Source organism: Saccopteryx bilineata, chromosome 4 (genome assembly GCF_036850765.1).
Source record: "Saccopteryx bilineata isolate mSacBil1 chromosome 4, mSacBil1_pri_phased_curated, whole genome shotgun sequence".
NCBI classification, from domain to species: domain Eukaryota; kingdom Metazoa; phylum Chordata; class Mammalia; order Chiroptera; family Emballonuridae; genus Saccopteryx; species Saccopteryx bilineata.
Window position 1 is genome coordinate 8960313 of NC_089493.1, and position 70110 is coordinate 9030422.

At 54.9% G+C, this 70110-nt stretch overlaps 2 protein-coding genes across 4 annotated transcripts; both read right to left on the reverse strand.

The window, feature by feature from the left end:
- Positions 1–5412: 5412 nt before the first annotated feature.
- BDKRB1 (bradykinin receptor B1) lies at positions 5413–24059 on the reverse strand. 2 transcript variants are annotated; one of them, XM_066276527.1, is made up of 2 exons: positions 23956–24059; positions 5413–6485 (listed from the first exon to the last, which is right to left on the reverse strand). In XM_066276527.1, coding segments are annotated over exons 1-2 (1071 nt in total). In that variant the 5' UTR covers positions 23958–24059; the 3' UTR covers positions 5413–5416. The 2 variants fall into 2 exon arrangements, with proteins under 2 accessions (XP_066132624.1, XP_066132625.1); XM_066276528.1 differs by lacking the exon at positions 23956–24059 and adding an exon at positions 12620–12687.
- On the reverse strand, positions 23367–48887 carry BDKRB2 (bradykinin receptor B2). 2 transcript variants are annotated; one of them, XM_066276525.1, is made up of 3 exons: positions 48768–48887; positions 29145–29254; positions 23367–25985 (listed from the first exon to the last, which is right to left on the reverse strand). In XM_066276525.1, the coding sequence occupies exons 2-3, from the start codon at positions 29216–29218 to the stop codon at positions 24875–24877; spliced, it is 1185 nt and encodes a 394-aa protein (XP_066132622.1). In that variant the 5' UTR covers positions 29219–29254; positions 48768–48887; the 3' UTR covers positions 23367–24874. The 2 variants fall into 2 exon arrangements, with proteins under 2 accessions (XP_066132622.1, XP_066132623.1); XM_066276526.1 differs by having other exon boundaries at positions 29145–29257; positions 48768–48865.
- Between the last annotated feature and the right edge of the window lie 21223 nt (positions 48888–70110).

Genomic DNA, 70110 nt, shown 5'->3' on the forward strand with positions numbered 1-70110 from the left:
CCATTCCTCTCTCTTCATGCCAGATTCATTTTGAAAGGTATCCTCTTAGCCTTTATGTCCTGTTGGCTGAACTGGAGGTTTAGCCGACTATAACCCCAAACACTGACCTTAAGCAAGTTGCCTAACTTGGCTACATCTCAGTTTCTCAGTGATTTCCTGTTGGGTAGGTCGCTCCAAGGTGGAACACCAAGTCCATGATATGAGACACCCGTTTAAAATCTGGGCGGCTGTTGCCTTTGCTCTCTTGTAGAAGTCGTACCAACATACCCACCAACGAGGATGCCCTGTTACGCTTAGGGACAAACCTGTTGTCACCCAGTTAAAAGCTTGTTCTGAAAATTGGTGTAGAATCATTTCTGGGGAACATGCAATCCCTCTTTGGTGTCAGCAGGGGGCGCCCGCGCTCTTCCCGAGTGGAGCTTTGGTTTCGCATTGGCCTTCTACAAAGCCCAGCCAGCCACCTGAGCCCAGGCACCGTGGGAAGGCTTTGGAAAAAAAAAATCCTAACTATCCCAGCCCTTTCACAAGCCTTGACTGTGGCAGCTGTCCTCTTAGTCGAGGACACTGCTTAAATGTAAAATAGAACTGTCATTTCACTTCACGATTAATTTCTTCCTGTAAGTACGGGTCTGGGTGGTGACACACGCCAGGTGACAGTTGCCCCTGGTGGAGTTTTCACAAGAAGCTGATCAGGGAATATTTGGGACAGGAGATACTAGCACTGTGCTTCGTATCCAGATAGAGAGCTTTTGTTGTGTTGCCTCTGGGGGGCGGGGGGGTGGTGGTATCGAAAGGTGAGTCTGAAACACAAGCTTATCGAGGCTTCGAAAGGTTCGTTTCTTCACTGGAAGTGCGGCACCAGCCCCCTGCTCCTGCCAAGATTAGGGACAAGGGCGAGGAGAGCGAGACCCTGGCCATGTGCACAAAATGGAAGGAGGGGTGGGCATGGGCACATCCGTCATCAGGATAAACACTAACTTCATGCAACATTTTAAAAAAGTAACGTTAATGAAAAACCACCCGTGCTGAACAAAACATCAACATTTTAATAAGAATGGGAGTATGAAAAATGATATTTTTCAGATTTTATTTGGATTGCACCAGTTTGACACACACTCATGTTGACATTTCAAGCCTCTTCAGGCTCATCGGAGTCTTCCCACCTGCTCCTCATCAAGCCTGTGACTCATCTCCGGTGAAGGAGAAACTGCCCGTGTCCATTGCAGCACCCGGGAGTCTCCCGACTGGGACTTGGGGGCGGGGCTTAGTGCTACTCATGCCCGGATTGAGGGGTGGAGGCTGGGTGGAGGGGAGGGAAGGAGGCGGGCAGCTGTGAGCTTACATCAGGGGTCCCCAAACTACGGCCCGCGGGCCGCATGTGGCCCCCCGAGGCCATTTATCCGGTCCCCGCTGCACTTCTGGAAGGGGCACCTCTTTCATTGGTGGTCAGTGAGAGGAGCATAGTTCCCATTGAAATACTGGTCAGTTTGTTGATTTAAATTTACTTGTTCTTTATTTTAAATATTGTATTTATTCCCGTTTTGTTTTTTTACTTTAAAATAAGATATGTGCAGTGTACGTAGGGATTTGTTCATAGTTTTTTTTTATAGTCCGGCCCTCCAACGGTCTGAGGGCCAGTGAACTGGCCCCCTGTGTAAAAAGTTTGGGGGCCCCTGGCTTACATGGTGGGCTCCAGGCTCCCTCTCGAAGCTGGAAGCGGGTTGGAGAAGGAGCTTCACGTCTCAGAGAGAAAGTGGGAGCCCAGGAGGGTGCTGGAGCGGGGTGCTGGGAGACTGTCCACCTTTCCCTCCATTCCAGGTGTCAGCTCTGCATGGTGGGGCCTGGCCTGGACCCAGGTGGGAGATAACCCCAGGTGAGCACATCCATCATATCCGTGGGAACTCAAAATATTAATTTCTCCCACGGTACCGATCCTTTTAACCGAAGCAGCACCTTCTCCCTCTGCAGATGAATGATTGACCTTCCCAAGAGGAGGGCAACAGAATCCTTACTGTGTGTGTGTGTGTGGGGGGTGCCAGTTTCTCTGCGGGCTTCGGTAACTGCCACCCCATTCCAGGAATTAGACGTCTGGCTCATCAGAGACCCAGTCGACAATCTGTGGACCACAGGCCTCTGAGCAACGTTCTGAGTCTCAGCCAGGGCATTCTGCTAGAATGTGGGATTGTTTTTTTTGTTTTTATGCACCCCTAGAAAGGATTTTTATAAGCCACAAGTTTAATGCAAAGCCTGGGGAAGAAGAAAAGGGGGCCACATTCGTGTCAGTTCATGAGGAGCAGAGGAGAGACTGAGCATTCCTGCCCTTTTCCCCACTCTCTGTCCCTGCCTGATCTTCCTGCCTGTCCCTGCCACTGTGCTACAGGGTCACTGCTCACTGGGTTCGTTCCCTGGGGAGCTAACATTGGCGCTGGAGGCCAGCAAGCCGGGTGACTCCAGTCCGTGTTCCGGGGGAGGGGACTGTGGCCAACGAAGTGGGGGCCTGTCCTGTCGACAAGGGCACAGCCACTCAGGAACAAATAATTGACACCCTGGGATCGACTCTAAGAGGACCAGGCTGCTGTGTTCTCAGTGCCTACATTGGGGCGTGCTGCAAAGTAGATGCTCAATAAACATCAGCTGAACAGACGGATGGATGCAGAGTCCGTGTTGCTAGAGCTTCCAAATGTCCGAGGGAAGCCCGAAGTCGGGATTCCTATGTGGAACTTAAATATTGGTCATCGACTCAAACACATTTTTCCCAACACCACGAGGTCCAAATTAAACCTCGTGCGCAGGCTGGACCCTGCTTATTGACTTAAACCCAGGCCATCTGAACCACTCTCTGCTCTTCAGGAACCAGAGGGGCTGGAGCACTGACCGAAGGGTTGTCACTGACGTCCTGGGAGGGCCTGGCGGCTCAGTCCCTGTTGTCCTTTCAGACCCCATCAGCAGGCTCTGGGACACTGGCCTGCTTTTCCTCTCTTAACTGATTCTGGGTCTTTGCTGCTGTTCCATGAGGACCGGTCCGCCCCACTCAGCCATAGGGGCTGCCCACCCCTCTCCCTCGCCACTCCATGGAGACGGACCTTGTTACCCAGCCCTCAGCTCTCTCCTGCCCAGGTCCTCACAACACCCTGCCGGCCTGCGGGGCCCCGGTGGACACCCCATTTCCCCCCTTTCCATTCCCTAACCGTCTCGTCTCCAATGACCTTCCCTCTACCCAACCACTCAGTGCCATGGCCACACTTGGTCCTTGTCATCTCCTGGGATCGCTCCACCTTGGAGTGTTCCATGCAGATGTTCTCACTCTGTGGCCACACCTCCTGTTTTTCTTGCTTCATCACCTACGTGCTTCCACTACACCTGTTCTTTAACCATATCAATGTCCCTCTGCTTCTCTCACTTCCCAGTGTTCATTTCCTTCCCTAATTCAGCCATTCCTCATAGGCTCCCTGATACCCCCAATGTCCTTGAACTATGGTCATTCATCTGGCAAAACCTCTTCTGAATTGGCCAAGGGCTGGATACAATATGCCTCATGTGCCCTGTGCAATGCTAAGCTAAATGGTGTATCACCTCCGTCATTGTAGACACTATACTCCTATTGTAGTCCAAGAGCTATCAGTGTGATTGAGCAATTCACACACCAAATTCATGCCGTCTAGCTTCAGCTGGGCCCTTAAAGGCCTTTGGGACACCCCTGATTTCCTCTCTGCCCTTGGCCATTGTAGGTTCTCCCAACATCTCCAGTCCCCTCAAACCTTCAATCCCACTGTGAACCAACCTGTCTCTAATTGTGGTCTGTTTCTTCTGTCTGGAATGCTCCATTTTGGGATATATGTCTCTTCCACCTCTCTAACCTCTCTAACAGTCCCCTCCCAGGCACCCAGGCTGGACACCCCTTCTCTGCGTTCTCAGAGCACCATCGCTTACCCTGAGGGTGACGCTCCCCTATTTAGTGTCTCTTCCACTTCTCTAACCTCTCTAACAGTCCCCTCACAGGCACCCAGGCTGGACACCCCTTCTCTGCGTTCTCAGAGCACCTTCGCTTACCCTGAGGGTGACGTTCCCCTATTTAGTGTCCCTGTTGCCACGAGCTCCTTGCAGCAGACTTTCAACTTCACCACTGGCTCCCTGGTAGCAAGAAGAACACTGATGCACCAAATTCAATAAACATCCTTTGGCCCTGGCCAGTTGGCTCAGTGGTAGAGTCGGCCTGGCATGTGGAAGTCTCAGGTTTGATTCCTGGTCAGGGCACACAGAAGTGCCTGTCTGCTTCTCAACCCTTCCTTCTCTTCTTCCCTTTGCACTTCTCTTTTTCTCTCTCTCCCCTTCCTGCAGCCAAGGCTCGATTGGAGTAAGTTAACCCTGGGTACTGAAGATGACTCCATGGCCTTGCCTCAGGTGCTAAGAAGAGCTTGGTTGCTGAGCAACAGAGCAATGCCCCAAATGGACAGAGCATCGCCCCCTAGTGGACTTTGTCAGGTGGATCACAGTTGGGGCACATGTGGGAATCTGTCTCTGCCTCCCCTTCTCTCAATAAAAATTAATTAATTAATTAATTAAAAAACCATTCTTTTATGTGTAGCCCATGCTTTCCTACCTGTGCGTCTTATGCCTCCACCAGTCCGTCCTCCCTCTCTCCACGCAGCCAGAGCTGCCTCTCTGTGAAACGCAGCTCACAGCCCACTCCTTTCACAGTGCCCATCCTGACAGCCCTAGAGGAAATGTATCCCCTGTCCCTCTGAATGCTCAAGGTACAGATCTGGGACGTGCTCGTGTGACCACTCACTTTTTTTTTAAATACTGCGATTATTTACATCTAAGTAAGTTACTGCGGGTAAGCTGTCTAGCTAGCTCATCTCTGTATTTCTACCAGTTAGCCTAGAAAATTTTTGGATGGGCAAGCGGAAATGCAATAAGAGACAGCCTTTTTGGAAACTTGTATTAATTTCCTGTTGGTGCTGGAACAAATTATCACAAACTTGGGGAGTTAAAACAACATCAATTTATTATCTTACGTTTCTGGAGGCCAAGAGGCACCAGGAAAAAATGCCTTGCCTTGCCTTTTCCTGCCTCTAGGGGGCGCCCTCAGCCCTCAGCTCATGGCTTTTCTTGTGTTAGTTACCCCAACCTTGTCTACTGTGACTTTGCCTTCTCTGACCGACAAGTCTGCTTCCCTTTTCTAAGGACTCAAGTTGTGATTATGTTGGGCCACCCCAATAATCCAGGGCCCTCTCCCCATTTCAAGAGCCTTTGTTTAGCTGCGTGGGCAAAGTCCCCGTTTTCATGCAAACATTCACAGGTTGCAGGGACCGTAGGTCCTGACTATCTCGGGCTGTGGTCAGCCTACTACAATAGTATTCGTCACATCAGAAATAATTGATCAGGGAGTCAAGCTTCCGGGCTCACTGCTGCTTTAATTCCACCAGAAAAGTCGGGGGATTTCTTTCCTGTGGGACGAGGACATCGTCCTTAGACTTCTAGGGGTGCATTTCCGATAGAGTTCCCACACCCTGGTCCTGAAAAGCTGACCCACAAAGACGTAGATCACTGGATTCAGGCAGCTGTTGACGAAAGCGAAGAAGTTGGCCCACTGCAGGCCCAGGTCGGTGAAATCCTCCCAGAAGCAGCCGCGGAGGGCCTGCACCTCGATCAGGAATTCCAGGAAGGCGAAGAAGTGGTAGGGGGCCCAGCAGACCAGGAAGGCCGCCACCAGCGTGAGAAGCAGCGCCGTGGTCTTGCCCTCAGCGGGGCCCCCGCAGCGTGTCCGCCTGACCTCTGCCCGCCCCCGCAGGGAGGCCAGGATGTGGTAGTTGAAGAAGACGATGGCACCCAGTGGCAGGAGGAAGCCCAGCACGTTCAGCTCCACCATCCTCGCGAAGCGCCAGGCCTCGTGGGGGAACAGCAGCACGCAGGCGGAGACGTTCAGTTCCGGGACGGCTTTGACGGAGCGGAGCAGGAACGTGGGGATGCTCAGGAGGCCCCCCAAGACCCAGATGAGCACGCAGGTGACCTGGGCCAGCCGCCGCCGCCGCCGCCTCCGGCTCGCCATGGGGTGCACCAGCACGCAGTAGCGGTCCTGGCTGATAGCCACCACCAGAAAGATGCTGATGAATAAGTTGGCCTTGATCACCCCGTTGACGACGCGGCAGAGGACGGCCCCGAAAGGCCAGTTGAACTGGTTCCAGATGTTCTCGGCCCAGAAGGGCAGGCCCAAGACAAACACCAGGTCGGAAGCCGCCAGGTTGGCCAGGTAGATTTCGGCCGCGCTCAGACGCCGCCGGGGCAGAAGGAAGACGGCCAGCACGAACAGGTTTCCCAGCAGGCCACAGAAGCAGACGGCGACGATGAACGTGGGCAGCACTCTGTGCAGCACGGCCCAGGCTTCCCGAGCTTCGTCACAGGACGTGGCATTTGGAGGCACGAGCTGGCTCTGGTTGGAGGACGGAAACTCCAGGAGGGTCTGGGACGCCATCCACAGTGACCTGCAACAAACAGCATGCAGCTAACACGGGCGGGCCGCCCCCAACCACGGCTCGCGGGCTGTATCCAGTTGGCCACGGCTTTGGAAAAGAAGTTTCACTGACTCACGGCCACACCCATTCGTTTACAGATAGTCAGCGGCCGCTGCTGTGACGAGAGCAGAGCCGAGGGGTTGCGACAGAGACTGTGAGGCCTGCTAAGCTGGAAACATTGACCATGTGTTCCCTTCAGAGGAGAAGTTTGCCAACTCTTGAGATAAAGGGAAGGACCGGGGTTTTGAAACCTGAGTCCGAATCCTGGCACAACATCCTTGGTGGGGGCCACTTAGACCCACTGACTTTTATTTTTCTTTCTGAAAATCAGCGCTAAATACATCCTGCTTGGCACGGCTGCCTGGCATAGAGGAAGCACTCAGCGGGAGGTTGTGATTAGTCTTATTAACGACCATGTTGCTATTGTTAACAGTCTAACAAGCATTGCATGAGCACCTACTTTGTGCCAGCACTTTGCCCAGGGTGGGAGATACAGGGAACAGAAGAGCCCCCACCTAAAGGCGCTCACCGTCTAGAGCAGTGGTAGTCAACCTGGTCCCTACCGCCCCCTAGTGGTAGTCAACCTGGTCCCTGCCACCCACTAGTGGTAGTCAACCTGGTCCCTACTGCCCCCTAGTGGTAGTCAACCTGGTCCCTACCGCCCCCTAATGGTAGTCAACCTGGTCCCTGCCACCCACTAGTGGTAGTCAACCTGGTCCCTGCCACCCACTAGTGGTAGTCAACCTGGTCCCTACCGCCCCCTAGTGGTAGTCAACCTGGTCCCTGCCACCCACTAGTGGTAGTCAACCTGGTCCCTACTGCCCCCTAGTGGTAGTCAACCTGGTCCCTACCGCCCCCTAATGGTAGTCAACCTGGTCCCTGCCACCCACTAGTGGTAGTCAACCTGGTCCCTACTGCCCCCTAGTGGTAGTCAACCTGGTCCCTACCGCCCCCTAGTGGTAGTCAACCTGGTCCCTGCCACCCACTAGTGGTAGTCAACCTGGTCCCTACTGCCCCCTAGTGGTAGTCAACCTGGTCCCTACCGCCCACTAGTGGGCGTTCCAGCTTTCATGGTGGGCGGAAGCGGAGCAACCAAAGTATAAATAAAAAGATAGATTTAACTATAGTAAGTTGTTTTATACAGATTTATTCTGCCAAACTTAGCAAAAATCTGACATAAAGTACTTGGTAAGTAATTATTATTATATGCTTTTTTTTTTGAGATTTCTTTTTTTTAATTAATTAATTAATTAATTAATTAATTTTTATTTTTTTACAGAGGCAGAGATAGACAGGGACAGACAGACAGGAACGGAGAGAGATGAGAAGCATCAATCATCAGTTTCTCGTTGTGCGTTGCGACTTCTTAGTTGTTCATTGATTGCTTTCTCACATGTGCCTTGACCGTGGGCCTTCAGCAGACCGAGTAACCCCCTGCTGGAGCCAGCGACCTTGGGTCCAAGCTGGTGAGCTCTTTGCTCAAGCCAAATGAGCCCACACTCAAGCTGGCGACCTCGGGGTCTTGAACCTGGGTCCTTCTGCATCCCAGTCCGACGCTCTATCCACTGCGCCACCACCTGGTCAGTCTATTATATGCTTTAACTTGATGTAACTCTGCTTTATAAATTTTGTAAAGTAAAGTTACTTTCCTACTTTATAAATCACCATTACTGTGGAACCGGTGGGCGGTTAGAAATTTTTACTACTAACAGAGATACAAAAGTGGGCGGTAGGTATAAAAAGGTTGACTGCCCCTGCTCTAGAGGGATGCACACATGGAGAGTGTCTGTCACAATGTACCTACTGACCACACGTGTTAGCAGGCACCACCATCATTTTCAGTTGGATGCCGGTCATGAGAGAGGAGGAGGTTTCTGGCCTGAGCTCCTAGAAATATAAAGGTCGACTGAAAGGGAGCTGACAGAGTGAAGATGGAGAGGTTTTTGTTCTTGTCTTTGTTGTTGTGAGGGCTGTGGACCAGGAGTTCACTTTAGGACGTGTGAAGGTTGAGGTGTCTGTTGGATACCAGCTGGGATAGCTATGGGACGGCTGGTTGTCAGGACAGGTAGGGGTTCAGAGACCCGGTCTGAGGTAGCGGTAGACGGTTGGGAGCTGTAATCTCATAGGTGGTATTTAAAGCCACAGGACAGGATGAAACCCTCCAAGGGATGGTCTAACGACCGTGTATGTACTGAGCTTCCCTCTCTCAGAGCAGGTGATGGGGAACGCATCACTTGCACAGGAGTTTGTCGATGTTGCCGTCACTACGGGGCTGCGGTGATTTCACCGACAGCCAGAAAACCTAAACTCAAAGCTGCTGCTTCAGAGGTTAGTCGTTTTGAAAGAGCGTGCCCTAGGACACTGACTGTACCAGCAGGGGGTGCTGTGCTAAGTCACTGTGAGGTGTGACCGTTCTTTAAGTTCATTCTGCTCATTTTTGGTTCCAACTCATCTTGTGCACATATGGCAAAGGAAATGCTGACTGTGTGTCATCTCAGCAAGAATTGCGTAGACCATGACAAGTGCCAGTTTGATACCAGTATCCTCAGATTCTTCAAGTGAAAAAAATCAGTCAGGACTGACTGGTGGTGGCACAGGAGATAGAGCATAACCTGGGACGCCGAGGTCGCTGGCTTCAGGGCAGGCTCGCCAGCTTGAGCGTGGGATCATAGACATGACCCCAATGTCGCTGGCTTAAGCCCTAAGGTCTCTTGTTTGAAGCCCAAGGTCGCTGGCTTGAAGCCCAAGGTCGCTGGCTTGAGCAAAGAGTCACTCGCTCTGCTGTAGCCCCACCCCAGTCAAGGCACATATGAGAAGCAATCAGTGAGCAACTAAAGTGCTGCAACTACGAGTTGAAGCTTCTCATCTCTCTCCCTTCCTCTCTCTTTCTCTCTCTCTCTAGGAAAAAAAAGATTAGTCATTTTCAATCAGGGTCCAAGAAAAATTTCCAAAGTTCATTCTGAAGAAGTGAAACCACAAACTTTTGGAGAATACTATTCTAAAGTCAGTTAAAATTGTTCCCATTGGAAATGAAGTTGCTGTATTTCATGATGACAGTACACTTGCACGTTTGGTAGGCACAGCGTCACAGCAGCCACATTGTTCTTACTAAAAGCAGAGAGACCGGGGAAACAGAAAGGGGCTTCTTGTCATTCTTAGTTGCATCTAAATAAGTTTCGAGGCCCTGGCCGGTTGGCTCAGCGGTAGAGCATCGGCCTGGCATGCGGGGGACCTGGGTTCGATTCCCGGCCAGGGCACATAGGAGAGGCGCCCATTTGCTTCTCCACCCCCCCTCCTTCCTCTCTGTCTCTCTCTTCCCCTCCCACAGCCAAGGCTCCATTGGAGCAAAGATGGTCCGGGTGCTGGGGATGGCTCCTTGGCCTCTGCCCCAGGCGCTAGAGTGGCTCTGGTCGCGGCAGAACGACGCCCTGGAGGGGCAGAGCATCACCCCCTGGTGGGCAGAGCGTTGCCTCTGGTGGGCGTGCCAGGTGGATCCCGGTCGGGCGCATGCGGGAGTCTGTCTGACTGTCTCTCCCCATTTCCAGCTTCAGAAAAATACAAAAAAAAAAAACCCCAAAAACAAAACAAACAAAAAAACAACTAAATAAGTTTCGATAGACTCTACCAACTGAAATGGAGGTGGTCGCTGACAAGGTTTTTAAAACTTTAAACCTAGTTTCTGGGCTATGAACTTTCCGAGATGTAGTTGATGATGAATTTGAAAAAAACACACGTTAGCTGTGTTTTCTGTCTCAGCTGCCTATCCTCAATCGATTTTAGGAGACGGTTATGAAACTGTTCGTTAAAGCAGATCTCTGGTTGAATTTTGTTCCAAATCAACGGAAAATCTTTAATCTAATTAGTTAATAAATGCAGTAGCAGAACACCAGCTTTTAAAGCATTTAGCAGATTACAATGATTGAAAACAAATATTTTATGTAGAAAATAATTAAATTTTTTTACTGAAAGAGCAAGGGAGGAAATGATCAAATTAAGTGATAAGTGCTCAAATGGCACACAAGATTAATTTTAAAAATCTGTAATAAAATCATATATTGAGCTTTGACATATATCAATTTGTAGGGAGAATATTTTTTTCAATCGGATGAATTCATATTCTACAGAGAAAAGAGATAGAATACAAGAAATCTATGATTTGTAGCATCTGCATTAGACAAAGCATGCAAAAATTATAAATAGCTACAGCATATTTGACGAGTTCAATCCGGTAAATGTATTTTGTTGAGGAAAGAAACTCTGAAGTAAGGCCTAATGGCTGCACCTATGACAGTGTTGGGGCTGGAATATTTACATAATTCCGCACGTAAAGGACCGGACTTGAGAAGTTCTTAGAATTTTCTCAGAGTTTATCAGGGACCTTCACACTCGCAGGGGGATTGTTTTCTTAATTAAATACATTCTGGTGCAAGGAAAAGAGTCAACTGAAGGTGGCCCTTTAAATTTATTAACCATAAGATTTGCAGCAAAGGATTTCGGCAATGATATGGAACAATTAAAAATAATAAAATCACACTGAAAAAAAAATGCATTCTCCACGAAAATTAACAGTGACATACCAGAGTCAGGTACAAGCCGAAGAAACTAATGATAGCTCATGGATATGTTCCAAGAGCAATTATTTTGCTTACGTCGTTTTTCAATGTTCAGTTCATTAACAGAAAGGTTCATTTCACTTTAATATATGTAGAGATAATTTTTCTGAAAAAAAAAGGTTTGACTAAAATGACTTTATAGCTCTATTAATGCAATATAACCAATTTGTTGGTCTGTGTGTGTATGTGTGTGTGTGTGTGCGTGCGCGCGTGCCTGCATGCGTGTATAGTTTTAAATACATAATGTTTTTGAAAGTTTTTGACTTGAACTACTTTACAACCCCATCGATATGCTATTACCAACTTATTGATTTAAGACGCCCAGTCTGTGGTACTTGGTTACGGCAGCCACGGGAGAGAACTGGCCCCGGCACACCTGTCTCCGCAGGTGCCCGGTGGGCAGCCAGCAGCCGCACACAGGTGTGCAAGCTGTGTCCCGAGACTGCCTCTGGGCTTCACGCCACTCCTTCCTGTGCTCTCCTGCACGTGTGAGGAAGTTCTGTGTGCCAAGAAAAACCTGCACGACACCTTCGTCTCAGCCCCAACTGTCCCCCGTGCCCAGGCTGCAGGGGCAGGGGGCCCTGGCCCCCGATCTGACTCCTTGTCACACCTGTGAAGTGCTGGGGTCCGTCCCTACCAGCTGCTGCCTGTGTGTGTGGAGCCAGAGAGGAGAATTCCTCCTTCACCAGCTCTTCGTGTCACCTCCAGAACTTGCCTGGCACCTCACAGGTGTTCAGTACGCTACCGCCCCTGTTCGTGAGATGTATTTGATCCTCTTTGAAAGACTCAGAGGTGGCACTGGGCAAGTCTACTAGCGACGATGACGCTTCTGTAGTCTCTACGGGGTGTTTCCCTGAGTACTGTAGCACATTTTTAACCCTGGCAGGTGGCACTCAGAAGGCAGTGGGACTTTCTACAGCAAGTTCGCCTTCTTCAAGTGAATGCCGCTGTTGCCAGCGAGGTGATGATAAAGGCATTTGAGATGCAGACACAGGTATTAGAGATTGTCCACCCAGTTGCATAATAACGTGTTATGATATTTTCAAGCCACAAAATAACCCAACCAGTTCTTGGCCTTCTGAAAGCTTGTAAGGCCATTCCGGGGAGACCAATGTGACTTTAATCAGTCTGGATGTGGATGTGGTAACGGTCAGCGTCCGTGCGGGCTCTGACAGCTCAGGCTCTAGGCTTTGCATGTGACCTGGACAGAACGGGCTGCTGGGGCCTTCAGAAGCCGTTCCAAACGCTCTCCCTCCTCCTCTCCCTCCTCTTCTGGAAAAGCAGCTAACACCCAAAGTAGGCATGGAACACAAATCTCTTAAACTGATGTAGAATTATGTGTTTTTAAAAAACACACGTTTGCCAAAAGCTGAAAAATTCTGCCAATATTTAATTGTCAAAGAAAGATTTTGGTTTTTTTTTCTAAGAGCCATGGGTTTCCCCATGACATTCTACTCTCCTAAGAGAAAAGAAAGGTGGTCATTTACTTACTCGGGAAGAAAATAGGAAAGCTCAGAGCTTCGGCTGGGTTCTCTGGTGGCGAGCGCTGCCTTCCGAGGTGTTTTCTGTTCTGGGAAGCACTCGGGAATGGGGTGGCCGTAACTTACATAACCTCTGCTCCCATGATGTCATTGCAGGGCTTGCCGAACAAGTGAGTCTCTCTGACGGGGGGGGGGGGGGGGAGTGGGGAGCGGAGCAGGCTGTGGTTTTGAAAGGAAAACGGCTGGGCACTTGGGAGCTGGTGAGAGATGATGCGGCCCCTAGCTCCCTGCCCAACTTGCTGATGTCTGGGGAGGCCCCGCGATCACTAACTACACAGGGTGTCCGAGGGGCACTACGCTAACTGGGGTGGTCACCTGGTAAGGCAATGGAGATGTCTAATCACGGCAGTTATACACCTATAGTATTTCATGTCAACTGTAACTGAAAAACAAATTTAAAACACTTTAAGAAAACAAAATTTTTTTTACAGACAAAAGACACAACACAACGAAAGCCACAGCGCATTGTGGCATCTCTGAATGCCCCTGAGCCTCAGGCACGGGGACCCCGAGTCATGGCGGCTTCGACTCTCTGTGGCTCTGCGCAAGTCCTCACGGGAGCCGACTCGAGCGTCCCCGTCTGAATTTTGGTCACGAAGGGATCTGTAGCCTGGAATCCATCACTGCAGACCCCATTAAACAAACAGTGAGCCAGGAAAAGTTTGACTCATGCAGAGTCCAGAGCTGAGTAAGATCAGAGGCACTTTTTCCTAAGCCTCCCAGGCGGCTCTGTGGCTCGTCCACGGCTCGGTCTGCATCCATCACGCTGGACGACTCAAGGCCTCCCATCCAGACAGTAGGACAGTGCTGGCTTTCTCAGAGTCCGGCCTCCAGCGCCTCTGGCTGAACCCCCGCTGACCTCCTCTCTTTGTCTTAAGGAGTAAGATAGGCCAGGCTCCCTCCCTGAGCGTGGGAGAACCCACCCGCACCAGGGCTCTGTAAACACGGGGCCCCAAGTCTCAGGCCCTCAGTCCTCCCCACACCCTGCTGCTGCCTCCTGGGTGCTCGATGTGCCCCCCCTTGGTGTCACCACGAACCTAATGTGTCCAGAGCGGAAAATGTCCCCTCTGTCCTCCCAATCTGCCTTTCTCTCGGTGTTTCCCTTTCCTGACACCTCGGTGGAGACACGCCGTACTTTTGACTTCTCTAGCAGTTTTCTCTTGTTTCTGGACATCTTAAAATTGTGGAAGCAGGAGGTTAAAAAAAAAAAAAGAGCACTTCAAGGATCAGCAGCAGCGGATGTGTGATTCAGGGAGGAAACTGGATTCTGTGTCATTGCGGAAGGTCCCTTCACACCAGGGGAGACTTGGGGCTTCTGTAATCACGCGGACGCTAGGTGAGGGCCTGCCACCCTTGTGGGGTAGGCTGGAACCAGAGCAGCTTCCAAACCACAGGATTTCCTAATCAGTACTATACTTTGGGGTCTCGCCAGCCAAACACCCTGCCCTCGGCAGCGTGCGGTTGGCTTTCCTCCCTTCAGCATGGGTTCACAACGGACAGGCCACTGGACAAGCCCCAAGAAGCACTGGCCTCAGGCGGTGACTACTGGCCGCCCGAGCATGCGGTCACCCACAGAGCTCAGGATGGGGTGGTGACCTCCTGCCACCCACACACGAGATCACCCACAGAGCTCAGGATGGGGCGGTGACCTCCTGCCACCCGCACACGCGGTCACCCACAGAGCTCAGGATGGGGCGGTGACCTCCTGTCGCCTGCGCACCTGGTCACCCACAGAGCTCAGGATGGGGCGGTGACCTCCTGCCACCCACACACGCGGTCACCCACAGAGCTCAGGATGGGGCGGTGACCTCCTGCCACCCGCACACGCGATCACCCACAGAGCTCAGGATGGGGCGGGTGACCTCCTGCCACCCGCACACGCGGTCACCCACAGAGCTCAGGATGGGGCGGTGACCTCCTGCCACCCGCACACGCGGTCACCCACAGAGCTCAGGATGGGGCGGTGACCTCCTGCCACCCGCACACGCGATCACCCACAGAGCTCAGGATGGGGCGGTGACCTCCTGCCACCCGCACACGCGGTCACCCACAGAGCTCAGGATGGGGCGGTGACCTCCTGCCACCCGCACACGCGGTCACCCACAGAGCTCAGGATGGGGCGGTGACCTCCTGCCACCCGCACACGCGGTCACCCACAGAGCTCAGGATGGGGCGGTGACCTCCTGCCACCCGCACACGCGGTCACCCACAGAGCTCAGGATGGGGCGGTGACCTCCTGCCACCCGCACACGCGATCACCCACAGAGCTCAGGATGGGGCGGTGACCTCCTGCCACCCGCACACGCGGTCACCCACAGAGCTCAGGATGGGGCGGTGACCTCCTGCCACCCGCACACGCGGTCACCCACAGAGCTCAGGATGGGGCGGTGACCTCCTGCCACCCGCACACGCGGTCACCCACAGAGCTCAGGATGGGGCGGTGACCTCCTGCCACCCGCACACGCGGTCACCCACAGAGCTCAGGATGGGGCGGTGACCTCCTGCCACCCGCACACGCGGTCACCCACAGAGCTCAGGATGGGGCGGTGACCTCCTGCCACCCGCACACGCGGTCACCCACAGAGCTCAGGATGGGGCGGTGACCTCCTGCCACCCGCACACGCGATCACCCACAGAGCTCAGGATGGGGCGGTGACCTCCTGTCACCCACACACGCGGTCACCCACAGAGCTCAGGATGGGGCGGTGACCTCCTGTCACCTGCGCACCTGGTCACCCACAGAGCCCAGGAGGCCGGCTCTGCGGCACGGGGCACGGGGTGCACAGGGCTGACCCAGCTTTGCCTCTTGGGGAGGACAGCCTGTGAGGGACGTAGACCGAGCGTGGCAGGGCCGTGTGGCTGGGACCACCAGTGCCCACGTGCCCCGAGAGAGGGCTGAGTACGGGGGCCTGGGGGACTGATTCCGCGGCAGCCTTGCCAAGGCCGAGCCCGCCCCCCCACCCCGACGTGGAATGGGAAGTAACGTAGATGAGGAAGACCACGGAGGCTCCCCCGTCGCGCACACAGATGAGAAGAGTGAAGCAGGCCATGGTGCAGGGGAGGAGAGGGTCTCCCTCTGGCCTGGGGGCCTGGGAGCCTGCATTCTGGGGGTGGAGGGCAGTGTGAGGGAACCCCAAGTCCGTAAGGAGCAACAGGCCCCTGTAACGTGGAGAAGAGGGAGGAGGCTGAGCGTGATCAATGTCTCCTGGGCACGGGGGACTTGGGGGGAAATCACAACAGCACAGAGATGGCTACAAGGCTGCCGTTGGGGAACAGAGACCTGCCTGTCCCGCCGGCTGGGGCCGGCCGACCCGCCTGGACGGTCCTTAGCACTAAAGCCGGGGGCTCCGGGCAGCCTGGACTTCCCCAGGTGCGGCCGGCCTCGGACGACACGTGCTGGAGTTTGAAGAACTTGGGAATACGTGGGCACAGTCTCCGCCATGACAGAGAGGGTGGCGTTTGACTTCCCTAGTCCCTCAGCCCTGCAGTCCCTCGGCCTCTCTCCTTGCCGGTCACATCCGGCGAGCTCTTCAGGGTGTTGGACAGTAGGAAACCCCATTCAGCCTGCCCCAATGAGTAGCATCTGCCCGCTCAGCGTCCTCGGGTCTGTCCCTAGTCCTTACAACATGTGATGGCCCTGTGGTCGTCTCCGCTTGTGGGCGAAGGCGGTAGCGGTGGCCATGTCTCCCCGAGATTAAAGGCACGGCCTAGGTTCGGTCCAGCTAACGCCCTCTGCGTCTGCTCACGCCTCCCTTCCTCTCTCTGGTTCTAGACGCTAACGTGCCCAACAAGCCCGCAACAGAGAGCTCCCACCCGATCTCCCAGCTTTCTGACTTTTTTCCTTCAGCCGGTCCTCGTGCTGGATTAATATTCCAGAGAGCACTTGGATTTTGTCACTTCACAGGATGACGGCCCAACCCTTAGGATTCACTGACTCCGCCCTGGTCTTGCTGTGACACCCGGGGCCACCCCCTCCCCTGGGGTCTTCTGCTCCCACTGAGACAGGTGGCTCACATACAGGCTCCTCAGGCATCCAGACGCGCGTTCCTAAGCGTTTGCTGGGAACAACCGCCCCGCTCCTCTCCGCCCCTTAATGCCCACCCGTCACGCAAGTCCTGCTATGACCTGACCCATGTGCACGGTCTGAGTGTCCATCCCTCCATTCTGCAAATGTGTCGGGGGTACCCAGGCGGTGGCGGGCGAGTGCTGGGTCCCTAGGGGCCGAGGGGAGGGCCCGGGGTCAGCTCCGGGGCTGCTCATGCTCTGGTGACCGGGCAGGTGAGCCAGCAAGACATCTGCAGCCAAGTGTGCAAAACGCCACCGCAGAAGAGCATGCACAAAGGGGGTGGGAGTGCCGGGGGCGAGAGTAAGGTGCCAGGATGTGAGGGGAGAGAACTAAAACCCTCGACGTAGGTTTAACAAAGCTCAACACCGGTGGGTCTCCAGGGTGACAGCTGCCTACGTGAGCGTGTCCTGGGCATTCGGGCCGCTGCGAGCGCTGCCCCGGCCCTGTTGGTGGTCGTTTGGACTGAGATGACGGCTCTGGGTACTGGCCGCTCAGTGTGGAGAGAGCTCAGCCGGGCTGGGGATTCCACAGACCGGGAGGGATTTAAAAATCCACGTAACACGCTCTGTCTCCCATGCTGGCCTTGCTTTGGGAGACAAAGGCTTTCTCACCTGGGCAGGGGGCTCACAGAACTTCCTCTTATGAAATTCGTGAGCTAACAGAAGTTGGGGCCAGGGTAGGTGCGCCCCCAAAGGCACCTCAGTGGGGAAAGAGAAGCAGTTTCAGTCCACAGTGAGGCCTTCCTGAGAGCGCAGGGACCGAGGGGGGGGCCCTCTGCAAGCCACCCCGAGAGAGAGCTGGGACCAGGCAGTCCTGGGTGTGCTCGGACCCTCGGTGTCTTCCTCTGGGAACGTGCCCCGTCTTCTCTGAGAGCTGCTGCGAAGAACAAATAAACGCGTGGAAAACGTCAGTCTCTCGGGCCACGCAGGTGTTCAGAGGATGAGATGAGTAGTGTGTGGATGTAGCTCTTCCTGGTGCCATGGCCTTTCTCTGTGTGATCTGGCAGAAAGCACCCACGGGAAGCCTCTGTCATTCTTCAGCTCAGGGGGCCTGACTGGTCCATGTGTCCAGCAAACTGTGGGGTCATGGACTGGTACTAGTTTTCCTTGGAAACCAGTAGTTCACGGATGGAGCTGATGCTGTGAGCATTCCCTTGAGTGCACACACCATGCTGGGCCCCACGATCGGGAGTTCTTCCATGAGCTGGAGAACCCTGGGCACCGAGGAACCGAAGATGCTGAAAACAACATTCCCCTTCTCTTGAGGATGCCAAAGCAAGCATCTTTGGTCCGGCCTGGAAGCCACGGCGGGCTGGGCGGGGCCGCAGATCCACCTCACCAGGGTATAGACCCCAGCTCATCCTGGGTGAGCGGGGCAAACCTGGCCCCTTCTCTCTACCACCTCGTGGAGCCTCAGTTTGCGGATGTTCTCGGAGCGGGGGGCTCACGAGGGATGGCAGGGAGACACCGCTGGCCCCGGTCAGCAGCCAGCAGCCAGCAGGCGCCGTTCTGGTCTTGCTGCGGTGCTGTCGCATGGACAGAGGGGGGCTGTCAGCAGGAGGGGGGCTCTGTGGCCGTCCTCTGTCCGGGCCAGGACTGGAGCTGTCGCATGGACAGGGGGCGCTGTCAGCAGGAGGAGGGCTCTGTGGCCGTCCTCTGTCCGGGCCAGGACTGGAGCTGTCGCATGGACAGAGGGGGGCTGTCAGCAGGAGGAGGGCTCTGTGGCCGTCCTCTGTCCGGGCCAGGACTGGAGAGGTGGCACCGGCGCACACTGCTGGCCCGCTGAGTGGGCCATGACTCAGCACGGAGGACGGCGTCCTGAGGCAGCTGGAGCCCCATCTTGGGCCACCTCAGAGCGTGCTATGCACAACGTCCCCGCCTCGGTGGGCTTGGTGGCTGGGCCGTCAGGGAGCCGGGAGCTGGGCCCTGTGGCCTCTCCTTAACCTCGACTGAGAAGCCCTGAGTCAAGCTGACTTTGGGGCCTGGGGCAGGAAGGGAGAGACAGGGCAGCCAGCCGGGTCCCGAGTCAGGAGCCCTGGGGCGTTTAAACCAGCGCCACCAGGCCCGTGACGCCTGCACTCTGAGGGCCTGGGCCGGCCCCTCACATGCTGTGTAACCTTGGGGTGACCCGGAGAAAGGCCTCCGTACCCTCCCTTTGAAAGAGTCCTCTGAAACTCTGTGAGACGGCACGTTCTCGTCTTTCTTAGACAGACTCCTGCGACCGGCGGTGTCCGTAGCCGCGGGCAGACCCGAGGAGAACGCGAGTCACTTCCTCTGCTGGGGGGAAGGGTATGCGGACTGTGAGGGCCACCTCGGTGGGGAGCAGGTGCTTGGAACTAGTGAGACACCCGGATGAGTCTCAAAGGACCACAGACGGGGAGCCCCAAACAACAGATATTTCTTCTCTCTTAGTTCGGGGGGCTAGAAGTCCAGAATCCAGGAGCCCCAGGTTGGCTCCTTTTGGCGGCTCTGAGGGGACTCTGTCCAGGCCTCTCTTCTAGCCCCTGGGGGCTCCAGGCAGACCCTTGTGCTCCGCGGTTTGTAGAAGCATCAGCCCATCTGTGCCCCCCCGTGACTCTGTGCCCCCCCCCGTGACTCTGTGCGCCCCCCGTGACTCTGTGCGCCCCCCCGTGACTCTGCGCCCCCCCGTGACTCTGTGCGCCCCCCCATGACTCTGTGCCCCCCCGTGACTCTGTGCCCCCCCGTGACTCTGTGCCCCCCCGTGACTCTGTGCGCCCCCCCGTGACTCTGTGCGCCCCCCCGTGACTCTGTGTGCCCCCCGTGACTCTGTGCCTCCCCCGTGACTCTGCGCCCCCCCGTGACTCTGTGCGCCCCCCCGTGACTCTGCGCCCCCCCGTGACTCTGCGCCCCCCCGTGACTCTGTGCGCCCCCCCGTGACTCTGCGCCCCCCCGTGACTCTGTGCGCCCCCCCGTGACTCTGTGCCCCCCCGTGACTCTGTGCCCCCCCGTGACTCTGTGCGCCCCCCCGTGACTCTGTGCCCCCCCGTGACTCTGTGCCCCCCGTGACTCTGTGCGCCCCCCCGTGACTCTGTGTGCCCCCCGTGACTCTGTGTGCCCCCCGTGACTCTGTGCCTCCCCCGTGACTCTGTGCCCCCCCGTGACTCTGTGTGCCCCCCCGTGACTCTGTGCCCCCCCGTGACTCTGTGCCCCCCGTGACTCTGTGCGCCCCCCCGTGACTCTGTGCGCCCCCCCGTGACTCTGTGTGCCCCCCGTGACTCTGTGCCTCCCCCGTGACTCTGTGCCCCCCCGTGACTCTGTGTGCCCCCCCGTGACTCTGTGCCCCCCCGTGACTCTGTGCCCCCCCGTGACTCTGTGCCCCGCCCCCCGTGACTCTGTGTGCCCCCCCCGTGACTCTGTGCGCCCCCCCCCGTGACTCTGTGTGCCCTTTCCTTTTCTAATGGGGACCTCAGTCATTGGATTTAGGGTCCAGCTTAATCTGGTATGGCCACATCTTAATTACTTCTGCAAAGACCTTATTCCCAAATAAGGTCCCATCTTAAATAAGGTCCCACGTGAATGTGAACTTGGGGGTGGGGGGTGGGCTGGAACGGTGTTCAACCCGTGAAAACACCTTTGTCTTAGTTTATCTTCATGAACACCTGGATCCTCATTTAATCTGCAACACGCCAGGAGCTGAGAGAGGTGAACCGACCTTGTCCACATCCCCGCAGCCAGGAAGCAGCAGCGCTGGCGTGTGAAACAGGAACCTGCCTCCCGCCCGCTGCCCCGGAGACTTTACAAAGCACCCCCCCCACACACACACACAGAGCCACTCGCTCCGGGCGAGAAAGGCATGCTCCTTGTATCATCTGCCCATCTCACAGATGACAAAACTGAGGGCAGAGGCCAAGGCTTGGGGAGGTGGGCAAGATGAGCCAAGTGCTTGGCTGAGGTCACACGTGAGTGAGTGGCCTCAAGCAAGGCCTGGCCACCCGAGTTCTTCCCCTACAATGAAATTTTGTCTCTTACTGTGAGCCAGGTGGAAGGAGCCAGACACAAAGAGGCACGTATTGTATGGTCCCCCCGGCATGAAACGTCCAGAACCAGCGATTCTAGAGACAGACGGAGGCAGTGGGGACGGAGGAGAGGGAAGCGGCTGCTACCGGCTGCGGGACTTCACTGCGGACGATGAATGTGTCCCGGAATCAGAGAGCCGTGAGGCCTGCCCCGCTCGGTGAATGCCCTAGAAGCCGCCGGGATGGGTGAACGCGCGACACGGGACGTGTATCTCCAAGTGGCTCTGCGGAAATCTCAGCATTAGGAGTCAGGCCCCAGCCCCCGGGCCGGCGGCTCCAGAGGAAGCCACTGCTCACAGGCTCAGAGGATGCGAAGTCTTTTTATTGGGGTTGGGGGTTGGGAGGGAGGCATGGAGCAGCCCAAGCCCAGGCTTAGGAGCTCTCTGTGCAGAAAGGCACCTCGAGGGTCTTTTTGGTGACAGAATTTGCGTCCCCTCTGCTAAGGCACAGACTCACGGGCTTCTAGGGCACCCTTCTGCTTTAGGGACTTCCCTCTCTGGCCTCGGTTTCCACCCGCGTGGCTGTGAGGGTCAAGTCGAAAGGAGCTCAGCAGAGGGTGAGACATTTTCATTGGCCCCTGACCCTCAGCCCCAAACCACGAACAAACCACTAACCTTTTCACCAAGGCCCTTGCTGAACCGTGACGCCTTGCTCCCCCCTGGCCCCAGGTCCTCCCGGGGTTGGCGAGGTCGGAGCTGCGTGAGCCTCTGCGGTGGACTCAGGGACTGAGTAACGAGGGGAGAGTGAAGCACATCACTGGGGTGACAAGGAGTGGCTTTATAAATGGACCGTCGCCATCACCACTTGCTGGTTCCCATTGGGTCACCCGCATTCACTTTGGACCTCTGCACCAGGCCCTCCGTGGCTCCAGCCAGGGCAGACTTGGGAGTTAAGCCCATTTCTCGGTTCCGAGTCCACCAGAAGCCCACCTGGGTGTCTCCCCATCGTACCAGCTGCTGGGGCCCAGGAGGGCCGGGAGTCGAGGGGTCCTTGTGTTGCCTGCCGGGGGTGGCGAGAGGTGGAGAAGGCTCTCCCAGACTGTTTCCACTTGCTGAGAGCTCTGGTTAGACTCCCAGCTGGGTGGCTTCCCCTGCGCTGCAGACTTCCTTGGCTTGTGCTCATGTCTGTGAACAACGTCCCTCGGATGGGTGAACTCCTTGGGACACGCGTGGGCACTTTCTCCCAGCCCAAGGCCGTTGGTGCGGGGTGCAGGCTGGTGGGAAGTGAGGGCACTGGGAGGGGATTGGACTCGGCTGGACTGGGTCTCGGCACTTGTGTCCGTGTGGCTGGAGGGTGGGAATGAGCTCGGAGGCAGAAAGAGGGAAAGGCACAAGGCAGGCCTCAGCCTACGACAGCTCCTGGAAGCCACGTAACGAACGTGAAAATTTATCTCAATAGTGGAACGCCACTGGCACCCTCACCCTCACCGTCGCCATCACCGCCATCACCATCGTCATTACCATCCCGGCAGCTCACACATATCAAGTGCCAACTCTCTACCAGGCACTGTGCCAAACACTCTCACACCCGAACCCTGTCAGCAGTTCTTTGGAGTAGACGCCATTATTACCTCCATTTTATAGACTGTGGACTCAGGAAGGATGAGTGAGATACCCAAGACCACAGAGTGAGTAAGAGCCCGAGCCAGAACCAGAACTGGAGTCCGGGTCTGCCTGATCCCAAAGCCTTAGCTCCTCAACATTGCCTTTTTCACATTGAAAGCCTTTCTATGTTAGTCCAGTATTTGCATTCTTTAAAGACGCCGCTGACTGCAGAGTAGGGACTCAGCATGGGGAGATGGTGGCGGCTAATACCGGAGGTGGGGAGGCCAATAAGGGATGATGGATAGACACAGGAAATGAAGATGATTCCGGAAACAGGTGGGAGCTAAGAGCTGCGGATCCATTGGGTGGAAGGTTGTGTAGGACAGGAGTGTGTTGACCCATGAGCTCTGGCTTTTTGGCATAAATAGCTAGATGTCTAGATGGGGCAGTGCCATTTCTGTAGGCACAGAATGCGAGTGTTGTCTAATGAACGAGTGAATGAATGATCACATGAATATTAAGGCGTCCCCAGGTGGACCAGATAATGAGTTCCCCATGCTAGCAGTATGCAAGTAATGGCTAGACAACTGTTTAATCTGGACATTGTAGAGGACACTCCTGATCTGATAGGGAGGTCAAATGAAAGACACTCAACAAATATATATCACATGCATGAATGATGCACTCTCTGACATCGCTATGATTCTAGGGCCTTGCGGGCCCTCGCAGGCACCTGGTGGGAGCTTACCAGTGTAGGAATGTAGGGTGGGGGGAAATATTCAAACCCTATTAAGTTTCCTTAAACGTCTACTTGAGTGTACAGTACAGTGTACATTGTAGTATGCGTTAATAAGCCTACATATTAGGTGTATGTCATTAAAATTCTTTTACTTACAAGGATGTGCAATCACAAAGGCTTGGACACCACTGATGAATGGGACAGGGGCCCTAAAGTAGGTTCAGCAGAAATAAGTGGAACCCCAAGCCCTGCCCCTGGCCATGTCCCCAAGGGAGCTCAGGGTTTCGGGAGTGGTGACAAAACAAAGAGCTGTACAAAAACGCCTCAGCCGTTTATTACGCTGTAGAGAAAAGACACACGTTCACATTGACCATCCGTCTCTCCTCTTTACAAAGTAGCAGCTCTCTGGGGCTTTCATAGGATAGATCAACAGCACCCGGACAGTGGCTCCCCGCCCACAGAGTGGCTGTTCCTCAGACCATGTGTGGTCTTCAGTGACCGTTCGGGGCCCAGGGCTGTGATGGGGTTCTGTTCACAGGAGGCCCTCAGACCACCCCTCACCCCCTGATGCATGAGGTCCACGGGTTACAGAGCACTGTCTCTTCCGTCCCCACTCCCAGTATGTACGTGGTTTAGCTTCTTTCTAATACTGGACGGTCCGTCTTCCTCATTTCCTGTTTTCTTTTTCTAGCTATAAATGCGAGTGTTTATTGGGGCAGAGGGCTGTGGCTGGCCGGGGGAGGGAAAGAACTGGGACAGGGAGGGAAGCCTTTTTGACCCTTCTTGTTTTAAAGTCTGGGGCTGGACGGGCCGGGATTTAGGGGCTCTTTGCCGTCCGGTCCTGCGGCTCCTCCAGGTCCCCTCCTCCCCGATCCCGTCCTGTGTGCATAATAACACTCACATTTTGGTAGCACCATTCGTTTTCCAAAGTACTTCTGCACGGGTCTGCTCCTTTGATCCTCACAACCTCATGTTACAGAGGAGGAAACTGAGGCAGGGACAAGGCCACGTGCGGCTCGTTGTCGGCGGAGCTGGGGCGTCAGGCTCCTCACCCCTCCGCTCAGCAGGCACACAGGCTTTGCCTGTCCACGCCGCGAGTGCTCTGTCGCCCCCACGCGAGGGTGCTTGCAAGTCCCTCGAGACGGGGAGCACAACTTCCCCTCCCCCCCCCCGCCCTCGTGCTCAGGGCTGCGTCTTCAGCAGGTGCTGGGTTAGTGCTCGTCGGGTTCTCCTTGGTCCACAAAGGAGAACCTGGTCCATCGGCTAAGGAAGTGGCAGAATCCCGATCTCTGGGTTCTTACCACGGACTCTCAGCGGGTCACCTTCATTAACCGGAGAAATCCTCCTCCAAAGCCCTAGCTGAGCGGGTTAGAGAGGCCCAAGGCAGAAAGTCAGCCTGGCACGGCGAGGGCGTGCAGACACTGCCCCGAAGCTGGGGCGGTGGTCCTCCTGGGGGTCTGAGCTGTCGTGCTGGGGCAGGGTGGGGGCACCACGTGGGAGGAGAGCTCAGCCACCCCTGTCCCTGCCCCCAGCTCCCTCCACTCCCGGGAAGGAGCAGACTGGCCCAGGGGTGGCAGCAAGTAAGAACAAGAATGCTGTCGTGTTTACGGAGCCCTTGGCTAGTCACAGGGTCGCCCACCTCACAGCTGTGCTCACTGCAACCCCGCCAGGGCAGGAATCCCGCTCCTGTGTTCGTTGCAGACACCGACCCAGTGCCAAGGTCACACGTGGGACGACTTCCACGCCCAGTTAGGCATATCCCGAGGAGCGGGTGTCCGTGAACCCTCACGCAGATTCACGGCAGCCCCGGTCGCCTCCGTTCACTGGCTGCTCCCCACCCACCGGGGCAGCTTGTGAACCTGCCGGTCCACGGAGATGGAGGTCCGCAGCGTGCCCATGGAGCTCTCCGGCAGGCTGGGCTGCGCCGCGCAGCCCCCCTTCCGGCACAGGCGCTGGTACACCTCCCGGGACTTCTTGCGGAAGCGCTTGCCCACGACGGCGTACACCAGCGGGTTGAGGCAGCTGTTGCTGTAGGCCACGTAGGAGGAGATCTGCGTGAAGACGTCGACGGCGCGCTCCGCCCGGCAGCCGGAGAGGACGCCCAGGCGCTGCAGCGTGTCCAGGACGGTGCTGACCTGGAACGGCAGCCAGCAGAGGACGAAGAGCAGCAGCACGGCCAGCACCAGCACCGTGGCCTTCCTCTCCGTCTGGATCTCCTTGAACTTCTGCATCTCGTTGTTGCGCAGCACCCGCAGGATGCGCACCGTGCAGAAGCTGATGATGCCCAGGGGCAGCAGGAAGCCCACCACGTTCAGGAGCATGTTGGTGAACAGCTCCCAGGTGCGGGACGGGTAGTGGATGATGCAGGCGGTGACGTTGTGGCCCTCGGCGCGGTAGTCCTTCAGGGTCCGGAAGGCCAGCATGGGCGAGCTCAGCAGCAGCGCACAGCCCCAGATCACCAGGCTGTAGAGCTTGGCCCAGCGCACGCCGCGCAGCCGGCCCGCGGACATGGTCTTCACCAGGGCCAGGTAGCGGTCGATGCTGACCAGCATCAGGAAGCAGATGCTGCTGTACAGGTTCATGTAGGTCATGGTGTTCACCACGCGGCAGAGGGCCTCCCCGAAGAGCCAGTCGAAGTTGCGGGCGATGGTCACCGCCCAGAAGGGCAGCCCGCAGGCCAGGATGAGGTCGGCCACCGCCAGGTTGCCCAGGTAGACCTCCGCCACCGTGCACCTGCTCTTGTGCAGGCAGAAGACGCTGAGGACGAAGATGTTCTCGAGCGTCGCCAGCACGAAGAGGACCCAGAGGAAGGGGGCCTGGGTGGCGTTGAGCCAGCTCAACAGCTCGGAGGGGAAGCAGCCATTGCCCTGGGAGGGGGTCCCGTTGAGAGCAGGCAGGAGGACTTGCGAGGTGATGTTGAGCATTTCGGCGCTGAAAGAAAGTGGGAGAGAGGCTGTTACACCTCAGGGTCATGAGAAGAGGCAGAAAACAACAGAGGCAGGAAAGGGGCAATCAGCAAACAGCTTCCGGACGGCGAAGTCGGGGGTGGGACTCGGACCCTTTCCGCAGCCTGGCCGTGCTCAGGGACCCCGTTCCGGGGCACCTGCCTCCCCCAGGCCTCGGGGAGGCGCCTCTGCTCCTTGGGCCCAACCTGACAGCCCCTGCTCCTTGTCTTGCGGCTCCCCCGCGACGTGTCCTTGGCTGGCATCCATCACCAGCACGAACAGTCACCAGTCTTGGACCCTGGACCTCCTTGAAGCTTCTGTGATGTGACGGGAGGATTTACAGAACATTCCTGCCTTATCGCACGGGCCCTTCCCAGAGGAGCCGTCATCTCTCAGCCTCTTGTGGCCTGGGCGTGGGTGATTAATTTATGAGAAGAGAAAAATGGTATCATGCCAGACAGGGAGATTCCAGCCTGGCTCTGAGACCTCGGCCCATCTGCCCGTGCCCTTTCCCCTCCTGGCAGAGGGCAGCACAGGGCTGTGTCTCCTCCATCAGCGAAGCGTTGATAGTGCTCAGAGGTTACACAAGAGAAGGGAGGGAGGGCAGGGGTTTTAGAGCCCGACCGTCCTTTTGGGTTCAAATCTTGGCTCATTCATTAGCTGGGTGACTTTGGATGAGTCAGTTAACCTCTCGGGACCTCAATGACCTACCTTGTAAGACAGGAATAACAAAAATCTACCGCTCAGGGTTGTGGTGAGGAGCTAAGACAATGTGCAAAAAGCCCCAAGCACTGCGCTTGGCTCAGCGGACATTAATAGTTATCTTTTTCCTTTCTTTGGGGGAGGGGGGTGAACCTATTAAAACAACTAGTGTTAAACTCCAGCACCACCGTTGACAGATTCTTGCCCCTGTATTGATGACTTCCTCATGAGTCCATTGGCTCCTTTTTCACTCTTGAGTAAGACTCAGCTCATGGGGCTGTTCACTCTCTAGATGTCTTGCTGTGGAGGCTGACTCATCTCCGTCTTCAGTAAAACAGCCTGGGTCTGCTTACAGACGCAGGTTCCAACCCCAGCTGTGTGGCCTTGGGCAAACTGCTTGACCTTTCTGAGCTTCCATTCTGTGTCCTTTGCCTTGCACTGGCCGTTGCAAGGTCCCAGTGAAGGAGTGGGTACGAACAGATTGAAGCTACAAACACGACCCAGAGGGCAGGACTAATTAATTAGGCACTTTCCTTGTGGCCTGTGGGATGGGGAAGGGGGGATATGTGTGTGTGTGTGTGTGGGGGGGGAGATGGGCCTTTCCTGGGCAGAGGATTGCTGGGCAGGCTCAGTGGGGAGGAATTGAGCAACAAGTCATGGGAAGGCACTTGCGGATTGCCTCTGGGGTTTCCCAGGAAAGCCCCTCTGTTTCCAGGAACATCTGGCCGGCTTTGAGGGACCAGACTGGCGGCCTGTGATGACATTCATCAGTGCATATATCCTCTCAGTGAATCGGGAGAATCTTCTCTGTGCTAAGCCTCAGCCTGGCTGCCGGGACCCAGAGGGGAAAGCCAGCATCCCGGACCTCCCTGTGGCCCAGAATGTGATAAGGGCTTAGGGGTGGGGGGAGGGGCATGGGACACAGCGCTGGGGGTGGGGGAGAAGGCTGGAGGGGACTCTGGGGCTGGGTCTCGAAGGAGGAGACAAGCAGGACAGAGGACAGACCAGGCAGAGGCACGGGAATGAGGAAGCCACTGGCTTGTGCTGGAGGGTGGGCTGGATGTTAGAGGTGGGGAGAGGCAGGAGACAGGACCGAACAGGGACAAGGACAGTCGTCATTGGGTGCTGAGAAGAAGAGGCTTTGCTTCCGAGGGCTTTAAAAAGCCAGTGACGGGACAAGACAGATGCTCCGGAAAGATTCTTCCAGTAGTTTTGTTATGTCCAAACATTTGTTGCTGCACCTCCCTTCAAAAGGTGTAGTCTAATTCCTTTAACAGTGAATGGAGAGGCCCTAGCGACTTGCTTCCCAGCCATGGTGGTGGAGGCAGTGACACAGTGTGACATCCGAGACAAGGTCAGGAGCTCCCTCCTCGGACTCCTGGGTTGCTCACTCTGGGGACGCCAGCCACCGTGTCGTGGGGGAACACAGCCTCATGGAGAGGAACCTGCCTGCCACCTTGGTAGATGCGGGTGCCCCAGGTTTTGAGTCCTCTCGCTGAGGCCGCAGAAGTCACGCAGAAGTCACGGAGCGGGGACAGGTCATCCCCACCCCGGGGCCTTGAATTCCTGACCTGTGCAAACTGGCAGGCTTCTCTGCAGAGCCCTCGGAAGGGAAGGCCTCCAGCCTTTGGCCCCATCTTGGCAGCTCCAGGCCAGGGAGTGGTCTCTCGTGGTCTAGCTCCCAGAGACCGAAGTATCACACCAGAGGCTACATGATAACTTTCCAGCAAGACAGACCCTAGTCAATAGGATGGCACCTGGCCCAGAGCTGGCTCTGAGAAGCCACAGGATGATCAGAAGGTGGCCTGGGGAGTGTGTCATTGGGAGTTAGTCATAGGGCCCAAGCTCCATGGCCCCAGCGGAGATGGCCATCTGGTCATCTCCCTCGTAGGTGACAGCTGCCACAGGACAAAAAGCCAGACTGGGCCCCACTCCCCTTTGTCTTGGCAACATTGCCACCTCAGGACTGAGCCTTCCTTTTTTTCTGCTTCTACTTGGGACAGATTCCCCCAACATTCTCTCTTTAGAGTGTCCTGGCCGTCCACCAGATGTCAGCCACGTGCTGGTGACGTCCTGTCTCCACCGTGACCTGGCAAATCTCTGTGTGATTCCTTGGGGGTTGACTTCAGAGTTTCACGGTCTTCATATCCAAGTTCATCCAGGATCACTCACATACGGCCCCCAGTCATGTGTCCTTTTCCTGCACACCCTGCCCCACACCCCACAGGACCACCCACTGCCTCTGCCTCCGCAGGCCAATGGGGATTTGAACACTGGCCTCACCAGCCCTTGAGAGGTAATGTCTTTGGATTTAACATTGCCTCTTGCTTCCACCGTTATCCAGGAGACGAGGGTTGCACTCTCCTGGGCTTCTCCAAGGTTGTATGCTCTATGCAATCCCCCCACACAATAAATGGTAAATTGAGGAATCTTTTGGACTCACCTGAAAGAGGCCGTAGTGGGCAGTGGGTCTTCATGAGCAGAAAGGAACATTGGTCTCTTCCAGGCAGAGAACATTGGGACTCAGAGTGGGATGTGAGAGAGGCCTCACCTCTGCTAACAAGGAGAGAAAGGATGGTTAGATGCCAGGCTGGGGACCCTAAAGCACACACATGTCTTCTCCACAAGGCAAGGAAGCTGGAGTCCTCATATAACAGATGGGCATATCCTGGGTGCTAGGACCCTGATGGTGGGGACGGGCACAGCTCTCTCCAGGAGCTGACAGTGTAATAGAAAAGCCAGATATCACACACACAGTCATTGAATAACTGAAAACTGATATAAGTGCCATGAAATAAAATAAAAGGTCCCGTGACAGCACATGACACGGGGTCCTGGAGCAGCCTGGGGCAGAGGACGAGTGGGTATTTGCTATAAGACCCGAGGGTGAGTGAGAGTGAGCTGGGTGAATGATGAAGTGGAGGGGAGGATGTCCGGGCAGAAGGAGCAGCAGGAGCAAAGGCCCTGGGGCAGGAGGAAGCTGGGTGTGAATGTGCAGAGGCCCTGGTGGCTGCTGGGGGAGATGGAGGAGATCAGAGGAGATCCAGGTGGGTGGGGAGGTGGGGAGCAGAGTGGAAGCAGGGAGACGGTCAGCGGTGCTGCGCATTAGTGTAGGTGCTGCCCATTAGTATAGGTGCTGCCCGTTAGTGTAGGTGCTGCCCATTAGTGTAGGTGCTGCCCGTTAGTGTAGGTGCTGCCCGTTAGTGTAGGTGCTGCCCGTTAGTATAGGTGCTGCCTGTTAGTGTAGGTGCTGCCCATTAGTGTAGGTGCTGCCCGTTAGTGTAGGTGCCTGAGGAGTTGATGACATTACAGTTCAATAGCAAGTCGAGACTGGGGAAACAGTTGTCAAGGTGCCGTGGAGATGAAGGCAGAGATTCTGCCTGTGGGGGGATGGATTGCGGGGAACACAGCCTAAGGCATCTGGCTGGGAACCTATGCCACACACAGAGGACCGCTCTATCCGGTGACTGTTGGGGGTCATGTGAAAAGCTGGGCACATGCATGCAAGTGTGTGTGTACGCGAGTGAGCCCCGATCTGCCCCCCCTGCCCTCAGTGCCCCCCCCAGCCCTGAAAACATGGTGGTAGGTAGGCTTCCGGAAGACCAGCTGTCCTGACTCCGCGGTGGGAGGTGGCCACAAGGCAGTGGAAATGTGTTCAGGAAATGTGAACGCATTAGAAAAAGAAAAGTTTGCATCAGTAAGCAGGAAGCGAAGGGGAACATACTCAGTGAAACCCATTAAAGCCTGCAGGAGCCCCCGAGCAGGGCTGAGGTCAGGATGTGGAACTTGCACGAGATGCAGTGAGCAGCGAGGTTCTTCTGATCCTCCAAGGAGGGGTGTCCAGGGAGAGGGGGTGAAAGACCTATCAGACTGGCTCTCTGCGGGGCCCTGTCTGCCCCATGAAGAGAACATTCAATTGGGGTCACCTGTTCAAGTCATTCCTTTCTCAGCAATGATTATTGAGTGTTTTGGGGGTGCTGGAATCCAGTGGGGAAGAGAGCAGACAAGTTTCCCTGTCCCCCGTCTTAGGCCGGGGGACGTTTTCCCTTCCTCCTGGACAGCTGGACAGGTAACTCGGGGCCACCTGGCTGGGAGCCTCGCCTTTCCTCACTGGGTTCACCTGGCTGGGTGTCCCCAGATCTGCCCCAGTCAGCCTGGCTGGATCTTAATTGCTTGCTAATGGCTGTAAACATTGCTCTCATTTTCAAAACAAAGTTGAGGGCTTTAATCCCTCCGGATGCTTAGAGACCAGGAGGTTGGAGGCGCCCAGAGAAGTGGGAGCCTGAGGCTGTTCTAGTTGTTGCCCTGCATCTGCTCCGGAGACTTGCGTGTGCCTAGGTGCGTGCGCAGGGGCGGGGCCTCTGCGTGGGAGCTGCTGAGGGATGCTCCAGGCTGCTCCCGGTCACTGTCCCTGCACGCCTGGGCTCTCTGTGGTCTGGGGCCCCATGGGGTTTGGTCAGTGGGGGCTCCAGCAGGAGGCTGAGGAAGGGGGAAGATTGAGGACAGGGCGTTGCCTCTCAGCTCCTCCAGGTCTGGTTGTCAGGGGTCCTGGGGGAGCCTGGTAGCTGCCACCTCCCCTTGCTTGCTGGGCCTCAAGCGGGGAGGGAGGGAGGAGGGACCTTCGCTGTGCCAGCACCGAGGCTCTGGTAGCCCACAGCCTTCCACTCGCTGTAAACAGAATGTCTATTAACATTCTCTTCATATTACCCGGTTTAAATGTGCCCTCTCTCCTCCTGGGACCCTGACTCATATGTCCTGTGATTAAAGAAGCACGTGTCGGAGAATTGTTTAGAGGGATGTGTGAGGGAGGGGAGCGTGGTGGAGCAGGCACACCGGCACCGGGGTGGGGGCAGCAGCCCCGTGTGTGGAATCTTGGGTGAGTACCTTTATCCCACCCCCTGGCCTGATTTTCCTTCCCCACTAAGCCAGGGGGTGGGCCCCTGTGCCCCTCATACTCTGACCCTCGGGCCGGGGTCGGGCGGGCAGGCGGTGAGTCTGAGCTGGCCTTTCCCCTCACTTTTCAAACCGAGGCTTTGGAAGGAACACGCAGCGCTCTGACTCACTGGCCCGCCGTCTCCCTCCGACTTCTGTCCAAGGAGACTTACTCTCCAAACATTTCCCTCCATTGAATCACATAAACACGGGACCCTGGAGCGGTCAGGAGAAATTCCACTCCCGTCTGAGAGGAGCCTGTTCTGATTTCCTGAGAACGGGCACCAAGGGCCTGGGGCTGTGGCTGCCTGGGGCACCCGCCTCCCCTCCTCCCAGGCCACGCTTCCGCGAGTGGCCTGCCGTGGACCCCAGCATGGACCCCGGCCTGGACCCTGGCCTCATCACCAAGCCCAGCCCAGCGTTCTGTGGCCGCGTGTTAGAGCCTGCGGGAGTTTCTCAACACGGGGGGCTGTGGACTGGATGGAAAGCCACGATCCTTTCCTCACTCCTCCCGCAAGGCCACTGGGCAGAACGTCTCAGGTGGCCGGTGTGTCTCCAGCGCCCCTCTAGTGTTTGTCACTTCTTGGCAGTGACAGCAAGTCCCTGCCTGGGCCGGACCCCCGAATCGAGCCAGACTTCATCACAGTGTTTATGGTCAATGCTTAAATACAACCATCTACTGTGTGTGTGTGTGTGTGTGTGTATATATATATATTTTTTTATAGGTACCTTCTTAAATGACAAATGATACTCATTTTCTATCTAGGTTGGTGATAGGAAGTTCCGGTTCCATAGTAAATCGTGACTGAGGTGACACGAACGGCCGAGACCGTGCCTGTGGAGTGACGGGGTGTGGGAGGCATGCGGCTGGAAACCCACGTCACACACGGGAGGCCCCTCTATCCGGCTCCCATTGGGGGGTTGGTAAGAACACAGTCCCCACCTCCCACGGCCGCGTGGAGGCACGGCAGACCAGGACGTGGCAAATGCACGATCACATGGGGCCGTGTTTCAGAATGTGCGTGGGTGGCTCTTCCCGCCCACCCACGGGGAGCTGGGGTGGGGGCTCGGGGCGTCTCTTCCGTGGAGCCTGCCTTCCCGCGCACACACCCAGCTAAGGCTTTCGGACGGTATTTCCACATCCGGGGAGAGGTGAGCATGTCTCGGGGACATCTCTGCCCCGCCAGTCCCGCCCGGGGAACCCCTGAGATCACCCAGAGCCACCCTCAGTCCCGGGCGGTGTGCTCCTGTCCCTGTGTACCCTGCTCTTGATGATAGCTGTGTGTGTCCGTCTGTCCATCTGTCCCATTCCCTTCAGGCTCCTCAGAGGGAGCACCTTCCCCACTCACCTCTCCACCCTCCGCTGTGCCTGCCTCTGGGCCTCGTGCATCCCAAGCTCTTTTAAAACAGTTGCTGCGAAAAGCAGTAAAGCCTCTCAGACCACGCAGCAAGTCCGAGTCAAGGCCAGAGCGCGAAAGAACCGAGGTCTCCTGAATCCGCAGCTCAGGACGCCTCCCCGGAACACGCGGTTTCCTGTAAAATCTGCTCTACAGGATTGCCGGGGAAGGATGCTGTCATAGCCAGTCACAAAGGCGAACTTCAGGCTGCAGCCAATACAGGGGTGGGGGCAAGGGATGGGGCCTCGGGCGCTGCGTCGGCCTCGGGGGCAGGGAGGAGTGTGGCCCTGGCTCACAGCTTCCTAGGGGCCCTTTCCCCCTCTGCCCCGAAAGAAGTCCAGAGCTGGGGGAGGGGGGGGGGCGGATGACATTCTGGGAAGTGATGCTCTGTTCCAGAGATCCTGGAGAGAGCTGGGTCAGAGCGCCCAGTTCAGCCTTAGCCAACGGCTGGCGGTGATGCTCTGTTCCAGAGATCCTGGAGAGAGCTGGGTCAGAGCGCCCAGTTCAGCCTTAGCCAACGGCTGGCGTGGGGGCCCTCCCAGCACTTGATGAGCCTGGAGGGTTTCGGACACGTTTGTAGGGGGCAGAGCAGGAGAGCCTTGAGGAGCAGAGCCCCTCCCCCACCCGCTTTCCCTGCAGAGGTCAGCGCATGGGGACTGACGGACCCTGCTCCCCCTCAGGCCCCCCGGGGGCTCGTGGTCATCTCTATCTTCCTCCCACTCACTGTGGGTAGGTACTCTGCTCAGCGAGTTGTGTTTCTTATCCCTGCATTGAGATTTGTAGTTTTAAAGAAAGAACAACTTTATCTGACATCCTGACACCACTCCTTCTCCTTAAAAACAAACAACCTCCCCCCAAAAAAACACAAAAAACTCCCTTTTTGTTTTGAAAGATAATATAACCACAGCAAAAGAGCATTTACAAATATTCCAGTCTCCAGAGTTCTATCCCGAAACACAGCTCCGTTCTTGTCCGCACCAACCATCCTCCCTCCTCCTGCGGTTTCACATGGAATATCACAACAAGGGAATTTTCCAAGTGGCTCCATGGTTGTCATAATGACACCTTTAAAAGAGGCACCACATCTGTTTATTGTTATTTGTGAACTCATAACTGTATTCCCATCCCTCCGTGGGCAATACATGCTCACGGTGAGCGGACCATGTTGACTCACGCCCGCCCGTTCCCCAAGGACATTTCCTAGGTCCCCGCCATCTCTGCCTTTGCCATCTCTGCCTTTGCCTGGGCTGCCTCCTCTGCCTGGCTGCCCTTCCCCCTTCTGCCTGCTGAAGTTGAGACCGACTCGATTTAACTCCTTCCTTGCAGCTTCCCCAGAGTGCCCCGTGACAGCCGGTTCTATGTGCTACAACCCCCAGTCATTCCATCTAACACAGATCTAGCCGATGCTATGCGGGCGTTTTGTAGATGTGATTAAAGCCCATAATCAGTTGACGTTAAGTAAGGGAGCTGAGCCTCAGGTCTCTAGGTGGGCCTGACCCAATCAGTTGCACCTACTGTGTGCCCCACCTCTTATATCCTCAAAGTCCACACTGTGTGGTTGATGCATTATTAAGAAAGCAGAGGCTTAGCAAATTAATCTAAGATAGTTCAAGTTGACACAGTTGGCCAGAGGCTGGGCCAGGATTCAAACCCAGCTCTGTCCAGGTTCAAACCCCATGCCATTTCTCTTGCACCAGACCACCTTCCACTCAGTGAAGGCTGCCCCCATGGGATAGTTGAGGGATTTAGTGGGTTTGCAAGCCTAACTGTCCCAGGCCTGGAGGGGGTGCTCTGCCTTTATCCCTCCAGGGAGGAAGCCCCGTGAGATTAGCAGATCAGACGAGGGCTTAGCCAGCGGCATGGGGTGGCTAGGTTACGAGTGCAGGACCTGGAAACGGGCCTCCGTTACTGGGTGCTTTGGTGATGCAGGTTTCCCAGGCAGGAGCGTCACAGTGTGTGTGTGTGTGTGTGTGTGTGTTTGCGCGTGTGTGTTTGCACGTGTGAATGTGGAGGAGCATCGGCTGGCTGCCTGCAGACATCCCCAAGGGGTCAGAACCACAAAGGACCTGAGATTTTATGACTGAGATCCGACCAGGTGAGAAGCTGAGCTCCAGCACTTACTAGATCACTTTGGACAAGGGGCTGAGCCCCTCAGGGCCTCAGATTCTCCCTCTGTCAAATGGGGATGCTGACAGCACCTACTGGGGCTGCCGGGAGGGTACAGAGGTTATGAATGGCTGGAGAGTGCTCAGAATGATGCGTGACGTACTTGAAGTGCTCCGTAGATGCCAATGTCTCTTCCCTCTCTGCTCTGTCAGCTTTCTGCAAACAATTATACTGGAGGAAAGAGTTCTGTTTAAAAAGAACATGTTCAACCTTACCCCCACCTTCTCTTTTATGGGGGGGGAAACTGAGGCCCAGAGAGGTGACGAGATGTCTATCAAGTGATGTAGCGAGTCAAGGCCAGCCTGCAAGAAGAGAGGCTTTGCCTGTCCCCTGCAGGAGTGGCCTTTTGGGGGTCTGGTCTGGGTCAGAGGTGACCAGGGGGTCTGGTGGGCCCCGAGAGGCCCTCTTGACCAGACTCTCTTCTCCCTCTTTCTTCTCTCTACCCCCCAAACTGTTCCTGCGTTAACCTGACGGGATCCGGGAGTAGCACCATGGGAAGGGCTCTTGGACACCGTTGCATCAGAACCCTGCCAGTTACACAAGTGGACACAGAGGCCCAAAGTCGGTGACATTCTCCCAGGACCTGCACCAGTGAGTGGCAGAGTTCAACCTCGAGCCCAGGTCCTGGAGTGCTGGTGTCCAGGTCCCCTATTTTTGTTTTGATCATCCCAAGCTGTCCCCACCTCATGTAGAAGACAGAGCTCTGTGCTAATATTGTCTGACTGTGAACACGGTGAAAGCCCAAACCCCACACCCCGAACTCATGCGACGGTGTCGGAGGGCATACACCAAAAGCCTTCGGAGTGACAGCCTTGGGTTGATTAGAAGACTCCTCGTTCCACTTTCTGTCATGTTCCAGGGTTTCTGTTTTGAGCATGTAAGTCATTTATAATGGAAAGAAATAGAAATTCTTGCAAGAGAGCAAAAGCTGAAACCACAGGTCCAGGGGGAGTGCTTCCCCGAAAAGAGACCACTTGGGACGGCGCAAGCTGGCGTGTGCTGGGGAATGTCCCCTGCTGCCCTAGCTGCTCCAGCTCTGTGGCGAGCTGGTGGCCTCGGGGGGAGGGCACTGGCCCTGCGGGGGGTTGTGTGGAGGAGAGGGCAGCTGGCCAGGGGCCTCCGCCAAGCTGGCTGTTGGCCCAGCTCCTTCGCCACACGCAAGCGTGTCCTGTGACCTTTTGTCACCCAGCTTGGTTTACAAAACAAAGGAGAAGGAAGACACAATAAATGGAGACTCTGAGCCAGCTGAGAGAAAAAACAATCTCCTGCCATGAAAATATTTGTGATCTAAAGACTCTTCACAAGATTGGCTCTGAAAGGACCTCTACCACCGCCTGTTTACCTCCCAGGAGTGGCCTTCCTGCCTGCCCATCCATCCATCCATCCATCCATCCACCCATTCATCCATCTACCCATCCATCCGTCCACCTACCTATTCATCCATCCACTCATCCATCCATCCATCCATTCATCCATCCATCCACACACTCATCTATTCATTCATCCATCCATCCATCCATCCATCCACCCACTCATCCATCCATTCATTCATCCATCCATCCATCCACACACTCATCCATTCATCCATCCACTCATCCATCCATCCATTCATCCATCCATCCATACACTCATCCATTCATCCATCCACTCATCCATCCATCCATTCATCCATCCATCCACACACTCATCCATTCATCTATCCACTCATCCATCCATCCATTCATCCATCCATCCACCCATCCGTCCGTCCATCCATCCATCCATCCATCCATCCATCCATCCATCCACTCATCCATCCATCCATCCATCCGTCCACCCACCCATTCATCCATCCACTCATCCATCCATCCATCCATCCATCCACTCATCCATCCATCCACACACTCATCCATTCATCCATCCACTCATCCATCCATCCATCCATCCATCCATCCATCCATCCATTCACCCATCCATCCACCCACCCACTCATCCATCCATCCATTCATCCATCCATCCATCCATCTACCCACCCACCCACCCACCCATCCATTCATTCAATATACTTATATTTCCTGTTTGCCACGCTTAGTATGAGATACATTAGGGAAGAGCACAGACATGGTGGGCAGGATGAAAAGAACTGGGACATCAAGCCACATCCCAGTGCCATCTTTCAGGGAGCATCTCAAATGTCGCCTACCCAAAGAAGCCTTCTCTGTCCTCTCAACCAGTAGAGAGCCCTCCCCCCACCGTGTCTTACCTCTATATCAAAGAGGTAAGAAAAAGTACTGTCTGATCACCAGAGTCTTGGGTTCAAGTCCTGCCTCTGTCACTGAGTACCAGGCATGACCTTGGATAAATGCCTTGACCCCTCTGGATCTTTATCTCCTCATCGGGACAACGAGCAGTTGTAAGAGATGATTCTGGAGACCTTTGCACAACCATGTCCCTAAAGAGAAAATAAGCTGCCAGGGAAAAGCAGTGAGCTCCCCATTCTGAGAAGCATGCAAGCAGAGGCAATGGGATTGGCCTGTTGTGTTTTCAAGGGTTCATCTCCTCTCTTATTAGCATCCAAAGACTCTTAAGGAGATGGGTGGAGTGAGTCAGTCTTAGCAACTTCCCCTTTGCTGGGAGAGGCACAGCTGGGGAGTCTCCCTGCAGGCCTGCCCTGCTCCCCGAAGGCTCCAAGGACCCCAGGTCCCGGCCCCACCTCGTCAGGCCTGCCGAAGTCAAAGCCACTCTCAAGTCAAAGCAGCCATGTGACCACTGCCTTCTGCCCAATTCCTCTGCGGGCAGTGGAGCCCGTTGGGATCTAGGGAGTCAACGTTCAGAATTCCAGAGCTCTGCTTCTGCCAACGCTGTACCTTTTCTAGGAAGGAGTGGGAGGGGAGCATGCTTCTTAGAGCTGATCTGCAGAAGAATGGGCCTGGACCCTCCCAAGGCTGGAGAAGCAGAGAGGGTGGGAAAAGTGGGCCCAAGTCCCCAGCACGGGTATTCACACGGTGCCCAGACTCAGGAGCCAGGCAGAGCTGGGCCTGTCTTGATTTGTCTAGCTGGGTGACTGGGGGCAGGCGACTTAGCCTCTTGGTAAAAGGGAGATAACCTTCCCTGTGAAGGACCAGGGAGATGCAGGCAGGGAGAGATGGTGGGAGAGGGGGGAGAGGAGGGAGGGAAGCAGGAGAGAAAGGAGGGAGGGAGGGAGGTGATTCAAGAAACAGTGATGCAGTTGTCCTGCCAAAGGGCCTGTTATGTCTATTTTACAGACCAAGGGTCAGAAAGTGATTTATCCAAGGTCACAGACTCATAAATGGGGACCCCTGTGATTACTCTCAAAGCCACCGGGCAGACAAAAGAACCAAGAAAGAACCGAGTTGATTGTGGTCAATTGTATAAGACAGACCCTTCTGGAAAGGCCTGGGGTTTGGGGCTCAGGGAGCCCTCCCCCACCCCACCTAAGGGGCTACCTTCCCAGAGCCTGGGGGCTCCTCACCTCCAAGGACTGCTCCCTCCTCAGGGCTCCCAGAAAGGTGGCCTAATGGCCCCAAATTTGTCTGAGGCCAGGGTTGCTGGGAGGGCTGGGAGGTGACAGGTAGACCTGGTGTGACCCCGGGCTCCTGGCTTCTCTCTGAAACTGCTTCCTCCCCCTCAAGGTAGAGAGCGGTATAGCTGCCCCTGGGGGTTGTCGGGCTGTCGTCAGGGGAAATGGGCTAGTGCTCTCAGATGCCAGGCCTGGCTGGCACTCACAGCCGCTGCCCTTTGAGCTGCTCTTGTTATTATTATCAGGAGACCCGCCCTTGGCCACTGACTCAGCGTGTGCTTTCTGAGTCCGTGGCTGTCCCTCCCTGGGCCTCGGTCTCATTATCTGTAGGGTAAGGAGGGCTCTTGCATAGATTGTATTAGAATGTCCTTCCAGCTAAGATGGTCTGTGATGGGCAGCTTTCTCAATCCACTTCTCCTGGCGTCAGGGTGGGCTCACATTGTAGTGACTGTTGATACATGTTTCAGCCAGTAGTGTTTGCACGTGCATGCACACACAAACACACACAGGCACACACACACACACACACACACACACACACACACGTATACTTTTCTTTTTCTTCACAGCTCATCCTGACTACCACATTGTCAAGCCCTCAAGTGGACGTTGAGAGTCTTTGCTTTTCTGAGTATCTGGTCCAGGCACAGAGTAGCTGCTAACTGAATATTGGCTGAATTGCATTGCTCTTTGCAGTAGTGAGTTCTTTGTCACTGGAAGTATTCAAGTAAAGTCTGGGCGATGTTTTTGGTGTATCTGGACCAAGATTCCTTAAGTTGCCCAGATTTAAGCCCTAGGACTGTATGCGGCCGTCCCATCCAACAGCTCGCCCCCCCTCGCCCTTCGGCTGTCCTGGTTTGAGACACAAATACTAAATTCCAATGATGCCAACGAAGGTCCTGGATGTGCCAGCTGCCTGTCAGGAGAGCCACAGGCCTGATCTCCCATAATCCCTCAAGCAGCACCGTAAGAGGGTTACACTGGGGTGACTCATCCTACTTCAGGCTGAAGAGTGAAGTTCAGACAGTCCGGAACTAAGCCCCGGAAGTCCAGCCCCTGGAAAGTGCAGGGGTCGGTCTAGGCTCCCCCTGGAGTCTGAACTCATTCTGCTCTCACCAGGCCGCTCTCTTCTGCCAGGGGCCCGGAGAGAGGCTGGAGAACAAACGAGCCTGAGCCCCTCTGTGTAGCCCTGCAGAGGGAACGCAAGGGGCCCCTCTACCTGGCCCAGGGCTCTGGGGCCTTCCCAGACCCTGCCTGGGGGTGCAGGGCCTCCAGGTGGGTCCTTCCTGGTGCTAAAGCAAATGGCAAGTTCCCGCTCCCTGGGCTGGAGTAGAGGAGAATTTCTCACAAGCATGGACTTGCCTAGTCTCCTGGATTTCACAGTTTGGACACCAGAAACAAAAGCCACTGAGATGCCCCGCTTGGCTCCCTGTGACTCAGTGCCAGGCTGAGGCCATGCCCACGGTGCTCACCTTCCCACACGCTCTGCTCCGAAGCCTGACACAGGGGAAAAGCGGCCCACGGCTTCTGTGCCCATTGCCAGGCCCCTTAACCTCTCTGAGCCTCAGTTCCCTTATCAGTGACATGGGATAGATTACTAGTAGGCGCTCAACCAACATTAGGGATTATTACTGTTAGTAGGGAGTTTGTCGCAAATGAGATGCGGGCTCCTACTTCCCGCCTCTGGCTCTCTGGCCCTGATGCCTGCAGGAACCCATGCGGCCAAGACAACAGAAAGACCTGTGCTTTGCAAGCGTTCACGGGCCAGTCACAGACCGAGGGACATGTCACGGGCAGCTGGGCGTCTTCTGTGAATAGGGTCAGGCAGCGGAGGGTGGAGTGGGACCCAACCCTGTTCCAGAAAATTAAATTTTTGTATGATTTGGCGAAGCAAATCAAGAAACAAACAAACAAAAATCCATTTAAATATGTGGAAAGTTGTATGTGGAATGCGGCAGGGGAACTCTGAAGGGAAATTCTTCCTCTCGGTGGTGGCCTTTGACCCGGGATCCTGGTGTTTCTATTCTCTTTATTCTTTGTAGCAGCCTCCAATTTTTCTATGAAGAACATATAGTACTTTTAGAATGAAACTATTTAAATAAGGCAAGTGTGGGTTTTTTTTTCAAAAAAAAATTAAAAAAAAAAAGGAAAATAGAAAATGAGTGATGGGCTCGCCTCAGCTTAGATAGCAAAGACAACGGGCCAGCTCACGCTCCAAGAGAGAACTGGCTTACATTAAAAACTGGTAAATAATTGCACAACTTGTTTTCATGTCCAAGGAACTGTTTAAGCATTGATGAACGGTTTCTTTAGTGATTTTTCATTTTACCCAACCACGGTCCGAGCAAGTGCACTCAGCGGGCTTCTCACAGCCCAGGAAGAAGCCCCCAGCTCAGCTGGGCTGGGGGAGGTGAGGTCTCCTGCCGGCTGCACAAGCCGCTCACTGTCACAGGGCTCTCTCTGAATTTGGGGTCCTAATGAAACAAAGAGGCTAGGACAGGAGCAAACCTCTGTGGCCTGGTTTAGGTCTTTGAGTGAATTTTTCTCATGCTGGTGACAGAGATGGCAAGCTTGAGCCCTTGTCACCCGCGAGCATGTGTCTGCTGCCTCCGATCGCGGAGGACCGCTCAGTGTCACAGCTGTTTCTCGCCTACATCTGCAGATGCCCCTCTGTTGGGGTGTGAGGTGTCAGCTGCTGCAGAGAGCCCAAAGGCAGCTGGTTTTTCTTTCCTTGTACATAGCCTGCTGTTCCCCCTGTCCTGTCACAGCTTATCCGCTGCCTTCCCTCCGCGTGAGGCACACCGCTGAGCAACAGAAGAGCCAGGATGACAGCTCACACCTGTGGCGTTCTGGTCCCAGCTCTGCTGTTTTTCAACAGCGTGACTTTAAGTGAGTGGCATCTCTCTGAGCCCGGGTCCCTCTACCCGTAAGACAAGAAGCATTACGTTCAGTTCAGCGTGCAGGTTGTGGCCAGGACCCAGCAGGATCACCAGCCCTCAGCCCCCTTCCCTGCCGCAGGAATGTCACCTCTGCTGCCCCCAATCCACAGATCGTTCAGTGCAGGGACTGCCCCAGGTGACCCCGCCCCTCAGCCACAGCCACCACGGTGCAAACGACTCTTAGAAGAAGTCCCCAGGCTGCTTGCAAGGAGCTTCCTGCGACTAGCATCTATCCTCACAGTGAACCGTGTGCCCATGCCAGGGGCGTGCAAGACATGCCAGCTGGGCAGCAGTTAGTACCCAGGACAGGGGCCGGGACGCTCAGCCTCCCAGCAGTGTCTCCAGCTCCAGCCCCCTCTGCTCTCTCCCCAGTGCCCTCATGAGTCCCCATCTACACCTTCACCTATCCAGACAGGCACAGTGTCCCTGGGAAGACCCAGGCCAGGTCCCAACTCAGCTCAGCCTCTGGCTGTGTCACGTCTGCAGATGATTTCCTTGACTCTCAAGTGGGGACACCGCCCTGCCTAGCAGGTTGACCAGAGGAATACTTGTGACAGTTGCCCAGAAGCAGGACTGAGATATACTTGCGGGTGGCACCAGACAGTCCCTGTGCCCTGTCCACCCCACTGCCTCCCCTTCCCCCATGTGGACACACCCTGGCTTTACCTGGGTCCCGGACCCTCAGGAGAAGGAACTGGAAACTTGCCCACGACAATTCAGACATTCAGGACATGCCACAAACTGGTTGTGGGGGCAGGCAGGCGTGCGTGTGGTGGGTGTATTTGTGTGTGTGTATGAGAGAGAGAGAGAGAGAGAGAGAGAGAGAAGAGGGAGAGTCAGGGCTCCGCAGAGAAACGGAGACAATAGGATGTGTATTCCTTAGGCCTGGGCTGGGGGCTGGGGGCTGGGGGTTGGGGGCTGGGGCCGGCCAGATGGATTAGATAAGGGCCCGCCTTTCTCAGACGCGGCAGGCCCTCCGACGTGGGTTCGAGTACACTGTTGGATATTCCTGCTTCGGGTCTGGGAGCTGTCTGTCTTTAGGGTACTCTGCAGAGTTCCCACAGGCCCGTTCTGTAGTTCAGGGGCCCCCCAGAGCCCCGCGTGGGGAGGGACTGCCTCTCCTTCCCTCACAGGGGATTTTCTTTCCAGTGAGCCCATGGGGAGTGAGCGTGTTTGGGAAGCGGGTGCCTCCTCCCCCATCCGTGCCCTTGTACACCTCCTCTAAGAACATGCTGCCGGTTGGGACTGGCTCAGCGCTGCCTCTGGCCCTTCCCCGGGCACACAGGGCTCCAGGTCTGCAGGTGCAGAGCAGGGGCCTCAGGTTCAAACGCCCACAGGCCCTGTCCAGGAGGCGGGCAGGAGCGGGGAGCGGATGTTGGGGCTGTGGGCGGTGGGCACGGTGGGCGCTGGAGGACCGAGGCCTCAGCTGACGGGCTGCGTGTGACCTGGCCGGGGGGCTGAAGCCCAGTCTGGCCAGAGCTGCCTGCACTTCTAGAGAAGCTGGGACTCTGAATTCCCACCTGAAATATTTCAATCTTTAAAATATTGACTCTTTTAAAAAATTCTTGTGATGAACGTGTTGGTCCATGGGTTCCGACTGAGACCGCTGCATGCCGGTGGGAGCAGAGATGGGTCGCGACCTGGGGAGGGGCTTTAGCCCCGTGCTTCCTGCCTTTATGTAGGTGGGGCATCTTCTTAGAGACACAGGACCCTCCAGGGAATAGGGGCCAGGAGGAAAGGAGACCTTTCTGGGGCTGGTGGAAACGCCCAGCCAGGTGGATCCTCCCCACATAGAGGCCGGGAGGCTGGACCCAACTGTGGTGCCGGCCACGCTTGACCACCAAGTAAAGAGGCCGCCCTTGGCTCTCTGTCCAGCATCTTACTGTGGTTCTCTGCTCAGCACACTCCTCTTCCTGCTCCTCCCTTCTCCTCCCCTCGCATCAGAGAGCTGGCTTTTGTTTTTTTCTTAGATGGACTACTGACATGAATGCTTTTTTCTCCCCAATTAATCATTTCATTTTGTAAACACTGTTCTTTCTTCTACCTCTTTTTCCTTTTTTAAAATTTATTGTTTTTGTCCATTATTTAGCTTCTTAAACTGGACATATTATTCATTTAGTGGCCATCTTTATTGTTTAATCATGATTTAAAAAGAATGTTATGAGTTGTCCTATGAGTATGGCTTTGGCTGCTTCCCATGAATTTGATTAGTAGCATTCTTATAGTTGATTGCTTCTCAAATATCTACAATTTCAGTCTTGATAATCTCTGATGGAAGAGTTGTGAGAAAGAGGGTTTTCTAAAATTTTCAAGTGGTTTGTGATTTTTTTTTTATAGTATGGTCAGGTAATGCAGCCTGTAAAAATTCGATATCTAGGATTTATTGAGGTTTTATTTAAGGCTGAGAACATGACATCTGTAAATATTCCTTGGAATGTCTATTCCTTATAGAGTACAAAGAAATAAAATGTATAATAAATGTAATATATTTTATATACACACATACACACACACATATACTTTTCTACTTATCTAAGGATTATCTTTCAATTTTTAGCAAACAGATTAAAACCTGTATCTACCTATTAACATCAAGACTAGAAAAATAACTGTTTTTCTGGGTAAGATAAAACCTCTAGCACCCTTCCTTCCCCCATCCCTCTCCTTCCCACTTTTAGATTGTTATAATAATGAGAAATTTTAGTTCCAGATTATTACCTAGTCTTTTATGTCTTTTCTATTTTAAGTATTTTTCTAAACAGTTATTAACCTTCCTAATCACGCTACAACCAATTTGTCAGCCATACCTTCGAATTTAACCGGTTTCACTGATTACACCAATATTTTCTATGACACATCTTTCTTTTCCTTGAATTATTTGATGGGATATGTTTCCTGTTTGGCTGGTGGTTGCGATCTCAGAGGTTCTGGAAAGACCCCCCCCCCTGGGAGCCTTCTGCCCGTGGTCAGGGTGTCACCCCTGTGCCCCTGGTCAGGGTGTCACCCCCGTAGGCACGTTCTAGGTGCACAGTGGGGGTCACCCTCCGGGCTGGGTTCAGTCTTTTTTCCTGGAGGGACTTTGAACTGGGTAGGGGAAACAAGCCACAATTCAGTGCTTTCCAGACCCTGAAAGCCCGAATCCACCCCCAGAGGCCCTGGGCTGGGAGTCTATTCTCCTGAGGCTCTGGGTCCCCAGGAAGAGGATGTTGGTCAGTTCCGAGACAAGGTGGCAGGGGCAGGTTTGGGACCCCAAACTGCTCGGGCGTGGGGACTCAAAGGAGAGGTCTGGGGAGGGTGACGTTAGAGTTCAGAGCGGAGATGGGGCCGGAGTGTCTCTCAGAAACCGCTTCGCCAAGGCGGTCTGCCTCGAAGTGCGGCCGGGGGCCCACCTGCTTCGAAATCCCGAGATGTTAGCCATTCTTTGGGTACCCAGCCCTCCACGTTGGAGTCCCGGGGTGGGGGGGAGGCCTGGCATCTGAGTGGGGGAAGAACCTCCAGGGGACTCCAGGTCACCACAAAATTTGGAAATGAGTGGTCTTTCCCGGTCAGGGACCCTACAGGAAGGAGGGGCGGGACGTGGCGTCACGGGTACAGATCATCTCACTGACGGACACAGAGGCCGCGGGGCTGCGGCGGTGCCAACACTCAGACTGCTGAGCTCGTTTTCAGAGGTGGACCCATGAGGCTCGCCCGAGGTCGCTCAGCTAGCTTGTGGGTTTGGATCGGGGTCTGGAGGCCAGTTCTCTGCGTGCCCCCCCCTCATAGCGCCCACTGGCCACAGAGATCGGAGAGGCCCAAGGCGCTGGGGGTGGGTGGGGTGGAGAGCCTGGGCCTGCAGTGTGCCAGGGCTCCCGCCCCCCCCCCCCCCTTGCACGGCTCAGGAACATGAGCACGGGGATGCTGGAGGTGCCCTTTCTCCGGGGGCCCCCAAGCTGCAGTGCCCCCAAGTCTGCAGGGCAAAGACTATACCAGGCCCTTTTTCCTGGCCCTGTAGGCTGTCTGTTAGCTGGGCACTCGCAGTGAGCCTGGCGCCTGCATCCTCCACACCTGCCCCTGAGTTCACCTTCACCGTGAGTCTCAGAGAGAGAAAGGATGAGCCCCACCATGTAGTTGAGAAAGCTGAGGCTCCGAGAGTGTCTCTGGCCGATACACAGTCAGAATCGGAACCCAGAGCCCATGTTTGTTCCAGCCTGCTCTGTGTTGTGATGATTTGGGGGTGAGGACATTTTCCTAGCATCCAGAACCCTACAGATCCCACTTGGATGACAGAGCCAAAGAAACACCCAACTCCTTGGGTTGGTTTTAGAAAGTGTGTTTGGATGAAAGAGTTGTAGACATTGAGCCCAGAGCGAACCCATAAAGACTAGAATTATCAGTCCAACTCCGAGTAATAGAAAGTGGACCATTGCTCAGTGGGAGGAGTTTAGCTTCAATCTAAAGAAGAAAATTTTAACAGTACAACTCTCCCGAGATGAAATGAGCTGCCTTGTAAAGTAGTGAGCTCTCCGTTCCTGGAAGCATGCACACTGAGATGAGTCCTCAGGAGTTCGGGGAGTCCTGGCCTGGGAGGGCATCGGAAGTGATGCACTTTGGCTATCAAGTCTCAGTAAGTTCTGATTATTTGACCCATGGCCCTGAACAACTCTAAGTGCCTCCTGACTCCCTGAAGCATCATGCAAGTTTGCTGTGTGCTTTTTCCTTAAATAGAATTGCAGTTCTGGTTTACAGAAAAATTGAATGGAAAGTACAGAGATTTCTGATATACTTACAACCCCCCCCAATGCCCAGTCTCCCTCACTATCAACACCCCCCGCCCTGAGTGGTACATTTATTACAATCGATGAACTGACATTGGCCCATCCTTTCCACCCAAAGCCCATAGTTTGCATTAGGGCCCACTTTTAGTGTACCATCTATGGGTTTGGAAAAATGTAAAATGACAAATGTCCGCCATTGTGGCATTATACAGAGTCTTTTTACTGCCCTAAAAACCTCTGTGCTCACCTGTTCACCCCACCCTCCCCCAGCCTCTGCCAACCACTGCTCTGGTACTGTCTCCATAGTTTTGCCTTTTCCAAAAAATCATATAATTGAAACCCTAAGCATGTAGCATTTTCAGTCTGGCTTATTTCACATTGTGATAGACTTTGCTTTTAGCGCCTGCTCTGTGACCAACATTCATTTATCCATCCATCTACCCACCCATCCACCCACCCATCCATCCGCTCGTCCTTCCGTTCGTCCATCCATTCGTCCATCCACACATCTAACCTACCTGTCATTCAACAAATGCTGCAGGGCCCGCTTTGTGGCAGCACGGTTGTCACTGCGGGGGAGACAGCTGTGAATGGACAGAGAAGATCTCCCCTCACTCTGAAAACCAGTCCCCTGCTGGGCCTGCAGGACACTCTCTCTTACCACGGCTGGGCTCCTTGCTGACCTGCATCGGCACAGGTGAGGGGGCAGCCCTTCGCGCCGTTCTCAGGCCCCTCTGAACCTTTATGCAGACACAGTGTGGTAGCCGAGACCAGGCTGCACGGCTGTCTCCCTGCTTGGTCCCATCAGCCGGCCTCTCCTGAATCTGGTCTAACCCCAAATGCTCAGTCCCACCATCATGCTCAGTTAACCGTCAGAACTACTCCTGCTTATCAGGGGCAGAGCCTGAGTCCCAGAGAGGTCGAGGCATCTTCCTGGACACGGAGCAGAGGGCTTCTAGGCTATCTCCATGCCCCGAGACTCAGTCTCCACATCTCTTCTGCAAGGACCTGGGAGCCCATAACTGCAGGGTCTGTGAGTTCAGGGCAGAGCTGGGTTGAGACCCTGGGGCCCAGCCTGTCGGGTCAGCATGGGAGCCTTCTTATTTTCAGTGTTTTCCAAAACCCCTTCTCCTGGCCGTTCCCACCCTGCCCGACTCCTGCCCCAAGCAGGAGCAGGACAGCAGACTCCTTCAAGCTCGTGGGCTCCCAGCTGCGGAATGTTGCCATCACCTCCACTGCTGCTGACCCAGCAGGGCACAGAGGGTGTCCCTCTAGGAAAGGAGGAGGGCAGTGTCCCCTAGAGTCGCCGAGAGAAGGAATTAAGAGGTGGGGTTGTGCCAGGCCCTCTCTGCCCCACACCTGGGCCAAAGCTCCTGCTTCCTGTGGGCTGGAGGGAGCCAGAGGCAGCCTGTGACTCAGGGAGGCACATTCTGACCTGCCCGGGAGAGTGACGCCCGGCGTCCGCCCCCACCGGGCCCCTGAAACTACCTGCCCTCAGCAGTTCTAGTAACGATGGCCGCTTATTGAGCGCCGGCTGCATACGGAGGTGACGCTTCGGAGGAGCGAACCCATTTGCACCTTTGCACCACCCTCCAGGTCACCTTTACAGTTCAAGAAATGAGGAAAACTGTGGTGAAAAATGTCACGCAGGGGTTGGAAACAGAGCTGAGACTCCACCTCAGGGCTGGAGGGAAAGCCCACGCTCTTAATCCCTCTGTCTTGCGACAGAGGTGGCGGCGGCAGGGTGTGGGGACACAAGAAGCCAGCCTGAGTTAAAATCACCACCCCAGTACCCATCAGATGACACTTACAAACTGCTCCCCCCCCCCGTCTGCCTGAACCCCTGTCACCCCAGGAAGTGGGTCAGCAGGGTACTTTGCACACAGAGAAACTGAGGCTCAGAGACATCGAGTATGCCCACGGTCACACAGGGCACGAGTGGCTGCAGGGTTGTGAGTGAAGGGCCGGGTTCTGGGGTTCGAACCACATCCACACCTCTCTCGGACCAGAGCTCTCTGCCCAAGGCGTCCACCCAGAGTATAAACATCTACTCAAGCCCGTACTGACTGGCTCACACAGACGCACACACGCCTGTCTGTCGCCCCGAGTCAGGGAGAAGACAGACCCACAACCAGCAGGACAATTCCTCTTGCCGGGCGCCCTTCTTGTCACTTGTCAGGACTAGGAAGGAAGGGAACTTTCTCCAAACTCCTCAGGACCCGAGGGAAACTTTTGTCCCAGCCTGGGAATCAGTCCCTGCGACCCCCACCTGCCCACTTCCCTCTGTGTTGGGACTGACTGCCCGTCTCCCCAGCGAAGGCGAGGGGCCTGGACCCGCCCCCGCCGGGCACCCACCTTGTCCGGAGGGAACTGTGTGGGCACTTCGGTCGCTCCCTTGTTCAGCATCCAGCAGGACGGCCCGCTGTCCCCTTCTCTCCGAGAAGGCGCCAGCCAGTAGAGCTGGAGTGGTGGCAGGAACAGCTCATCTTTCAAGGGCTGGGCTGTGATGTCATCGCCTTCCTGGGCACTTCCTCCACCTCCAGCCCAGCCCTGGACGCCTGTCCAGGGCTCTGAGCCAAGCCGGCTGCAGCTTCTAAAACCGGGACCACAGGGGCCAGGTGGGGTGGCTGCGGCCGCCCCCGTCCCCGTCGGGTTTCTGAGCTCTAAGACCTCCGCGAGCTCCACGGAGGATTTCCAGGTCAGTCCAAGGAATGCTCTGCTGTTGTGCAGACCGTGGCTGCCTGTACGAGTCTTGGAGCAGCAAATGTGTTGCGGGCTTCGACCAGGCAGTGCCAGATTTCAGTCCCCGTGCCGTCCCCTCCCCGGCCTGAGCAATGGAGCAGACTGTGACAAGTCCTGGACGGGTGTGTTGAGGGTTAATTAATAGTTGAGGAAGAGAGTGAAGAAATGAAATGCAGTCACCACAGTCAATCTGCTAAATTACTCCAATCAGGTAGATTGAGGCACAAAGAATCGATTTAATTCTTGTTTTAACTAGCCTGGCAACTGAAATGTCTGAACCTTCCAGTCCTGCCTGGATACGCATAAAACCTCCAGGTAATCATCTGATTACCCTCTAAAAGTCTAGGGGACACTGTTCACCTGTCAGGACCACCTGACACCCAGTATGCAAACCACCTGACATCTGGGTATCTAGACCACCTGACACCCAGTATGCAAACCACCTGACATCTGGGTATCTAGACCACCTGACACCCAGTATGCAAACCACCTGACACCCAGTATCCAGACCACCTGACACCCAGTATCTAGACCACCTGACACCCAGTATCCAGACCACCTGGCATCCAGGTATTCAGACCACCTGACACCCAGTATCCAGACCACCTGACACCCAGTATCCAGACCACCTGGCATCCAGTATCCAGACCACCTGGCATCCAGTATGCAAACCACCTGACACCCAGTATCCAGACCACCTGGCATCCAGTATCCAGACCACCTGACACCCAGTATCCAGACCACCTGACACCCAGTATCCAGACCACCTGGCATCCAGTATGCAAACCACCTGACACCCAGTATCCAGACCACCTGATGCCCAGTATCCAGACCACCTGATGCCCAGTATCCAGACCACCTGACACCCAGTATCCAGACCACCTGATGCCCAGTATCCAGACCACCTGATGCCCAGTATCCAGACCACCTGACACCCAGTATCCAGACCACCTGGCATCCAGGTATTCAGACCACCTGACACCCAGTATGCAAACCACCTGACACCCAGTATCCAGACCACCTGATGCCCAGCATCCTGACTTCTGGTCATCAAAGGATGACCATCTAGGATCAGTCCAGACAAAGGCTAAGAACGCAGAACTGGTTCTTCTCAAGCATGTACTTGACTGTAAGAACTCCTCGCTTTTCTCTCTTCTTCGGGACACTCTGGGTATTATTTTTCCAGTTGGCAAACCCTAGGTCTCTTGAATAAATCTTTATCATTGGTTTTCAGCCAAAGATTCCAGACTCTCTTTGTGTTCATCCAACACAGTCCCGACAGGTATATAACCTTTACTCTGAGTCAGGCACCTTCCCAACCACACAAATGCACTAACACAGTGGGTCCCCCAGGCCGCCTGGCTCCGAAGTCCGTGTTCTCGCCCACTCTGCTGTCCTCTTTTCCAATCAAACGAAATAACAGATGTGTCCTTCCCTCTGGCACCCTCCATACGTGAGTAAATCTGTCTAGTACAACATTCATTGCTTATCATAACTTGTTTTTCCTCCGTGGTTGTTTTGTGCCTGTGTGTGGGCGTAGACGGTGGGCATTTACACAGAAGGTTCAGGGAGAGCGATGAATGTTTTTAAGCCACGTATGGCTCCCAAGGGACGATGACAGCGGACACTCAAAAGTATTTTCAGAGACTGAACCCCTTTCCGTGTCCCGTTTTCTGGTGACACGAAGGGTCTTGGCCTCCCAGACCCAGCCGTTTCTTTGGGGAGGCTGGGCTATGGCTTCCTCTCACTTCTGCACTGCTTGGCATTCCTGGCTTCTCTCTGGAGGCGTGCGGACAACTCACAGCACTTAGCGCTCCCGGAAGCCGAGAAGCTGCAACATGTAGGGGCTTTCACCCTCTGAAAGCCTTTCCTTCCGACGAGAGCAAGTGAGTGGGTCCGGAGGAGCGGAGACCAGACAGCAGGGTCGGAACCCCGGCTGCTGGCTCCTCTCCTCTTGTAACCTCTCTGATCCAGGTACAAACCAGGGATGAAGTCAGACTCCATCATCATACAGATGGGGAAACTGAGTCCCAGGAGCGTTCATGGGGAGGCCTGGGATCTAGGCCTGGTGTGGCTGTAACAAACTAGTCACGTGGACTTGAGTCAAGTCCCTTCCTGACCTGGGTGCCTCAGCTGACAGCTCTGCACACTGGCCATTCAACCACATTGGGGTGCCCTAACCGGAGGGTCCTGACTTTCCAGGTGTGGACAGAGCACTGTAGGTAAGCTGCTCAGGGTCCACGGCCCCCTAAAATGGTATAGAGAATGATGTGTATGTGCTTTTCCAGTAGAGACGATCTAGAACCTTCATCAAATTAATGAATGGCTCTTCTGTGAGCCAAAGCACATTGTGAGCCATCTGAACAGACAGAGGCCTTGTGAAGTCCTTTCGTCTTGCCTGTTCAAAGCTCTGAACCCAGTGCTGATGCTTCTGTGAAGATTACTGACCGAGAAAGCTCCAGAAGGCACCCATCCATCTGCACACTTCTCTGTCCACCAAAGGAAGAGAGAGAGAGAGAGAGAGAGAGAGAGAGAGAGAGAGAGAGAGAGAAGCATCAACTCGTTGTTCCACTTAGTTGTGCCCTCATTGCTTGCTTCTGGTATGAGGGCCCTGACTGGGGATTGAACACGTGACCTTGGTGCACCAGGCAATGCTTGATCTACTGAGCAGCCAGCCAGGGCAATAATATCGTTTTTAAAAAACTGCCTTGACCCAGTTTTGAAGTCCTGGCTGGGGGCCAGTCAGTTCTACTTGAGCAACTAAGTTCACGCTCCAGTCACTTCCCTTACTGGGCTCATACTTGGGACCACAACACACTGGCCCTAGTCATCATGGGGCCAGGTACCAAACAACTGTGGGTAGTCCCTACACTTTGAGCCTCCTGCAAATCAGCCAATCCACAGGGACCCTGAGAAGCCTGGCTAACCCCTCCTGACTGCAGGATGTAAACTGCTCCTGCAGTTCCAGCTCACTGTTGTCTTGCTCCTGGGTGCAAACCCCTATGTGGCTCTTCTTGAAGCCTTCTCTCATTTGGAACTAAAGTAACAAAAGGCTAGGCTCTGCATCCAAGTGCCATTGGGCTGTGTCCTGAGATAAAAAGAATCTTTATATCTTATAAAATAATTACCCACTCCTCCATTCACCTACACTTGTATCCATCCACCCACCCATCCATCCAGCACCCATCCATCCACCAATCCAGCACCCATCTATCCACCATCCATCTGTCCATTCATCCATCCATCCATCACCCATCCATCCATCCATCCATCCATCACCCATCCATCCATCCATCTATCCACCCACCCATCCAGCAACCATCCATCTACCATCCATCCATCCATCCATCCACCCACTCATCCATCCATCCACCCACTCATCCATCCATCCATCCATCCATCCATCCACCCACCTACCCATCCACTCACTTATCCATATAGCCCTTCATCTACTCACCCACCCACTCTCCAGCCACTCATCACTCTTTTATCAGACATCTACATAGCTGGAGTGTTCATTATTTGGAAGCAGTGAACGAATCAGGCACACTTCTGCCTGGGAGAGGCCCTGCACTGAAGACAGTTTCCCTGTTCGAGGCAGAGCCTGGATAGGAAACTGTTTCAAAGAAGAGCTCCTATGAACGCAGTAAACCCCCACTAATTTATATCTGGATTAGCACATCTTTTGTACTTCATTTTTGCCATTTGAAAATTTAGTTAAACCCTTCCTGCAAAATCTCTGCAGCTACTGACTTATTTTATACCTCTCACCATTCGGGATGCTCGGCCGGGGTCGGCAGAGGCTCAGCCCTGCCGGGACGCCTGCTCCAGCCAGCGCAGCTGTGCTCAGCGAGGACCAGAGGAGGCATGGAGGGGTTCCTGCAGAGCCCTGCCAGCCTGCCCCCAGGCCAGGGCCCCTGTGTGTGGTGTGCTGAGAGCCGGCCCCCCTGCCAGAGGAGGCATGGAGGGGTTCCTGCAGAGCCCTGCCAGCCTGCCCCCAGGCCAGGGCCCCTGTGTGTGGTGTGCTGAGAGCCTGCCCCCTGCCTCCACCCTCCGGCCTCTCCAGAGTCACGTCCAGCCCCTATGCTGTAGCCCCGCGGGGCCACCTACGGCTCCCGAATCCAGCAGCATAGTCCTGACTCCGGGCCTTATGTGCCGTCATCTCTGCCTGGAGTGTCCTTTCTTGGCCTCACGTGGTGGCTCCTGCCCTTGTTGTAGGAGCCTGATCAGGGCCCTTTCTGGTTGTGCCTGGTCAGGGTCTGTGCCCTGTCTGCACTCGGCAGCCTGGGGTTTCCTTGGTGCCCCTGTGGACGTGAGCTGCACGGGGCAGGAACACGGGGCAGGGACGCCTGTCTCCCTTTCTGCTGTCCGTTTACGGGGAACACAGGCCTCACCCTGGGAAAGCTGCTGGGGAGTGCAGACAACCTCCACGCCCAACCCCGCAGGGTGAGAGAAGACCACATAGAACCCTCAAGCAGGCCGTGGACATGCAGGGTGCCTCTTTGTTTATAAACGCCTGCCCTCCACTTCAGTGTTCCGGAACATTTCCTCCAAACGTCAGTGTGTGAGCCTGACATCCTCAAACCTCCACCTCAGAAAGGAGGGGGCTGGGCTTTTGTCCAGAACTCCACGGTCCTGACCAGCAAGCTGACCCTATCCCCTGCTGATCAGCCACTGCCTGGGAAAGGGCTGGTCTCTCCACACCCAAAGACAGACCAGACCTGGAAAACCGGGGTGGGGTGGGGATCGGGTCAGCACCACTGTGGATTGATAGCAAAACACGTGCAAAGCCCGTAGTTTTGACTGGTTGGCACTTACGTTCACAACTATGAGCCCTTCAGGGTGCGTCCCAGGGGATATGCAGAGGTCTGTTCTGCCCTGGTCCCTCCCCCAGTGGCCCCTGGAGCCCTAGAGCTGCTGTCCTGGGACACAGACCCAGTCCTCATTCCCCTGGGGTTGCCCACTGCCCAGTGATCAGCTACTGGCTATTGAATGGCCTTCTAAGTAAAAAAAAAGTTTAAATGATCAGCACGCATTTTACTTTTTCTCTTTATATTGTTCAATGCGTTTTCAGCACAAAAATCAGTGCATTTGACTCACACGTGAAACCAGTGAAATGACACAGATCATGTTTTATAGCTTGTATGTGCGTGTGTGTTTCGTTCTTACCAAAACATTCTTATCAAACTCATCTGTTTTCATTCAGCTTCTTGAAATGGTCCCCCCCCCCACGTTTTCTGTCCCACTTGGCTCTCCGTACCCTTCTCAGATTCAGAGAGTGAGCGCAGTCCTGCTATTCCCCGTGCAGAGGTGAGATGGGCGTGGCACGTGGGGCGGGGCAGCGGGGCGCTTGGTCCTCTTTCCTTCTGTCTGTCCTTCCCCTGCTGCCCTGGGAGGAGGCTGGCCAGGCTGGTCCTGTTGGGGCTGACAGGTCAATGATTGCTCAGGTTTGGGGTGGGAAGGGGCCCAAGCGAGCCGGTCAGCCCGGCCACACTTCCTAACTCTGTCCTTGGCTCTGGGGCTGTTGCCCCTGCTAGGTCTTAAGAGGTGATTACTCACTTCCTGCCACCGGGGCACTGGCCGGGGCGGGAGGGGGGGGAGGGGGGGCTTTGGAAACTGGAAAATCCTATGGGTGACTTTGGAGGCTGGTTCCTGGCATCCATCAGCCCCCAGCTTGTTTCATCAAAGCCTGGAGCCTGACCTGTGGTGGCGCAGTGGATAAAGCATCGACCTGGAAATGCTGAGGTCGCCGGTTTGAAACCCTGGGCTTGCCTGGTCAAGGCACATATGGGAGTTGATGCTTCCAGCTCCTCCCCCCTTCTCTCTCTCTGTCTCTCTCTCTCTCTCTGTCTCTCCTCTGTCTCTCCCTCTCCTCTCTAAAATGAATAAATAAATAAAAAAAATAGTTAAAAAAAAAAAAAGCCTGGAGCCCACCAGCTTGGCACAGTGCCCAGACCCTCCTGTTCCCTCTCCAGCTCCCTGTCCTCATCGTCTTCCTCCACCTCCCCCTTCTCTTCATCGGGAGACTGAAGCTCAGAGGGGCCGTCTCTCTGGTGAGTGGTGGAGTTGGGCTTTAATGGGGTCTGCTGTAGTTTCTCCTCAAAGGACTCCAGGGGACCCGGAAGGACATCAAACTGCCCTCCCAAATCCCTAATCTGGGTTCCATCCAGAGGAGGCACTGTGGGTCCCATGCTCAGAGGAGACAGAGTGGGGAGGGTTTGGCTCCAGCCTGAGGCCCCCACACATTCTGGCTGCACCCACCTCTCTTGTGTCTGTTGATCAGCCCCTTCGTGGCCTGGGTCTCGGCCCCTCCGGACCCGTGCTCTGAGCACACGCTGTGCTCTGCGTACACTGTTCCCTCACCTGCTTCCTTTGCCCCTCAGCTCTGCACACCAGCCCATGGCTCTCCGGCCCGGCGATGTGCACCTGCTCGGGAGACCCCCATTCTCTCCGAGCTCATCTCTACACCCGTCATTTCTGGCCCTGCTACCCAAGTGCCCCATGACTTACCTTCCTTGGGGCTCTGGGTCCTCCTGGACCCCTGTCCCTTGTCACTGGGGTGACTCCATGCACATGACTAACTGTTTTGTTCATCAGTTTCCTTACATAACACGGAGATGGCAACCCCTGCCCCACGGGCTGTGAAACTCAGGTAAGCTGATCGCTATGTGGTGACGAGCAGAGCGACAGGCACGGGGTAGAGGTCGGTGACGGAGGTGCTTTAACCCAGAGCTGCCACCACCAGCTGAACTAGCTTGGGTCGAGCCCCAGGCTTCTCGTGGGGCTCCTACCCCACGAGGGGATGACCGAGGGAGGATTTGTGTAACAGCCAGCTCTTAGCAGACTAGCCCCCTCTTCCTGGCAGTATGGACGATAAGAACTCTCTCTTCACCCACCCTTTTCAAAAATTGTGAAGTTCACACGCCATATATACACACTTCAAAGCCTGCGGTTCGGTGTCATTTAGGACATTCGCACTATTGTGCAGCCATTAGCTCTGTCTTGTTCCAAAACATCTTCAACTCCTCCAAAAGGGGACCCCACACCCAATAAGCAGTCTCTCCCCATCACTCCAGCCCCTGGCTACCACCAGGCTGCTTTGTGTCTAGGAATTTACTGATTCTGAATATGTCATCTAAATGGAATCATGTGACCCTTTGGGGCGGGCTTCTTACACTCGGTGTGATGCTTGTAAGGGTCATCTGTGCTGTAGCACGCATCAGTTCTCCGTTCCTGTTCATGGCTGGGTCATATTCCACAGTGTGGATAGACCACGTGTGTTTATCCAGGCACACATTGATGGACCTTTGGGCCGTTTTACCTTTTGACCACTGTGTACAATGCTGCCAGGAATATCCATGTGAAAGTATTCGAGTTCCTGTTTTCACTTCTTCTTGAAAATCAAGTCCAGAAGTAGAATTACTGGGTCATGTGGAAACGCTATGTTTAACCTTCTGAGGAGCCAGCAGACTGCTCTGCACAGTGTCTGCGTGAGCAGGGATCCCCTTCTCCCTCGTTCCCCACTCACAGGGCCGGGAGGGCAAGGACACTGTCTCAGGGGGTCGGTCCTTCACCCGTCAGCATCAGCACCCTCTTCAGCACTGACATTGCTGCTGCTCATTTGAATCTTATCATGAGGCCCGGCCGAGAGGTTAGCACCCCAGTTCCCCAGCTGGAGCGGCCAAGCTGGAGCAGACAGGCCTCCTGAGCCATGCGCTCTGGCCCGCAGGATTGGGAATCAGCGGGCGTCTCCACCTTCCGGTGGGTGCGTGTGGGAGCCGGGCTTCCCTGTTCCTCCCTGCCTCCCCCACCCCCCTCTCCGACTTAGCCCCGACTCAAACACTCAGGCCTCCCTGGGAGAGAGAAACGCTCTAACTACACGACACCCTGGGCTGCATTCCTCTGCCCGGGACGTCACCTGGTCCCCAGGCCAGGGGCCTCCCGCCGGGTGCCCTTCACTGTTGAGCGATTTCCCTCCAGTTCCCACGGGGCCTGTTTTCTGAAGCAGATGGCTCATGCGGGGCACCCGGAGGTCGGTCGCAGCCACCCTCTGGCAAACACAACCCCCCGGCTCCTGAGTGCCGAGCCCCGTGCTCTCGGCCAGGCCTGCCCAGAGGGTTACTGGTGTCACCTCCAGCCCACACGGTCGGCTCGCAGGGGGGAGTCATGGCTCCGTGTCCCCAGGGAGGAAATGGAGGTTCCCAGAAGTCAACAACTGTGTTCACCTACACGTCCCCACGATCACCACCTGTCCGGTCCCTGCCACTTTCCCACGAGCACAACGGTGGCCCCAGCCAGTTCCTGCTGCCCCTCCAGCCCCTTCCCGCCTTCTCCTCACAGCTGCCCGAGGAAGCTTTGTTCCTGGGAAAAAGAAAATAAAAACACGTGTACGTGGGACAGTTCGCTCTCTGTGATACCTGGCTCTGTGGGTTTTGACAAATGCTGAATCATGTATGCGACACCCCAGAACCACAAGAACAGCTCGATCACCCCACACATGGCCTGTGTAACCCTTTTGTGGTCAAGCCTCCTCCGTCCCCCACCGTCTGGGAACTACTGATCTGGTTTCTGTCCAGAGGCATTTTTAAGATGGCCAACTACCCTCCTGTGGGTTGTGCGGCATCTAAAATCAAACGCAGCTCCAGGCCTTCTCCCCCACCCAGTACTTTTCTGCCCCAGGACATTGGCACTGCTGGCTCCCTCCCCTGGGACTGTTTTTCCCTACCTTCCCTGTGGCAGCCTCTGTGGGTCCTTACAGGGAAGCTTCTCAGCCATGCTTGTTGTTCGGTGTGGCCTGGGGCTGTTCTGTGGGCCGCCCACCGCGTGCAGTGAGTGTCTTTGCTCACTTGTATGTTGCCTGTGGCCCTGTGCTCTCGTAGCTCCATGCGCACAGCGGCCGTGTCTACACCGTCCACCTGTCCACAGACAGGCATACACGAGGCGCTCAATAAGTGCTCACGGAACAGGCCCAGGAAGGCTGCAGGCGGCCATGAGGCAGTCCCTTCAGCCTGTACCTTCTCCATTGTACCTTGGGGCCTCCCTAAAGCTCACACTCATCTGTCCGTCTCTTCATCCATCGTCTGTGCATCAAACACCCACTGAGGCCAGCTCTGTCCCCGTGGGCCAGCCCAGGGCTCGCAGAGCCGGGGGAGATGGGTCCCTGATTTCTCACGTCAAGGTGAACGGCTCCCTCCCACCCTGTGGACTCCTCATGTGGCCACCTCCTTACAGCCCTGTGAGGTGAGTGACATTGGAGTGGGTCCCGGAAGCATCCTGGTGATGTGTGGGGAGGGGTCCTCGGGGGCTAAGGGAGGAACTAGCCCCCCCTGTCACTAGGGTGACAGTGAATAAGCATGTCCTGTTTCTGTTCCATAAATAGGAACCACCATCCTAAATGTCGCCCTGTCACGAACCTTGAGTGTGTCGAGGTGGGAGCTGGATCCAGAGTTCCCTGTGGCCAGAAATAGGCCAGGGCCCAGTGGGGGACGCGTGGGTGGGGGACACGTGGGTGGGGGACACGTGGGGGGGCCCCGGCTGCCCTTCCAGGCACCAGCTCTGCGCTCTTCCCAGACCGAGTGATTCAGAAAGTGAGGAGGTGACCTTTCCCTTCCTGAGGGTCACCTTTTTTTGATTCCAGGGTTTATTTGAGGATATTTTTAGCAACTTCATGGCAGCCAAAGGGAATGATGTCACATGACAGACTGACACGGTGCCTGGCCCAAGGGAAACGGGGAGGAAGAGTTGCTGTGAATGAGCAAAGGCAGCCTCCCTGCCCTGCCCCACAGGCTCCAAGGCCCACAGGAGAGGCAGCAAGCAGGCTGGGCCCCAAGGCAGTGGGTCCGTGCCAGCGCTGAGGGTGTGGATGGGGCTGCTATAGAGAGTCGGCCTGCAGGCCGTGCACCTGGGAGTGGGGCCCAAGGCCACCTCCAAGCTGCTCCTGTGCAAACGCTGCTGCTGCCCCACTGGGCACAGACCCCACGGCTGCCCCCGCGGGTGCGCCCAGGCCCGGCCCTGTTGCGTCGGGGAGCTGGGCGCACCTGCCGCCATCTTCCTGGGATGGGTCCCTAGGTGCTCACTAGCTTCTGACTGAAAGTCCCTAGTGGGAATGGAGGATTGGAAAAATCCTGGTGACCTCCCTGCCCCCCCCCCATTTGCAAAAGAGGCTGGGAAAATATTTGTCATTCTCCCAGACTCATTGGGTGGGAAGTCCCCAAAACTCTACAAAGGTGTTTAGAGATGTGGGGGATCCCAAGTAAGCAAACTTGCCCAGGACACTGCCTGTGGGCCAATCAGTATCTCAGGTTGCCATGCCTCTGAGCCTTTGCTTGTGCTGTTCCCTGCACTTGGTATGACATTCCACTTTGTATGTCCCCCTTCTTGTGCATTACCGTGTGTGTGTGTATATGTATATATATATCATGTGTATAATTTATATTATATACATATATACCATACATATTATATGTATATATTCCTCTTGCTTCCCCTACCCCATCTTCTTGATATGATTCTATAAGGACCTGGTTGTATCAGTCACCAGTCTTCATGCTATTAGGCCCAGATGATGTGGGACGCTAGATGATGTAGGACAGAATGTGGCTATGTCATTGTCATTACCAGGATGGCAAGAGTTGCGCCATGACTAGGTTTTCTGGGTTTCCTATTGATGCTATAATCAACTACCACAATCCTAGGGCTAAAAATAACAGAAATATATTCTCTCACAGGTCGGGAGGCTGGAGCTCAAAGTCACAGTGACATTGGGTTCTGCTCCCTCCTCCAGCTCTGTGACTGCCACCACTCCTTGGTGTTCATGGCCGCATCACTCCCCCTGTGCCGTCTCACATGGCCGTCTCCCTGTCTCTCTGTCTGCGCCCCTCTGATAAGGACACTTGTGACGGTATTTCTAGCCCATTAGAACAATCCAGAATCATCTCGTCATCTTAATCACATCTGCAAAGACTCTTTTCCCAAATAAGGTCATATGTATCATTTCTTTGACAAGTTCCTCCCTTTGATTTGCTCCCACTTTCTTCTTCTGGAACTTTCCTTGATGTTATCGTCCAACCCTTCTTTCAAAAATATAAATGTCAGTTCTCCTATTTTTAAACAGCTTTACTGAGGAACAATGGACATAATAAGCCATGCGTATTTAAAGCGCACAGTTTGCTAAGTTCTTACATACATATACACGTTAAAACCATCACCACATTCCAAATATCAAACATATCCACTAGCCCAGGGAGCCCCTTAGAAATCTCCACCTCCATTCACGTCACTTTTGGTCACTAAAGATTAGTTTGTTGATTTAATTTGAGTTTTATAAAAATAAAGTCATAAACTATGTTCTCTTTTTTCGGTCTGGCTTCTTTTACTCAACATAATTATTTCAAAATTCACCCGTGCTGTCGTCTGTACCAACTGCGCGTGACTCTTTTTCGTTGTGAGCGGAAGTACTACGATTCGCTTGTTCATTCATCTGTTAAAGGGACATCCGGGTGGTCTCTGGTTTTTGAGCAATTACAGGCAAGCTGCTAGGAGCAGTCACACACAAGTCTTCGTCTGAACGTACAGTTTCCTTTTCTCTTGGGTCAAACCTAGGAGCGGAACGGCTGGACTGAATGGGAAGGGGGTGGTTAACTGGTTAAGCAGCTTCCAAACCGTTTTCCAAACTGCCTGCATCATTTTACATTCCTGCCGGCAACATCCAGCAGCTCCGGCCGGCTCACAGGTCCGCCAGCACTTGGTAAAGTCACTCTTTTAAATTGTAGCCACCCCAGGGTGTGTGTAGTGGTGGCACCTTCTTGTGGTTTTAGTTTGCATTTCAGCGGTGACTAATGATCTGGGCCTCTTCCTATCTCCTTGTTTACCCTCATCTATCCTTTTATAGTGACCTGTCTGTTCAGACCTTTTGTCCACTTTTGCATTGGTTTGTTGATAATCTTTATTGTAAAGTTTTGAGAGCTCTTTGTATAGTCTGGATGTAAATCCTCTGTCAGACACACAGATATTTTCCTGAGGTATTTTTCTTCTGTTCTTAGTGATGATATTTTTAATATGCAAGATCTCTGCTTATTCTTATTCATTTTTATAGCATCCTGTTCTTGTGTAGCGGAGGCCTTTTTTTTTTCCTCCTGAGGATATTAATTGTAATTTTAAAAATGTCCTCTGTTTTCTGCATTGCTTACCCTTGGCCTCTTTCCCTCTCTGCTCTTAGGTTAGCAGGCTTCCTCAAAGGCCAGTGCCCCTGGCTGGCTGTTTATATTAAAGAACGGCTGGTCCAAGGTTCTGCACAGCTGAGCTGGCCTCGGTGACAGGTGAGCCTCACGGAGGAACAGTCCAGCAGCGAGCAGGAACGCTGTGGGGACCTTCCAGTGTCAACACTACAATGTTTCCTCTAGGGCCACTCAGCTTCTCAGAGGCGAACTCTCAGGTCACCTTCCTGGGGAGGCCTCCTCTACCAGCCCTGCCCCTTGAATGTTTGGATCATGGGAGGGTATTAGTTTCCTGGGGCCATTGTAACAAAGTGCCGTGAAGGAGGTGACTGGAACAGATATCTCTGGGTGGCTCCTTCCCCATCCCAAGTTCTCTTACAACAAAGTGGTCCATTCCCAGCCCAGGAACAAAAGCCTTACACTGCAAATGGAGACGCCAAGAGGTTAAGTGGCAGCTGCTTGCGGCACATGGATTTCTGAACTCCACCCTCAGACGCAGGGGTGCTAAGGTCGGGTGTCTGTCTGCTTGGGGTCCCAGAGGCACAGGTACCCACCTCGCTCAGCACAGAGGCCTCAAACCCACATGTGGTCAGCACGGGCCCCCAACTGGGGTCCACTGGACTCAGAGTGGGCTCTGTGCCCTGGGGTCCATCTCAGCAAAGCCCAGGGACTCAGGGTGCTGGCACATGTGCGGCCAGGTGGGGGTGGTACGGCACGCTTCGGCTCTGCTGTGAGTCTCAGCAAGGCACTGACGGAGTTTCCTGCTCTGTCAGGCGCAGCTAGAAACAGAGCTCACTGGCCTGGGCAAGGACTTAACAGGCAATGCACGCGGTACATGGCACGCTCTGCTCAATAACTTTTGTAAAAGATATTTTATTTATTGGTTTGAGAGAGAGGGAGAGAGAAAGAGAGATGGGGAGGAGCGAGAAGCATCAAATCATAGTTGTTGCTTCTCATATGTGCCTTGACTGGGGTTTCTAACTGGCGACCTCAGCGTTCCAGGTCGACGCTCTGTCCACTGCGCCATCTCAGGTCAGGATCAATAACTTCTATTCTGGGTCTGAGGTTGAACACTCCTTGGCCACGGGCAGCAGCAGAAATCTTCCGGAAATGCTGTCCTATCCCCATACAGGGTGTGTGTGGGGGTGCAGCTCACTTGGGTCAGGGCAGTGAAGGCAAGGAGTAGGGGCAGCTCTGTGCCCTGTGCTGAGGCTGGTCCTGTCACTGCAGGGGATGCGTGCCCCTGCCCCCCATCTCCCCTGGGTCACCTGGGGGCCCCATCACATTTCCTCAGTATTAAGTCATTAATCTCATTCTCATTTATTAGTGAGGCAGCATCGGCACGGCTCGAGCGAGGCCTTCCGATCCCCGCAGTCTGAGGTCACGGGGGTCTGTGCACAGCTCTGCGGCTCTGCCCGCCTGCCCTTCTCCTGGACTGGGACCCACCTGAAGGTGCAGACTGGGGGATACACCCTGAAAAAACTATCCCGCCAGCCAGGAAGTCTGTGCCTTCCCGTGCCTCCCAATGATGATAAATGATTATAAGCTATTTTTCAGCATCTCCTTTTGACAGAACTAAGCTCAAATCTTTCTAGAATTATTCCTTTTAATATTTTAAACACCCTGGTCATGCATATAGAATTAGTTCCATTCTTACATGTGGGGAAACTGAGGCTCGGAGAACAGCAGTGACTTGCTTCAGGCCGTCAGCACTGGAAGCCAGGTCCAGCATCTCAGTGGCCAAGCAGGCTCTGGACACCCCGCCCGTCACCTAGAGGGGTACTCAGTATCCTCTCTGCCTGCCGCTCCGGGCAGATGGTGCTGTAAGACAGACCCCAGCTGAGGGCCGGGCTCGGAAACTGCGCAGGGGTGGAGGGCACGGGCGATGCGCCCACCGATGCTGGCGGGGCAGCCCGAGCTGGCCGGGAGCTTGCTGAGGCGAGGAGCCAGAGCCCTGTGGGGACACCCCAAGTCCTGGAAGGAGGCTGTCAGACAGTCACGCAGAAGGGAGGCAGATGACAGGTGTCACAACAGGGACAGGAGGAGGACCTGCCCCTTGGGGACCTGAGGTCCATTCTCTCCTGGCCGTGTCCCCCTACGGCACATCACCTCCCTGCTCTGAGCCACGTCCCATTGAACCCAGGCCATACCATCAGGCCGTGAAAGTCCACCTTCTCCTGGCCGTGTCCCCTACGGCACATCACCTCCCTGCTCTGAGCCATCTCCCACTGAACCCAGGCCGTACCATCAGGCCGTGAAGACCACGTGGGCGGGGCCGTGAAGACATTTTGTCAGGTTCCTACGCTGTCCAGGTGGCAATGATCACCATTTGGGAAGCGGCATTGGCGGGCCGGCCTTCGAGCCTGGCTCTCCCATCTGAGCGAGAGGCCAGCCAGGGCGATGATGGAGACCCTGCTGACATCTGGCCTGTGACTCACGCCTGACATTCCCCATGTGGCACGCCCGCTGGAAAAACACCGGCGTTGAGGGGGAGCGTGTGGACAGCCAGATGGTTCTCATCGTGGTGATGATGGAACTCGGGACACCGGGGAGCAGATGGGAAGCCAAGGCATGGACGTGGTGAAATGTGATCCCCGCCACCAGCCTCTGTCTTCTCGTTATTCTCTTATTATCGCTCTGCCTTTAAATGCGAGCCCTGCCTTCCTAGCTGGTTTCACGTCTGGGCTGTAGTCTGCCTCTCACCGTCTCCTTCTGTGTCCCGTTCTTTTGCTTCTCCTTTGCCCCTCACAGTTTCTAGATGTTAATGTCAGGTATTCCCTGCAGCAGTGCAAACGCTTACCCTTCTCAACCCCCGTCAAACGACAGTCTAGGCACAGAGAGCTAGCTGTCTTTACCCTCCCCCCCCAAACCCTGCCGCTTCTGTGTACCGTTCCCTCAAACCCCCTCATTTTGGCTGGGGATATGATAGAGAGATGTGTTACCCCATTCAGGGTTCATGCACACTTTATAGGTGAGACTGCTGGGTAACACTGTTACTGCTTAAAGCCGAGGGTCCTACAGCACAGGACAAGCGAATTGGGTTGAGACCGGCTGACCAGTAAGCTTCTGTGGGTGCTGTGCTGTGCCTACAAAGAGCGTCTTTCTTCTGGGCAGTGGGATAAAGGCCTTTCTGGCTGGTGGGTGTATCAGAGTGAGAGCTGAGCTTCTGCAGAAAGAGCCTCCTAACTCCCCAAGTGTGGCTCAATGCACAGAAGGTTATCTCTCGTGCTCTCATCAACCTGAGTCAATGATTCAGTATGTCAGGGTCTCTGGACTCCATGCAGTCATCCAGGGACTCAGGTACATAGCATCTGTTGCTCCATTATTGCTTAGGTAATTGTTGTTATCTGCACAGTTGGAGCTGGGTCACTGCCATGTCTGGCTTTCACCTTAGAGTAAAGGGAAAGAGAATGTGGTGGAATCACAACCAGTGGTCTAAGTCCTAGACAGCCGCCCCCTCCCCCACCAAATAGCATATACCATATCCGCGACTGCCTGGGGGTGCAGCCTCACCAGGCACCGTGTGCCCAGCTCCTAAGAACTAAGGAGAATAGATCCTGGTGGGCGGTTAGCCATCTCGGTCCCACGGACAGTAGGAGAAGTCATCGCTCCGGCCCCATCCTCATTCGTGCTGTTTTCAGTGAGAAGGGGCGCTCGGGGCTCCGCTGCAGGCCAGTCCCATCGGCGGCCTCCGTGTGGAAGACTCGGGGGCTTCTCGGGAGATCCCTGCCCCCAAGGGAAGAGGCTGTTCTCGGGTAACTTTGATTTAAGACGGTCAGTGAGTCCCTGTGGCACGCTTTGGGACGGCCCGCTCCGTGCCACCACAGCGCGCAGTTTCCTGGACACTGTAAACAACCCGGGGGACGTGTGACGGAGCTGGGCCCAGCGGGGGCTGTTCTCCAGGAGCCTGACCTTCGAGTGGATGGATATGAGGTTGGACCATGGTCAGGGTGCTGCAGTCCAGAAGGACACATGGGCGCTTCTAACATGTTGGTGATGTTCTGTGTCTTAACGTTGGGTACGTGGGAGGCAGTTTACCATTACTTGATGTTATACATTTTATATGAGTTTTATTGAGAAATAACTGACAGACATTGCTATGTAAGTTGAAGGGATGTGGCGTGATGGTTTAATTCACATGTTCTGTGAATGAATGTAATCTTTTATATGAAGAATCTTATTTAAACAGGAAGTGGTGGTGGACTGGTGTGTCCCACTGTGGGACTCGGGACGAGACCCCAGGCTGGTTGTCGGTCCTGCTTGTCCGTCCTGGCTGTCCGACTTTTGGGAGGTTTCCCATTTCTGTGCCTCCTCCTCCTCCTCTTCCTCCTCCTCATCCTCCCTCTGTCTCCGGTGCACATGCCGGAACCGCCTTCTTTTCCTCAGGACCACAACCCAGCCTGAAGTAAGGGAACTGCGGTGTGTGTGTGTGAGAGAGCCAGTGTGAGTGTGAGCATGGTGTGTGAGTGTGAATGTGCAGGGGTAAGTGTGCAAGTGTGTGAGTAAGACCCTTTGAGGAGAGCTGCTGCTGGCTCAGCTTCTATATACAATTAATCTCTGGTGAGGAAAGAAGGAGGCAAATTCTGTTTTCTTCTTGTGGTTCTGAATTTGCCTCTAGACTGATGTGGCACGTGTGGCAGGCGTGGCGAGTGTGGCACATGTGGCAGGCGTGGCGGGTGTGGCACGTGTGGCAGGCGTGGCTGGTGTGGCACAGTCTGGTGGGATAAGGAAGACTTGGAGCAGAAAGGTGAGGGGTGGGTTTTGCTCCCAGGCACAGGAAGTCTTGGCAGAGAAAACTGTCAGTGTTACCGAGATGCGGAAGGAGATGGGTGACCATGGACCGCGGGATCGGGGCTGAGGCGCCCCCGGTGACCCTGTGATCCAGCTTCTCACTTTACAGAGCGTGGACCTGGCCAGAGAGGGTAAGTGGCTTGCCCCAGGTTACGCAGGGAATTCGCAGCTGAGCCGATCTCCATTCTGAACTTGCCATTGGGTTGTCCAATTCTAAAGGGACGGTGGAATTTGAGATGAACCCTGGGGGCTTGAGCCCCTGCGAGCAGGCGTGTGACCCGGGATGACACAGCAGGAGAGGAGACGCTGAGAGAGGCCCCGCGGGGAGACAGACATGTGGGTGAAAGGTCTCGGGTGGGGTTGCGGGATAATTAATCAAGCATATGACCAGGGATTGTGCAAAGATGAGAAATCTTTGAGTGTGAGTCTGTCATCCAGGCAAGCAGTATGTAATCAGGAATGGTGGAGAACGATCATGCTGTATCCGGCTGGAAATGCAGATCTGGGTCACAATAGAGATTCGGTGACTCGGCCTTTTCCAGTGCCTGCCGACCTGCCTTGAGCCCAGCGCAGGCCGTGAGGACTCCAGAGAATGCAGCTGGCCCTGACGCCCCCTGGCCGGTGCACCCAGGCCTTGGGGGAAGACAAATACTAAACACACAGTTGTGCAAGAGATTGTGTAGCCGCTTCTGTGCTAAGTGGACAGGGAACCAGCCCCTGTGGAAGCGACATTTAAACTGCTGTCAGAAGGAAAGTTTAGCCAGGAGAGCAGGCAGGATAGCTTTCCTGGGGGCGGGAACAGCATGTGCGGAGACCCTGAGGCTTGCAGAGGGTGGCTCATGGATAGGACTGAACAGAGAGGCTTTTTGTGAAGAACTGGGGTGCCGAGACCAGCTCAGCAGTGGGCGGGCACGAGAGGAAGGTGCTGCAGGACTTAAGAAACAACACACAAGACACAACATAGAGAAAAGATGGGCACAGGGAACCCCCGGCCTCTAGGACTGAGAGCCCAGATCTCTGCAGCCTCATTGAATTTACTGGTCTCTTTGCTCATCAAGCAGATTAGCAGAGCCTGGGTCAAATTAGTCTACACTGGATTCAGGTGCAGAGAAAGATGACTGATCGGTGCCCCCCAGGCATGTAGGAAAATGGCTGTAGGGATCAGCTGCTTCCTGTAAACAATTGTAGTGGTGCTTGCCGAGGCAGCATTCTGCCCCCCGGCAGGACTCGGCGTGCCGAAGTCCACACCCAAGACTTGTCTCAAGGCTGCAGTTTAATCTCTCAGCCATTTTCCTACACTGAGGGCAGGTAAGCTTGACTGGAGCCAGGTGTGTGTGTGTGTGTGTGTGTGTGTGTGTTCTTCAGAGAAACAGAATCAATGAGATGTGTGTCTTCAGAGAAAAGGATTGAGTTTAGGGAGTTGGTTCAAGGAACTGTAGAGGCGGCGAGTCCGAGCGCTGCAGGGTGGGCTGGTGGCCGAGACTCAGGACAGAGCAGCGGTTTGGGTTCTCCAGTCTCTATAATTCACGAGCCAGTTTCTTAAAGTAAATCTCCTCTCTCTATACCCTCCTGGTCTGTTTCTCCAAAGAAGCCTGACTAACCCAGCTTTCTCCTCCTCCCTCTGGGGACACCTTCTCCTCTTCTAAGGTCAGTGTACCGCCCCTGCCGCACCCATCACCCACTCGGTCCTGAAGGTCCCTGGGAGGTCAGCTCCAGGGAGACCGGCATCAACCTGTGAGCAGCACGGTGGTCAGGTGCCCAGACTGCCGGGTCTGAACCCGCGTTCTGTACTCTGCCTGGGCGCGCTGTCCAACTGCTTGTGCTTTGGTGTCCTCATCTGTAAGGAAGGAGTGATTCTGGGACTATTCATCTCATGGCTTGGGGCGAAGGCTGAAATGCATCCGCTCTCCGTTTTACTGGTGGGAAGCTGAGAATCAGGCAGAGGAGGAAGTTGCCTGGCTTCCCTGCAAGCCCTGGACAGAACCGGCGAGGGCCTCCTGCCCTCTCAGGGCCTCAGTTTGCTCATCTGCCAAGTGGGCAGGACCGGGCTAGCTCCGTGGGAGACAGGGCGCAGGGTCACTGCCCCGACCCGTTTGGCTCCCTGAGTCAAGGCAGAGCTAGCTCTCCCTGGAGAAGGTGCTGGAGGACCAGTCTCCCTGAGTCTTGGCACGGCGGAGCAGGGGTTGGCTCTGAAGGTCTCAAGGGGCTGCTCTGGGCTTTCCCCTCGCATGCCCCAGCCTCCCACGGCGAGGGGCAAGTTACGGGCTCTTTTCTTGCAACATGGAAAAATACCTCTGACTTATTCCAGACCCGTGTGCCAAATTCATCGGCAGCCGGCAGCCATGGGACCTACAGAACCAAGGCCGCAAGCCTCTCTGCTCCGGGGAGGCTATGGAGACATCTGGGACCTCCTTCAGCGGGCAGAATAAACAAACTGACCCTGAACCTTAGGCCAAGCACACCCTTCTCAGGTAAATTGATGGAAAACCCCCCCAAACCCTCTGCTCTGAAATGTTTGGGTGACTGGAGGGGTTTTAACCCAGGTATCCCGGGACTAGGGTTTGCTCATACATTTATTCACTATTCGTTCATTTCCCAAAAACAGGGTGGGGCCAAAGTAGGCTGACTGTTGTTCACACGGAGAATAATATAGTAACTAATAAATAATAACCATACGAGAATGAGCTCTGTCTTGTGAGTACGCACAATTGTAAACCTGCCCTTGACCCACCACGCATCTTAAAGCACGTACAAAATTCTAGGTGCTGGGATATCGTACTGAATGAAACAGGCCCCATCCCTGACCTCATGAGCTATATATTCTAGAGGGAAGAGATTAAAACTAAAAAAGCAGAATGATAGATAAAGGTACTTCTAGATAAGCGCTAGGAGGATAACAAAGGAGTGAGAAATAGAGCATGATGGGAGGGAGCAAGTTTTAGAGAGAATGATCAGGAAGAGTCTCTCTACGATGATGGTGTAGGCTGGGAATGGGATGGCGAGAAGGGACCATCCGTGACGTCAGGAGAAGAGCTTCGGAGACGAGGGGGAGAGCGGTGGCCAAGGGCGGAGGCAGGAGCAGGCCTGGCCCATGAGGAGAGATGCCGGGAAGGCTGGTGCAGGTAGAGTGCGGTGTGGGAAGGCGGGTGCCAGAGGAGGGGATAGGCAGCTTGCAGAATGGCAGGGAGGCAAGGATTACATTAGCCAGGGTCAGGTAATGCCAGCTGCAGTAACAAGTAAGTTTCAGAGCTCAGACTGTTTGATGAGATCAAGGTCTATTTCTAGTTCATTTCCTAGCCCCGTGTGGGTATGGGGGACGCTCTTAGTCTTTGAGACACACAGACTCCTGATGTCATGTCACCCAGCCTTCCCCGAGGGCTGAGTGTCTGGGAGCTCTCCATTGGATCCTTGCATCCAGCCAGTAAAGAGAGAAGAAAGAGGTTGTGGGGAATTGTGAATTGTGCAGTGGGTTTGCAGACTGGTGGAGAGGGGAGCCCTTGACTCTTGTCCACATTTCACTGGTCAGAACTCAGACCCCTGATCTCCTAGGTGCAAGAGGCGGGACCTGAAAATACCTACCAGTGTGGCAGAGGTATTGGTGAAAACTAGCCAGGCTTTTTCTCACTATGGAAGAGTGGTGGGAGGGCCCAGATCATGTAGGACCTTGCAGATCATGGGCAGGGTTTTAGGTTTCATTCCAGGTGGGATGGGAGGCTGGTGGAAGGTTCTAAAGAAAAGTGACATCGCCTAACTGGTGGTGATGCAGTGGATAGAGTGTTGACTTGAAATGCCGAGGTCTCCAGCTCAATCCTGAGATCACCAGCCTGGGTTGCCAGCTTGAGCACAGGGTTTCCCACTTGAGCATGCGGTTGCCGGCTCAAACCTGAGGTCGCTGGTTTGAGGCCACGGTTGCTGGTTCAATCCCCAGTCAAGTCAATCAGTGCACAACT

What these genes read in the sequence shown, in the direction of transcription:
- BDKRB2 (XM_066276525.1), bottom strand. Translation starts at nt 29,218, where the DNA reads ATGTTCTCTGCCTGGAAGAGACCAATGTTCCTTTCTGCTCATGAAGAC. An exon ending in CCCACTACGGCCTCTTTCAG is followed by an intron (nt 25,986 to 29,144) that starts GTGAGTCCAAAA and finishes ACTTTCTTTCAG; the next exon opens with CGCCGAAATGCTCAACATCA.